This window comes from Procambarus clarkii, chromosome 52 (genome assembly GCF_040958095.1).
Source record: "Procambarus clarkii isolate CNS0578487 chromosome 52, FALCON_Pclarkii_2.0, whole genome shotgun sequence".
Classification (NCBI taxonomy): domain Eukaryota; kingdom Metazoa; phylum Arthropoda; class Malacostraca; order Decapoda; family Cambaridae; genus Procambarus; species Procambarus clarkii.
Genome location: NC_091201.1, coordinates 3,799,886 through 3,868,774, shown reverse-complemented (window position 1 = coordinate 3,868,774; position 68,889 = coordinate 3,799,886). Strand labels below are relative to the sequence as shown.

The 68,889-nt window shown below is 40.7% G+C and overlaps 2 protein-coding genes across 4 annotated transcripts in view; one reads left to right on the top strand and one right to left on the bottom strand.

Moving 5' to 3' along the window:
- Nucleotides 1-10,079: 10,079 nt before the first annotated feature.
- Stt3B (catalytic subunit 3B of the oligosaccharyltransferase complex) lies at nucleotides 10,080-62,595 on the top strand. Of its 2 annotated transcripts, XM_045750986.2 has the most exons (15): nucleotides 10,101-10,500; nucleotides 15,151-15,369; nucleotides 19,305-19,482; nucleotides 31,494-31,758; nucleotides 36,999-37,170; nucleotides 40,685-40,863; nucleotides 41,094-41,221; nucleotides 42,644-42,760; nucleotides 44,124-44,275; nucleotides 45,656-46,001; nucleotides 50,957-51,070; nucleotides 52,162-52,286; nucleotides 53,842-53,929; nucleotides 57,206-57,226; nucleotides 59,803-61,180. In XM_045750986.2, the coding sequence occupies exons 1-15, from the start codon at nucleotides 10,337-10,339 to the stop codon at nucleotides 59,881-59,883; spliced, it is 2,349 nt and encodes a 782-aa protein (XP_045606942.1). In that variant the 5' UTR covers nucleotides 10,101-10,336; the 3' UTR covers nucleotides 59,884-61,180. The 2 variants fall into 2 exon arrangements, with proteins under 2 accessions (XP_045606944.1, XP_045606942.1); XM_045750988.2 differs by lacking the exon at nucleotides 57,206-57,226 and having other exon boundaries at nucleotides 10,080-10,500; nucleotides 59,803-62,595.
- A 4,947-nt stretch (nucleotides 62,596-67,542) lies between these two features.
- Nucleotides 67,543-68,889, bottom strand: part of LOC123763700 (cyclin-F) — a 32,360-nt gene continuing 31,013 nt past the window's right edge. Inside the window, exon 12 of one of the 2 annotated variants that reach the window (XM_045750989.2) lies at nucleotides 67,543-68,889. This exon is cut by the window's right edge and continues 1,092 nt beyond it. The gene's annotated coding sequence lies outside the window, so the exon portion shown is untranslated. The other variant, XM_045750990.2, reaches the window with a different exon arrangement.

Sequence of the window (68,889 nt, the reverse complement as noted above, 5' to 3'; positions counted from 1 at the left end):
AGTTTAACTCTGGGGATATCGAAGAGATATTTATTTCTGGTGTGGTGATAATGGGTCCTATTACATCTGTCCAGGAAGAGTTTCAGACAAGGATTTGCATTTAAGAACAGGGTTTTGTAAATGTAGTTGACACAAGAGAATTTGTGGAGTGAGATTATGTTTAACATGTTTAGGGAGTTAAACAAGGAGGCTGTGTGTTGTTTGAAAGCAGAATTTGATATTATTCTGATAGCAGATTTTTGCTGGGTGATGATGGACTTGAGGTGGTTTGCAGTGGTTGAATCCCATGCACAGATACCATAGTTGAGATAGGGATAGATTAGTGCATAATATAGAGAGATGATAGCAGAGTTAGGAACATAATATCTGATTTTGGAGAGTATACCAACTGTTTTAGAGACTTTCTTAGTTATGTGTTGTATGTGGGTACTGAAGTTGAGTCTCTTGTCTAGGAATATGCCAAGAAACTTTCCATCATTTTTATTGCTAATGTTTACATTGTCAATCTGAAGCTGAATTGCATTTGTAGATTTGCTTCCAAATAGGATGTAGTAGGTCTTTTCTATGTTAAGTGTTAGTTTGTTGGTTGACATCCATAAGTGGACTTTTTTTAGTTCATTATTAACAACATCATTTAGTGTATGTGGGTTGGGGTTGGAGTAAATGAGGGTAGTATCATCAGCAAACAAAATAGGTTTCAGAATGTTAGAGACATTAGGCAGATCATTAATGTATATAAGAAATAGTAGGGGTCCCAAGATGCTGCCCTGAGGCACTCCAACGGTTAATGGTAGAATGGGAGAGATTATATTATTGATGGCTACACATTGGCGTCTATCACTAAGATAGGATTGGATATAGTCCAGTGCATGGCCTCGGATTCCATAATGATGGAGTTTACATAAGAGGTAATCGTGATTAACAGTATCAAAGGCCTTTCTCAGGTCAATGAAGAGTCATATTGGAAACTCATTTTTGTCAAGGGCAGAGTAAATTATATCAAGGAGACTAATAATTGCATCGTTGGTACATACATAAAAGAGATTTTACAGAGAGTGATGGATTTATGGTTAGGGCTAGTACATACAATGCCTAAAGCCACTATTACGCAAAGCGTTTCGGGCATAAAAAACTTAAATGACTAAAGCTTAATACTAATTGAGCATAAAGAGTAAAATGAAAACATGGAATTAAAACATAGCTGAAAAAGCAGCACAAATACAATTCTGTCGACAAACAGCGCTCTTTAAAAAAAACAGACATTGGATGACATTAGAGGGGTAAGGTAGGTTACAGGGAATTTATTAGGTATAGCTTCGTTTTTATCTTAAACTGGTTGAGAGAGGTACAGTCTTTAACATGGTTGGGAAGGTCATTCCACAATCTGGGTCCCTTGATTTGTAGAGCATTTCTAGTTTGATTAGGTCGTACTCTAGGAATATCAAAACTGTATTTGTTTCTGGTGTGGTGCTCATGGGTTCTGTTACAACCTTCTATGAAGCTTTTGAGGTCAGGATTGGCATTACAGTTTAGCGTTTTATATATGTATAATACACATGAGAGAATGTGCAGTGACTTAATATCTAACATATTCAGAGATTTGAGTAGGGGTACCGAGTGATGTCTGGGGCCAGAGTTGGATATTGTCCTAATAGCAGCTTTGTGTTGAGTAATTAGAGGACGTAAGTGATTTTGGGTAGTAGAACCCCAAGCACAAATACCATAGTTGAGATATGGATAGATGAGGGAATAATAGAGTGTCACCAGGGCAGGGCGAGGTACATAATATCTGATCTTAGAAAGAATGCCAACAGTTTTTGAAACTTTTTTTGATATATTTAGAATGTGTCCCTGGAAATTCAGCTTGTGGTCAATGAGAACGCCAAGGAATTTGCAATCTATTTTGTTACAAATTTGGGTATTGTTTATTTTGAGATTTATTTGATTAGAGGATTTATTGCCAAACAGAATATAGAAGGTTTTGTCAATGTTAAGGGTGAGTTTGTTGGCCAAAGATGGACTTTATTTAGCTCAGTATTCACTGTAGCATTTAGAGCAAGGGGGTCAGGACTGGAGTAAATGAAGGTTGTGTCGTCAGCAAAGAGAATTGGTTTGAGGTGTTGAGAGGCATTTGGAAGGTCATTAATGTAGATGAGAAAGAGGAGAGGGCCAAGTATGCTGCCCTGAGGAACACCGATGTTGATGGGTAGGGTGGGAGAAATTGAATTATTCACAGAAACATACTGGAGCTTGTCAGTAAGGTAAGATTTGAGGTATTGCAGGGAGTGTCCTCTGACTCCATAATGATGTAATTTAAGAAGAAGGTTTTGGTGGTTGCCAGTGTCAAAAGCCTTACGCAGGTCCACAAATAACCCAACATGCAGGGAATTCATTTTTATCAAGAGCTGCATGAATCAAGTTAATCATACTAATAAGTGCATCGTTAGTGCTTTTTTTGGGTCTGAAGCCATATTGACATGAGCTAAGTATATTGTGTTTGGCTAGATAAGAGTAAAGCTGCTTGTAGATTAGTATTTCAAATATTTTTGACAAGTTAGGCAGGATTGATATAGGTCTGTAGTTGTTAACATCTGTGAGATCACCACATTTGTGGACAGGGGTTACTCTCGCTTTTTTAGAATATCTGGAAAGGTTTGGAGTTCAAGTGACTTGATGAAGAGCAATGCAATAGCAGGGGCTAAAGATCTGGAGGCTTTTTTGTAAATTAAAGTTGGTATCTCCTCAAGGGCACTAGACTTGGTTTTAAGGGAAAGGATTATTTCATTAACATCAGTGGAATTTGTAGGCTTTAGGTACAGAGACTGTGCATAGTTACCTGTAAGATAGTCCTTAACATCAGTACTGGAAGATGGAATATCATATGCAAGGGATGACCCAATGGAAGAGAAAACCCTATTGAACTCAATAGCAGAATCAGAGGCTGAAAGCTGACCATCGTTATTGGACAGGAGTGTTGGTTTGTTATTTAAAATCTTCTTTGATCCCAATATTTGTGAAATTGTGCTCCAAGTTTTTTTAATGTTGTTCTTTATTTGGGTAAATTTATCTTCGTAGTATTTAGTTTTGGCTCGTCTAATTATTTTAGATAGCAATAACGAGTAATTCTTTGAGAATTCTTTGGAGACGGTTGCTAACCTATACTTCTTCTCAAGGTCATGTTTTTTATTAATGGATTTAAGTATTCCCTTTATAAGCCAAGGATTGTTTAGCCTTTTTGTTGAGACTTGTTTTGTTAGCATAGGACAGTGGGTGTTATAAAGGCTGAGAGTTTTTTGAAGAGAAGACTGCACTGCTAGGTTGATGTCCCCCTATGTTACCTAACTCGGACTTCCAGTTGACATTAGCAGCAGCAGTTATAAAATTGCCTATAGCAGTTTCATTGTGCAGCCTAAAGCTTAACTCCCTTGTCTCTAGAGGTGGTTTGTTAATGTTAGTTAAGAGAAATGTGGGGTAATGGTCTGTAGTGCTATCGGTGATTATACCTGAAGTAAGCGGAGAGGTTATGTTGGTCCAGATGTGATCTAGAGACGTGGCAGTACTATCAGTGATTCTAGTAAGTCTAGTGATTAAGGGTATGAGGAAGCAGGAATTCATACAGTTGAGGAAGCTAACAGCAGTAGGGTGTTCAGGCTCGCAGAGGTCAATATGAAAGTCCCCTGCGATAATTAGATGGTTTTTGTTCAGTCTGTTATCTAGTATTAGATTTATAAGGTTTGAGTAGACTAAAGCTAGACTAATACTAGTTGAGATTAAAGTATAAATTGTCTAGGAAAAGGAGAGAAAAAGGGGGGGGGGGGGGGTTATGGCACAAATCAGCAATTTTACACTTGGTAAACAAACAGCATTGTTTACAATAGCAAGACATGGGTTGACATTTAGGGGGTAAGGTAGGTTACATGGAGTTCATTAGGTAGTACTTAGTTTTCCTCTTAAACTGGTTGAAAGAGGTACAGCCTTTGACATGAATGGGAAGGTCATTCCACATTCTGGGTCCCTTGCTTTGTAGAACATTTCTAGTTTGGTTAAGGCGAACTCTTGAAATATCAAATAGGTATTTGTTTCTGGTGTGATGCACATGAGCTCTATTACAATCTTCTAGGAAGCTTTTAAGGTCAGGATTGACATTACAGTTCAGAGTTTTAAATATATGGAGTACACATGAGAGGATGTGCAGTTACTTAATATCTAACATATTAAAAGATTTAAGTAAGGGTACCTAGTGCTGTCTGGGGCCAGAGTTAGATATTGTTCTAATAGCAGCTTTGTGTTGAATAACTAGAGGACGTAATTGATTTTGTGCAGTAAAACCACAAGCACAAATACCATAATTGAGATAAGGATAGATGAAAGAGTAATAGAGCGTCACCAAGGAAGGGTGAGGTACATGATATCTGATCTTAGAAAGAATGCCAACAGTTTTTGAAACTTGTTTTGATATATCGGTACAGAGAAGCCGGCCCACACCCCCGCGGCGAGGAAGAGAACAAGGGCGGCGTCGACGAGAGGACAGCGACGAAGGGGCGCCAGGACGCAACCGCCCAGGGCAAGGGCGAAACCCGCCCGCTTCGCCTCCCCCTCGACGGAGGCCTCTTCGGGTGGCTCCGATACGGACGGCGACCACATCCCCGACTCACACCCGGCCGGCAAGGCCACGGGGGGCGCGGCTACCCAGCCCCCACAACTTTCGGCTACTGACTGGGCAACGCTGCAGTCGCTCATCACACAGGCTCGGAGCCCCCCCCCCCCCCCCTCCGACTCAAGGCGACAGCACAACACGAACCCCGACGACGCAGCCGACACGGACGCCCTCTCGGACCAGCCTACCCGCCCAGCCTCGGGTAGGCTGGTCGTCTACCCGAGGCTGGTCGCCTACCAGCCTTCCCATCACCCATACTTGGTGAACGTGCTCACCTAGTATGGTGACGGTGGTGCCACGCGACCGCCAGTGCTGTCCCAGACAAGAACTAGCGGAAGGGGGGGATGAGCTCTCTCTGTGGTACTCACCGTAAGAGGACGGGCGTGGGCGGCGCACCGAGGTGGAGGCTGGGCGGTTCCTTGCCGAAACTTGTTTTTGATATATATATATATATATGTTTTGACGTCTCCGTGGTGTAGTGGTAAGACACTCGCCTGGCGTTCCGTGAGCGCTTTGTCATGAGTTCGTATCCTGGCCGGGGTGGATTTACTGGGCGCAAATCCATACAGAGAACACCAGGTACCATACGGGAGACATCTCCCGTCACGTCTGGTGCAGTCGCACCTCCACAGATCTCCAGTATCAGCTCTTGATACTGGTAATGGCTCAAAAGCGCCACCACTTACGGGCTATTCGTGCCCGTGCCTCCTTTTGGGTTGCTTAATCTTCATCAATCATCACACAGCACGGGAGACATCTCCCGTCACGCAGGGTGCAGTCGCACCTCCACAGATCTCCAGTATCATCTATTGATACTGGAAATGGCTCAAAAGGGCCACCACTTACTGGCTATTCATGCCCGTGCCTCCTTTTGGGTGGCTTAATCTTCATCAATCAATCATCACACAGCCCCGCTCCTGCGCCAGGTGTCCACTACGGGCTCACCAGTAGCCCGTGCTACTTGGAACTTGTTCCGAGTAGCTGAATCTATAACAACAACAACAAATCATCAATCATTATCATCATCACAACCTTTCCGGATATTCTAAAAAAAAACAGTCATCATCATCAATACAGACTATTCATGCCCATGCCACCTCTTGGGTTGCTTAATCTTCATCGATCAATCAATCAGTCATCACAACGTGCTACTCATGCCCGTGCCATTTCTTAGGGTTCTTAATCCTCATCAATCAATCATACATCATCAGTTTAAACTGCAAGAGTGGTTTAGTACAGACGCTTGAGAGTTGCCACACATCTTCAACATTCACCAACAACAATATAACATACCACGTGTCCAGTTCCTACCCCCCGCAAGATGCTTCAGCCTCGACACAGAGCAGACATCAGCCGCATCCAGCTTCCACGCTCTTGCCCCGCACTCGAGCTCCTCGACTATGCAGTATGCATGCTCCAGCCTGGAGTCCACACCTAGTCCCAGTTTGCTGCTCCATACTTCGTTAAACACAAGGCAAAGTTAGTGAAGATTCAGAGGTATGCCACCAGACTAGTCTCAGAACTGAGAGGTAGGAACTACGAGGAAAGGATATGGGAGCTAAACCTCACGTCCCTGGAAGACAGAAGAGTAAGGGGAGACATGATCATCATATACAAAATTCTCGGGAGAATTGACAGGGTGGACAAAAACAAACTATTTAACATGGGTGGAACTCGAACAAGGGGACACAGGTGCATGGAAACTGAGTACCCAAATTAGTCACAGAGATATTAGAAAGATTGTTTCAATGTCAGAGTAGTTAACAGATGGAATACATTAGGCAGTGATGTGGCGGAGGCTGACTCTATGCAGTTTCAAATGTAGATTTGATAGGACCCAATAGGCTTCAGAATCTGTACACCAGTTGATTGACAGTTGAAAGGCGGGACCAAAGAGGCAAAGTTCAACTAGGTGAGTACTCCGCCCACATTCAGAGCGCCACGCTCTACAAACAGAATACCACAAGGTTCAGTTCTTGCACCGGTAACGTTCATTGTCTACTTAAACGATCTACCAGATGGAATACAGAATTATATGAACATATTTGCTGATGATGCTAATATAATAGGGAAGATAAGTAACTTAGATGATTGTCATGCCTTTCAAGATGACCTGGACAAAATAAGTATATGGAGCACCACTTGGCAAATGGAATTTAATGTAAATAAATGTCATGTTATGGAATGTGGAATAGGAGAACATAGACCTCACACAACTTATAAATTATGTGAGAAATCTTTAAAGAAGTCTGATAAAGAAAGAGATCTAGGGGTGGTTCTAGATAGAAAACTATCACCTGAGGACCACATAAAGAATATTGTGCGAGGAGCCTATACTACACTTTCTAACTTCAGAATTGCTTTTAAATACATGGATGGCGAAATACTAAAGAAATTGTTCACGACTTTTGTTAGACCAAAGCTGGAATATGCAGTGGTTGTATGGTATCCATATCTAAAGAAACACATCAACAAACTGGAAAAGGTGCAAAGACATGCTACTAAGTGGCTCCCAGAACTGAAGGGCAAGAGCTACGAGGAGAGGTTAGAGGCATTAAATATGGCAAAACTGGAAGACAGACGAAAAAGAGGTGATATGATCACTACGATTTTTTATTATCACATTTTTTAAACAATGCTGTTTATCGACCAAATTGTATTTTTGCTGTTTTTCTGCCATGTTCCCCCTTTTTTATTTTTATATTGTCTCAGCACATTTTATACTTTAATCTCAATTAGTATTAAGTTTTAGTCTTTAGTGTTTTTCCTGCCCGAAACGCTATGCGTGATAGTGGCTTTAGGCATTGTATGTACTAAATAAATAAATAAATAAATAAATAAATGTTTATTTAGGTAAGGTACACACATACAAGAGATTTTACAAAGTTTGTTGGATTAATAGATAGAGCTAGTACATACAATGCCTAAAGCCTCTATTACGCAAAGCGTTTCGGGCAGGAAAAACAATAATGACTAAAGCTTAATACTAATGGGTATAAAGAATGAAATGTGTTAAGAACAAATAAAAATAGAGGTAAAAGAGGGGGGAACATAGCTGAAAAAGCAGCACAAATACAATTACAAATTATTACAGACAATTACATTCAAACAGCGTTGTTTTGAAAAAATAAAAACAGACATGGGTTGACAACAGAGGGGTAAGGTAGGTTACAGGGAATTTATTAGGTAGTGCTTCGTTTTTATCTTAAACTGGTTGAGAGAGGTACAGTCTTTAACATGGTTGGGAAGATCATTCCACATTCTGGGTCCCTTGATTTGTAGAGCATTTCTAGTTTGATTAAGTCGTACTCTAGGAATATCAAAACTGTATTTATTTCTGGTGTGGTGCTCATGGGTTCTGTTACAACCTTCAATGAATCTTTTGAGGTCAGGATTTTTGAGGACTAGCTCTATTTGAATTTGAATACGTACAAAATAGTAACAGGAATTGATAAAATTTATAGGGAAGATTTCCTGAGACCTGGAACTTGAAGAACAAGAGGTCATAGATTTAAACTAACTAAACACAAATGGCGAAGAAATATAAGAAAATTCACTTTCGCAAACAGAGTGGTAGACGGTTGGAACAAGTTAGGTGAGAAGGTGGTGGAGGCCAAAACCGTCAATAGTTTCAAAGCGTTATATGACAAAGAGTGTTGGGAAGACGGGACACCACGAGCGTAGCTCTCATCCTGTAACTACACTTAGGTAATTACTCACCCAGCATCCCAGCTCTCCACCCCCAGCCTTGCTCAGCTCTCTGCTCTGCTCCAGTCTCACCCATACGACACCACTACATTGCCAATAAACCCCACTGTTGTAACTAAGACTATACTAAATAAACATAAAACACACTAAGCCCTTTGTGTCTACCTAATAAACTCCATGTAATCTACCTTACCCCCTAAATGTCAACCCATGTCTCCCTATTTTCAAACAATACTGTTTGTTGACCAAGTTGTATAATTGCTGATTTCTGCCATGTCCTCCCCCCTTTTTTTCCTTTTCCTACACAATTTATACTTTAATCTCGACAAGTATTAAGCTTTAGTCTAAGTGTTTTCCCACACCTTGCCCGAAACGCTGTGCATAGTAGGCATCCTTGTCTCGGACGACTATGGAGTAGCCTGGGTAGGTAGATATGGAGGAGAAGCTGTTACCCATGCAGCAGGTCCCCCCTCTCCACGTTGCTGAAATTATCCAATTTAAAGGCAAATGCCAATGCACATGGTTCCAGCAACGTTGCAGGAGCTGCCAGAACGAGGTCGACGTCAACAACGAACTGCCTTAGGGGCTCCAACTCCGGATTTTTCCTCGAGGTTGACTCCTGAAGCCTTTCCCAAAAAAAGGGGGTATGGCCGCAAGGCAGCGGAGGTTTAAAATCAGGGTTTTCTTTCCCCTAGATGGGCTGCCTTCCCAGGCTATCGAGTCCCATCTACCCGGATGTGCATATTAGTGGCTTTAGGCATTGTATGTACTAACTCTATCTATAAATCCAACATTATGTTTGTAACTCATCTTCTATGTATGTACTTTTATATGAATAAACATTTTGATTTTGATTTTTTAAACCAAATGCAGTATGTACACGTAAACATACGTTACATGAGAGCATACATTAAATTTTGTAACTAGCTCATTAAGATTGTAACTTAGCCTAATGAATTGTGGGGTTCAGTCCCTGAGCCCTATATGTGCCTCTGTAACCCTAAACTAAATAAATGAAATAAATAAATAAAATAAATGAACTAAATGTATTTATTTTTATTAAACTAAACTAACAATCACGTAATAGTTATCACTTAAATTCTATTTCTGTACTTCAGTTCACAAATGTTTGTGATCTAATTTAGTTCTAACTTACCCCCATTGAACTTCTATATTATTGTGTTCATCATTATTTTGCACATGTGGGAATGTTGTGCGTACTACAGCCACTGTACTTGTCTTACCTAGGAGTCCTTCACTATTATTGAGTCTTGTATATATATATATATGTACTTTTGACTACACAAATAATTATTATTATCGTTATTATTATATTATATTTTTTGCCCGAAACGCTATGCGTATTATAGTGGGTTTAGGTATTGTATGTACTAGCTCTATCTGTAATTCCAACTTTATGTTTGTAGCTCATCTTCTATATATGTAATTTTACCTGAATACAGAATTTGAATTTGAATTAGATGTAAGCGAAGCCGATTATAAATTAGAATGTGCTTACCTAAGAGTGTCTACAGGGATAGGGAGGTTTAGCTGTGAGGTATAGCTGAATGAAGGCATTATAATGACCGAGGGGTATCGCGCCTTGACGGTAAACTATGTGTAAACTTTGTAAAGCGAGAATTAGATGGAAAATCGAGGTGTAGAGTATGGTAATGTGGCGGGGAGTAGAGGAGGGTTGCGCGCGGCGGGCGGCAGGTGTCAGCGGGCGACCAATAGCACATTGCCACCGGCAGCAGCAGCCACAGCCGGGGTTTGTTTACATGGTGTGTGACAGGTGGACCCCATGGCGCTCACCATCCCCTCTGCCTCCTGCTGAACTCTGATAACCCCGGGGCTCGAGGAGACGCGAGGCGTGGCCCCCCACACCACACACACACCACCACCTGCGGTAGAGCACGCCGCCCATGACGGCACGTTGAGGCACGGTGGTAGAGACACACACGGACCGGCATGGGGCGCACGCAGCCCAAGACCATGTCCAGCATGTCCAGCCCCCTGGGGGTGAAGAGCCTGCTGGTGTTCACGGTGCTCATGTTAGCCTGGCTCGCCGGCTTCCTCTCCAGGCTCTTCGCCGTCATACGCTTCGAGAGCATCATTCATGAGTTTGATCCCTGGTGAGTCCCTCATGGCTAAGACTCATGTTCCTCTGGGCTGTCGGGAACTTATCCTGTCACGATAAGATTTACATATTTCTCTCCAATATCTGGAGAATTAACAGAATATTGAGCCTAGTTAAACTAAGGTTAGTTGGGTGTTGTCATTTGGGTACCAGCCAGTAAGGGGTTGGGCATGGCATTGTTTGGGTACCTTCCTATGTAGGGTGTGTACCAGCCCTTGGGGCGAAGTGCTACGTTGTTTGGGTAATCTTTCCGTAATGATGGGTACTGTTGGCTGGGTACTCTCTTTTTTTTTTTTTTTTTTTTTTTTTTTTTTTTTTTTTCTTCTCCCCCCCTTTGGTGCAGGCATAACATCAGTTGGGTACCCATTCTTATATGGGTGGACACTGCGTTGGTTGGGTAACCTTTCCTGCAGGGGTGGGCAGCTGCGTTGGGTAACCTTTCCTGCAGGGGTGGGCAGCTGGGTTGGGTACCCTTTCCTGCAGGGGTGGACAGCTGCGTTGGGTACACTTTCCTGCAGGGGTGGACAGCTGGGTTGGGTACCCTTTCCTGCAGGGGTGGACAGCTGCGTTGGGTAACCTTTCCTGCAGGGGTGGACAGCTGGGTTGGGTACCCTCTCCTGCAGGGACATGTGGCTGTGTTAGCTGGGCTGCCATGTTTCCATAAATTTTATGGTACAGTAATTGCATTGGGTTTCCATTATACACCATGGGAAATCTTCAGCAAAGGATCACACTAGCCTTTAACCATGGGCATGGTAAAGTCAATGGGCTTACTTTCTTTACACTAGGTCAAAAGACAGGGTTTAAGGGCTAGTGTGATGCAGTGATGAGGAGGATGATGAAGTCTGTTCAGTCAGGTTTTGGCAGTAGGTACAACAACATCGTACAGCATGCTGGTACTAATATTATGATTTGCAGTAGCAGTAAACTTTGCTCATAGAGTATGGAAAAAAAAAAGATATGAATAGTTTTGCTGTGAATAAATATTAAAGGATTTCCTAAATAGGCACAACCTCAGAAAAATTAGTGTTGGACAACTGTATTTCATGCAGACATTGTGCCTCTAGTGTACATGGTAACGAGGAATAATTTGTGCTTAATATTTTTTTCACTTCCTCAATTTTACCTTCCAGTATACTTCAAATGCTTTATATATATTTTTTCTATAAATGATATGGCCAATGATGTCTTCTACAATTTAGGATAAACTGATAAATAAAAACTGGCATTATCAAAAAGTGGCAAAATAATTATTGGGCCCAAATCCTTGGGTGAAACAAAAGTCTAGTCACATTTAGTCTGCTAGAGCAGGATTATGATGTATAGCCATAGTACATTATCTCAATTTACCTGAGGACTATACTATCATCTCACTAGTGGCCTTGATGAGGACAGGAAACCAGTTCCATGTTAAAGGTCCCCTCATTTGTCCTGATGACTTGAATCGGCTGGATCTTGAAATAACGTTTCGGTATTTATGGCTTCGGCAGGTAGGCAGTTCCACGGATTCATAACCTTTTGGGTGAAAAAGCATCTGCTTTTTGTTCTGCATTGCGGCTTGCTAAGCTTGAAGTTATTGCTCCTTGTATTAGTTACATCTGATCTTTTAAAGAAATAGTCTGGATCAATATCCTCCAAATTGTTCAGCATTTTAAGTTTCAGTGAAATCAGCCCTGTCACATCAGCCCTGTCATGTCTAATTTGCAGTGTTAGCCCTGTAGCCATAAATCATTACAAAAAGGGGGCTTTTCAAACCGACCAACCCAGATTTTTATGAAATTTGATAGGATGGTAAGGACATGAAGTAACTTACATATGCAAAAATGCAAAAAACTGTCTAGTACCAGCTCCAGAAAACTACTGTCTGATCGGCTTGACTCAGAAGCATTGCAAGCTCATGGAGACAATCCTGACGGAGGGAATCATTCACCATTTCTGTGAACAGTCTAGTAAAATCAAAGCCACATGGGTTTGTTAAAATAAGATCCTGCCTTACAAACCTCACATTTCTGGAAACTGTGTACAGGTATTGAAACAATGGACTCCCAGTAGATGTAGTGTATTCATGGACTTTCCTAAAGCTTTGGATAACATACTACATGAAAGATTAGAAAGGAAATGCAGGCACATGGAATAAATGGTAGAATAATAGAAGGGATAAAACAAAGGAAGCAAAGGGTCATTCTAGTCAGAAAAGAATCTGACAAGAAATGTGGTGAATGGGGTACTGCAAGGGTTCATTTTTGGGCCAACCCTTTTTATCAGAGTATACATCAATGACATAGATGAGAATATTACAAACTACATGATATTTGCAGATGACACTTAAGATTTATGATAAAGTATGAGGTAATATTTTATTGAGGCTTTATTGATATTTTATTTATAATTCATAAATATTGAGGCCTTACAAAGAGATCTGCATGAATTCCACAAATGGTCAGAAGAATGGCAAAGGCTTTTTAATACTGTACTGAATAAAAAAATGCAAGACATTGCATGTGGGGCATAACAATCCATATCAACTTCCAAATTAACAATATTACCTTGCAGCATTTTGATAAAGAAAAGGACCTTGGAGTCAGAATCCATCATTCACTGAAAGTTGCACAACAAGTGTGAGCTGCACTTAAAACAAGCTAACCAAACTGTAGGAATAGTCAAGCAGATCTTTGGCTTCAAGGTAAAGATGGGAGATATTCAACTATGTAAGTCTCTAGTGTGCCTTCACTTGGATTATTATATCCAAGCATGAAACCTCATGTTCAGAAAGACATAGCTGCTTTGGAGAAAGTTCCAACACTGGGCAACAAAAATACTTCCAAAACTAAGTAAATTCTCATACTAGGAATGGGTGAGGGCTTCAGGGCTAACACTGCAAATTATAAATGACAAGGCTGATCTCTCCAAAACTCTTATAATACTGTACTGAACAATCTTGATGACACTGATCCAGACAACTTTTTTAAAAGATCAGATACTGTATAACATAAACAAGGAACAATGGTTTCAAATGCAACAAGCCCCAATGCAGGACAGAAAACAGGAGAAGCTTTTTTACCCATAGGATTATAAACCCACGGAACCGTCTACCCGCCAAAGCCATAAATGCCATAACTACTGAATTTCAAAATCCAGCTAGATCAAATCATTTACAAGAGGGAGGACCTTTGATAAGCTACCAGCTTCCTGTGTTTGTCAAGGCCACCAGAGAGAGGCCCTCAGGTAAATTTGGGTAAATATTTATATAGCAGCAGGGTTGCCAATGTGAGTGAAATAAAACAAATTTTACTTAAAAGTTCAACAATAAAAAGTCATAACTTTGCTTCTATTGAAGTAGAACCTTCATATGTTTCAAAGATAAGGAAGCATGGTTTCATTCAAGTTAATTTTACATTAAATATTGAATTTGTTAATTTCAAGATCTCATGACATGACCTTTCTTCTTGAATGTAAATTTTTTTTGGGGGGAAAATGTCAGTTAAAATGCATTCTCTCCATAGTATAAGTTTCACTTTGGGATGGCCTCGGGGACAGGAGTAAAAGATCATGACCGTACAGGTTTTTCGCCTGTACCTGTATGTGTTTGAGTCAGGCCTGGCCTCGAGCCGGGCTTGGGGAGTAGAACTCTCAGAACCCCATCAAGCAGGTAGCATACCTCACAATCCACGAAATGCCATTGCACTTGTTTGTGGAAATTACAGTATTTGAGAATGAAATGTACTGTCATATACAACTTTGAGGAAAACTTATAACAAATCAGTGCCCTCTCTGCAGCATATAAATATCATGCATCATCGAGAACTAAAATTTGGCGTGTACAGTATGTTACTTCATGTACTCTAACATCCTTTCAAATTTTGTGTAAATATGTGGTGGTTTGGTTGGCATCTGTGATGATTTGTCATGGAAAGACCCTGAAGTTATTTTTTTCAGATCAACAGAAGTTGCTTATTTGCAGGTGAATTTATTACATTGAATCAAATGACTTACACAGTATAACTATAGGTGGTACTGTATTTGATGAACCAGTCTTCTTAATAGAATGTCACATTTTGAAGTATACTCTACCCAAGGCCAAAACTTATTCTAGAAATGGTGGTAGCTCGCAAAATTGACATACTGCCCTGTTTTCTGTTTTGGGTCCTCTGGTAGGTTAGAATAAGGGCACTTTAGTACGACAATTTCCTTGACGTTCAGAAACCTTAGGAGGATGTGCTGATTTGACAACTGATTGGATTAGTTTTTTCTGGGAAAGACGAGACATTTGGGCACATTTCCTCACTCTTCATGGCACTGTTCATCTAGCAGTAAATAGTTACTGAGGAATAGGGCAACTGGGTACCTATTCCTGGGTAAGGTTAGTCATCAACAGTTTTGTTCTATGACATGAATGTCTTCCTGTATGTGTTTTTAAAGAGCAAATGCTGATACAGTATTTTTAACATTGCCAAATTCCTTAGAAATGATTTGCTCAATACAAAGATCAACTTTGTTATCATTAAAGATTATCTTACACTCGTGTATGATAATCCTCTTAAATCTAGGCTCTACAGTTTGCATGCAGTTTGTTGTAAAGTGAAACTTTTACAGTGCATATTCCTTTTCTCAAGAGGTAATTTAATTCTTTTTACTATATCCACAGGTTCAACTACAGAGCGACTGCCCATATGGTAACGAATGGGTTTTACAACTTCCTTAACTGGTTTGATGAGAGGGCATGGTACCCTCTTGGGAGGATAGTAGGAGGCACGGTGTACCCAGGGCTCATGGTCACATCGGGCAGTATACACTATGTACTTAATTTACTCAATATCCCAGTACATATAAGAGATATATGTGTCTTCTTGGCACCTATTTTCAGGTGAGACAAGTGATGCATTTATTTTGTTCAAAAACCAAAACCTATGTAGAACGAATGTGGTTTAGTACCAAAACATAATGTTTGCATCAATACAGAGCCATACAACTCCCACCAAAGCACAGCTAACACCATCCACTTGAATTGGTCTGTGTTGACAGCATCTTGCAGAATCGGTGTTTGATCCGCAGTGGTCGAAGTAGTTAGGGACTACTGCTACACTTGAGCACCCTATTTCTGCCCTTAGTCTGTCCCCCTTATGCCTGCCACATACTATAATTATACTGGCTTTGCACTTTCTCCTTAGAATTACCTTGCTTTCCACCTGAGTAACCAGCTGACTAATATAGGTTAAACTTGGCAAGTATGTCATTAACAAAGAATATGCTCAATCCTGAAGATAATGGGTTATAGGTTAAGATTATAGGCAAAAGTCTTCACTGGATTGGTATTTACTCCTTTACAAATTGTCTTTTTAAGGTTTAGTAAATTATATTGACAGTTGACTGTTGACTGGCCATGAATACATTGTGCTGGAAGGACATGGGGCGGCTCATATTCTCCCATTGCTGGTTGTCATCTTGGATACAATTGAGCTACAATTCTGCTTGATGACATGTTCCTTGTCTTAATTTAAACACTTCCCTGGTAATACAACTTTACAATTTTATTTTTTTTCCATGTTTGGCTGTTCCCTTCTATTTTGCAGATGAGGAGTCACAATAATGAGGCTGAGGATATGATGACCAAACCACACACCAGAAGATGAAGAGACGATGACATTTCTGTCCGTCGTGGACTGTAGAGATTTCACAATCGACTTGATAATAGTCCAGGACAAACCAAAACGGTGTCGTCTCTTCATCTTGTGGTGTGGGGTTTGGTCATCATCCCTTCTGCCTGTTTGTATTGCTGGTTATGGGCAAGTCTCACATCTTGGTGCTTCTCAGACATGTTATGTAAACCTTGTTGTGTAAGTCAAGTGCTTCAAATGCTTTGATGATTATGGTATTGAGTAGGAGCTGGGTGTTCCATCTTTGTGATATATTCTGGTCAATTTGAGAACATAATTGAGGAAACTGCAGAAAATGTGTTGGCTTGTGCAAGGCAGCTCTTAATTCTACCATATCAAACTCTTGTACGCATGTCTAACCTATAGTTAAAACAGTCCGATCATCCCATGTCGGTAACTTTACCTGGTAATCTGTAGCATAAATCAACAACCTTGTATCGAAACCAGTGTTTACTCAGATCTTTGTTTCAACTAAACTTACCCAATTTGTATCTAGTAAGAGAGGGAGTCCAATGTGTGTGTACATGGCGAGAGAGAGGAAGTGTGTTTTGAGTGAGAGTAGCACATGCAAAGTAATGGGGAATGGGGCTAATTTTAATCGGCTTTAATGTGAATATTTGTGTGAAAAATGGGAATTTTTTTTCACTATTGTATGAAGTTGTAGAGCTCTGCTGTGAATGGTTTTGTGATATAGATGGTTCAACTATGGACAGAGGTCTTCTTAAGTTCTTTTGTAATGGCCTGATAGGTGGGACAGTAAACACACAATATGATCAATAGTAAATATATTTGCTGTAATGGTTATACATAGTGGTTGATGTATATCAGGTGTTGACATGTTGAGCCATAAGGTGTATCTGTAGACTGTGGGTGGCAGCTGTAGGCCGAGTCTGTCTGGTGAAACATGAACCTTAAAATTAGTTATCATGTACTGTATTAATAGTTTCGTTCAGTGTTGTCAGTCTTCAAGTGATTTAAGTCTTTGTGTTGGTGTTTGAATACCAATGTTGTCCATATGGTTTCAATAGTTCAGTGGTGTCTCATAAGTCATAGGCCACAAAATAATTTAGATGGACTTTAGCTCCTGGTCCCCTGTCAACATATGACAATAACCACAGTTACCTGGCAAACGAAGATCTTCACTGTATACTTATTTTTATATTGTTTTTACTTTGGACAAATTCTTTATTTTTGAATGTACAATATTTCACTTTTTTTTTGTATGGTCCTGGCTCCTATCACCCTAAGGCTGTCAAAGGTCAGAATGTTGACCACTGCCTCAACCAAAATAAGGGTAGATGTATATATTTTGTATATTCCATCCCTTTGAATACAGTTCTACCATTTTGTAAGAAAAACTCATCAAATGAAATGGTTTCCATCCTATCTCCCCTTCCTTCCCCAACATGGCAGTCAAGGGTGACAATTTTGATGCCACCTGCACTTTGAGTTAATTTTACAGTTTCCCGTATAGTTCTAGTTTTTTCTTTTACATTTCAAATAAGAAGTGTCATTTTCATATTTTATTAATCATTATTAAAGTATAAATGGTAATACAATAGTCTTGAACAAAAAATTAACATGCCATAAAGTGATTACCAGTAATGTAAATAAACTAATGTATCTTGTAAATAACATACTACAATGTATGAAAGAATAGCAGAAATTATGTAATTACCTGGTTAAATAAAAATAATTACAAATAGATGAGAAGTTTTGAAGGAGGCATTCTTGCAGATTTTTGGCGCAACTGATTGGGATTGCATTAAGTTTTGTCACGGACAGATAGCTTCAGGCACCCATTTGGAAGGGTGGAGGACCTTGATGAACTTTTTTAGGATTTGGAAAGGTTTTCTAGGCACATGGTATGAAATGATCCATTGTATCATTGGCCTGACTTTCATGGGATGACTGAGAAAGGTTTTCTAGGCACATGGTATGAAATCATCCATTGTATCATTGGCCTGACTTTCATGGGATGACTGAGAAAGGTTTTCTAGGCACATGGTATGAAATCATCCATTGTATCATTGGCCTGACTTTCATGGGATGACTGAGAAAGGTTTTCTAGGCACATGGTATGAAATCATCCATTGTATCATTGGCCTGACTTTCATGGGATGACTGAGAAAGGTTTTCTAGGCACATGGTATGAAATCATCCATTGTATCATTGGCCTGACTTTCATGGGATGACTGAGAAAGGTTTTCTAGGCACATGGTATGAAATCATCCATTGTATCATTGGCCTGACTTTCATGGGATGACTGAGAAAGGTTTTCTAGGCACATGGTATGAAATCATCCATTGTATCATTGGCCTGACTTTCATGGGATGACTGAGAATTCTTGAGTTGTAAAAGTGACTGCTGCAGACCAGCAAGATTTAGTCCGAGAGTGCAAAAACTGACCCTTGTCCAGGTAACATAAAAACCTTTAGAATATTATGTAATATTTAACCAGCTCCTCTGGAAGTTAAAACCGGAGTCTTGAAGCTACTTTAGTAAAGTAATTAAATAATGCAACCAACACAGGTGAAAAGAGTGAGTGTTACTGTAACTTCTGAAGTAGCTGCTACAGGAGAAATGTAACCCAATGCAGGAGGTCAAAAATTGCCTAGAATGCCTCGTTAAAAATTCCACACACCTTATACCTATAATGATTTTTCCTTCTTTGTTGTGTACAAGGCAACACGCTATGCATGTGTTATATACTGTGTGTGCAAAGTTTTTTTGGTGTGTACATATCTTGCTCATTCACCATTGATAGATAATATTATTAAATTTTGATAATTATTCTTGGACACTTATGGCCTGGTATCGAGTTATTTGACCATATTTTATAATATAATCTAGACTAAAAAGATCTACAGTAATCTGAAAATATAAAATTAAGCATTTAAAAATAAAGAGCAGATCTTTTCATGATTTAGAACTGCCATGTAACCTTGGTGGAAGAAATATTTGTTTTTTTGGGATAGGGGATAAAGCAGAATGATGAAAGGATAAAGTTGTTCTGATTTTCTATTCTTGTCTTGAGAAATTTGATTTTTAGCTTTTTGTTCAGTAGTAGTAATCGTGCTTTTTATTTTAATCACGTATGAAAATAGTTTATCTTTTTTCTGATTTAAATGCATATTTCTTCCAGTGGTCTAACAGCAATTGCCACCTATTTATTAACCAAAGAAATTTGGTCAGCTGGAGCTGGCCTGTTTGCTGCCTGCTTTATTGCCGTTGTCCCCGGCTATATCAGTCGGTCGGTGGCAGGGAGCTACGACAATGAGGGGATTGCCATCTTTGCCTTGATGTTTACTTACTTCCTGTGGGTGAGTATAGGATGTCTGTACAGTAGTGGGAAAATTGTATTCTTGTAATATTAGCTTAAATAAGGTTCATATTTTTGGAGTTTTGTAGGACAATGTTGTTGCTTCAGACCTAGTTATTCATAGAGAGCAACACTCGTGCTGGGAAGACAGGCCACCACTGTCATACAATGCTCTGAAACTACCGACAGTTTTGGCCTCCACTACTTTCTCACTTAACTTGTTCCAACCGTTTACCACTGTTTACAAAAGAAAACTTTCTAATATTTTTTTGGCACCTTTGTTTCCTTAATTAATTTGAATCTATGACTTCTCGTTCTTAAAGCTGCTGGTTTCAGGAATTCTTCTTTGCCAATTTGGTCATTACCTGTTTTTTGTAGGTGGTGATCATTTTGCCTCTTCTATCTTCTAGCTTTGGCATATTTAATGCATCAGCCTCTTTTCATAATTCTTGTTTTTCAGTTCTGGAAGACATTTGTAGCATGCCTTTGCACTTTTTCCAGTTTATTGATAATGTTCTTGAGATATGGGCACCATACAACTGCTGCATATTCCACTTTTGGCCTCAAAAGTCATGAGCAGTTATTTGAGCATTTCACCATCCAAGTAATTAAAAGCTATTTTGAAGTTGGAAAGTGCAGCATATGCTCCTCACACAATGTTATTTGTGTTCCTCTGGTGACATTCTATAATTCAGAAACCCCCCTTGATCTTTGTTTTTTTTTTGTTTAAGTTCATTAATTCCTATTCACATAATTTGTAGGATGTGTGGGGTCTATTTTCTCCTATTCCACATTCCATAACATGACATGACATTTATTGACATTGAATTCCATTTGCTGTATGGTGCTCCAAGAACTTGTGTAGGTCATCACACTTTTTTATTTTATGTAGGTCAATTTGAAGGGCATGGCAATCATCTACGTTTCCTATCTTCTTTAGTAACTTAGCATCATCAACCAACATGTTCATATAATTCTGTATCCCCTTCTGGTAGGTCATTTGTGTAGATGATGAACATTGCTAGTACTAGTACTGAACCCTGTGGTACTCTGTAACACCCCACCAGTCAGATATGGTGCCTCTGATTACTATCATCTTTTTGAAGACAAAATCTTTCATCAATGTCGGCAGTCTCCCTGTCACCTGAAAACAGCATGTTCCAGTTTCCTAAACAACCTCTTGTGTGGGATGCTCAAAATCCTTTTCTAGGGTTCCAGATGTATACAGTTTACCCAGCCAGCTCTCCTGCAGAATCTTTATGATTCTGTCGTAAAACTAAGTAGATTTGTTACACAGGATCTTCTTGTTCAAAAAACCATACTGTCTGTTGTCATTACTCTCCAGGTGTTCTACCCATTTGGCTTTAACTATTGTTTTTAGTGTTTTGACTACCACACTTGTTAATGATACAGGTTTATAATTTAGAGGGTCTTCTACCATTTTTGTAGTGTGGACAAACATGGCTGGAATATCTGTTGAAATGGAATGTTGCACATTCGTTCAGCACCCAAGATGAAATTCCATCTGGTCTAACAGTTTTATTTCTTCCACGTCCCTTGAGTAAATTTTTCACGTCATCTTGACACACCTCTATGTACTCTGGGGTTTTCTGTGTATGGCATTGTCTGGTTCTCCTCATTTTGCACCCACATACTTTAGAACTGTTTATTTAGTGTTTCACATATTTTTCATTCTCTGTGAACCTGTTCCCTATTCTCAATCTCTGGATTTTATCATTTACATGCAGCTTGCTTTTAATGAACTTACAGAAAAAAAAAAGGCCTGGCTCTATTTAACATTTGTCTGCTACCTGCTTCTCGGAGTTCTTTTCTGCCTCTCTCCTCATTGCTGTGTATTTGTTTGTTGCTTGTTTGAAGTGCTGGTATGTTTAATTAAGGGTTAGGCCTCATCCTATATTGTATCCATTTTCTTGTCTTTTCCTTTCTGGCCCTCTTGTGATTTTTGTTGGACCAATCCTGTTTCCTAGTTCTACATCTCTGTTTTGGTATAAATTTTATGTTTTTATTATATATTTCACAAAATGTGTTTGGGGGGGAGAAACTAGAAACTTCATAGAGGTACAAGGAGCGTAATTTTCCAAATTTGCCCAAAAATGCAATAAGTGAAAACTCTTTCGATTTCAATCAAACTTTTTTGACAAGTTGTATATGAAAAGGGTTTCATCTGGTCCCAACCCGTCCTCTTAAAAATGTCACTTTTCGCTTGTATGCGCACTATGGCCAAATTTGGACGTAATTTGAAATGAAATCGACTCACAAAAGTGACGTTCTGTTCCGTTTTCTGTTTGAGTCGTCCGGCTTACTCTGCAAGGTTAAAAGAGGCAACTTTCCATTAACGTTTTTCATACCGTTTTGAAACTTTATGAGAATTTCCTGCCCACCTAACCTATCAGAGGACCCTGAACTTACTGTTGTTGAAAAAAAAAAAATCCTAAATTTAATTTCATTTTTTTTTTTTCATTTTCAAATTACGTCCATATTCGGCCATACGGGCAAACGGCCAAAAGCGACGTTGTTTTTAAGAGGACAGGTTGCTGGTCCAAGTCTCAGCATAGTAGCATAAATAGGAAGGGAGAAAAAAAATATTGAATTGTCAAATTTTCTAAAATGGTCAAAAACGATTATCAAACAAAGATGTCAACTGAAATCATGTCTATGATTCTCAGCTATCACAATAGCATATTAAAAACAAATTATAATTAGTTTTATTAAAGAAAAATTTTAGTTAAAAATAGTCAGTTTATTTTTTTTTATTTTATCTCTTGTTTATAGGGCGATTTGTTATACTCAAAATTCTGTCAGTTGAAATGTAACCAATCACAGGCAAGTAGGCCTCTGACGTCATGACAGACAGAGGAGCATCAAGCATGCTCCCAGCAGCCTCAGTTATCCTCACAGACCCAGAGTAGGTGGACCTCGGCTGGCCAGTTATACACCTGTTTGCCTCACTCAATAAATATATACAGAAGCGACTACTGTGTCTACATTCTACCCGAACAAGGCGAACGAATACTGGTAGCAGCAGTGGGATCCAGAAATTTTTTCTGGAAGCAAAAGTTCCAGTACCCAGCATCGCCTCGTGTTCCAGCCAAAACCGCCGCCACCGCCACCGCCATAAGCCGCCATCCTGCCACCCACGCATCAAATATTGTGCCAGACCGGGGTCCTGCCATCAACCACTACTCCAGGCTAACGTTTTAGAAGTAAGGGTCAATATTTTCCTGTGAGAACGCTCACTCATCAGTGAGGAGGAAGGAAGCTTCCCGCGCCAGCCATTTTTGAACCTCGCGCCACCACGTGGGAACCACCTATTACACCCACCACCACCACCACCGCCACCCAAGCTAACAGTATCAAGCTTCGTGAGGGTGCAAGCTACTGCAATCGTCGTCAGCCATCGTCGCAAGTATCAACTGGTTATTCCATCGTCGCAATATTGTCGTCGTCAGAATTTATCTTCGTGCTTCTAGCGTGAACAGTGTGGGGTCCCTGAGTCTCGCGCCACCGCCGCCAGGAGCGCTGCCGTCGCATCCAGTTTGTAAACACGCCTCACATGGGCCTCTTCCGATCTTCACGACGCTTCTCCTACTTTGGCTACTGGTGATCCTCATAAATTACAACCCTGAGATAAGTAATTGCTAGTTGAGAACAACGTGCCAAGTGTTAAAAAGTGACTTATGTAATAATTCCCATAATATCCTGTGAATTAACCATTCAGTGACTTGTTAAATATTGGAGCCGGTTTAGTACTCCAGAGGCCCACAGTTTCTCTGAGACATTTCAATATTCCCTGCATATGATTCCATTATTCATTAATTGTTACTAGTGTCATTACTGAATTCAAAGGTGAGAGAAGTAAGAAATAATTGTTCTAGCAGTTTATTTTTGCATAAAAGAAATTTGTTTTTGAGATTTCCATAGACAATAGAACATAGAAATTTTTTTTTTAATTTCTCCAGACCTAACTTGAAATTTATCCTTTAAGCATTTTATTTTAAACTTTTACCATAGGAGTTATATACATTCCTGTGTCCAGTTTATGTGCTACATCCATATTTCTTGCATTGCCACTTGTTGTGTTGAATCTTTTTAATGAAATTTTGCAATTGCATTTCCCAGTTTTTATTCTAAATTGCTGTGCTTAGTCTGGTTTAATTAATTTACATACATCTAATTCCAGTCATTTTTTAATGAAAGATTGCTAAATTTAGTTTACAATTGCTTGTTCTTGATTATTTTCTTGCCTAGCCCAATTTAATAATTTTATTTCTGCCATTTTTACTTTAGCCAAGTTGATATTTTTTGTGTTTATTTTTGTGTATACTATTTCTGATGCCAGGTGCACTTAATTATAATCTGCGTTCAAATATTACTTCCACGGCTGTGACAATGCCTACCACTGTTGAAACCCCTTCAGAATCAATGGGAACAGTTGCTCGTCCCAATGGCCAGAGATCAGCTCAGGAAATGGCTATTCCTCTTTTTGCTGGGGAATCGCGTTTATTAGAATCATGGTTTAGTAAGGTTGAAGCGAAAACAGTTGCACGTTTTTCTAAGCCTACTGATGCCGAATACTTAGCAATTGCACGGTCAGCCGTGGACACAACCAAAGGTGATGCACGTTTTGTTGTTGATGAGAAAGCCATTGTTAGCCTCCAGTCTTGGCCTGAATTTAAGGATTTCTTTCGCCGTCGCTTTGTTAATAAAGGAGACCTTGACCCATATAGGTTAGTCAAGAAAATTGCCAATGCCACCATGCAGCCTGGTGAATCGTTTAATGCGTTTACTAGCCGTCTCGATCAGTATCTGTATGCCTTAGTTTCTGCTATGAATAATTCAACTTGGTTAGATAAAGACAATAATCTGTCCCCTGAGGCTATGGCCAAAATGATAGCATTTGGTACTTTAATGCATTTTGCCCCCGAGCATACAAAACCAATCGTTGAGCAACAAAATTTTGGTGTTAAACATGAAATTGGTGAAGTATTTGAGGCTATTAACAATGCCGCAGATAAACTAGCTCCCCGAAGTGCTCAACTGTTGCCACCCTCTGATGCTGTAAATGTAGTTACAAGCTCTCAGCACCCTCCCACAAATTCTCAAAACTCTTGGTCGCAGAAGCGTACCCATGCTCGTAGCCCCCAGTCAAATTCGCCGCCTCATAAAATGCCGAAACGCCATAGTCCACAACCATCCACTCCCTCATGTTGGCATTGTGGTAAGAGTAACCACCTTGCAAGGGACTGTTGGTCCGCCCCTAGATCATCACCTCCTAGACAATTCTCTCGGCCCCCTCATCAATCTAATCATTCTAGGCTTCCATATTGCACGTACCATAAACAAGTTGGTCACCACACTGCGGATTGTAGAGCTAGGCAAAGGACATCTCCACCTCGTAACTCCCATGGTCAGTCTTGGCGAGGCTCACAGCGTCCAAGACATTATCAGAACTCTCGTAATTACAACTCCCAGCCCAGCTATAATGCAATTTCAAATTATAATGCTCAGTCACAGAATGCTGGAGCTCAGAATGTTCACTCCATGTCGTCGGGAAACCCCCAAGGCCATCCGCTAACCAATTCAAGCTAGCCAATCCTAGTGTCCTCCCTGTGTATTCAGTAGCTACCCAAAATAGATTTGGACACTTGACAGAGGAGGACACTGACTCTAGACCAGTTGTAGATGTTGACGGATCCACAGTAAATTTGACACAAACAAGACGCAGATATCCCAGACAACATAAGTCAAAAATAGTAACTTGTCCAGTCTCAAGTGATGGTCCCCTTGTATCAGCCATTGTACATGGTAGAGTTTTAAAAGTTTTTCTTGACTCAGGTGCAAAAATTAATATTGTCAAGCCCTCAGCTCTTAGAGACATTGAAAGTAAGCACCCTACTATTTTAAAACAGTCACACATACCTTTTCTAAGTGGTATTTCAGGAAATAAAGTAAAAGTTCAGGGTGAAATTGACCTCCCACTCAAGTTCAATGATGTCACATTGTCTATAACATGTTTAGTTGTTGACATTATTCATTTTCCTGGAGACATTCTCTTAGGTCTGTACACCATGATTGATGAAAATATTGCATTGTTTCCCCATCGTTGGAACATAAGTATCAAAGACCATGTCATACCCTTGTGTAGCATGTATCGACAGGGCCACGAGTTCAACCTTCAATCAGATTATGTTAATTTTGTTGACACCCGCCTTGCTAGCGTAGGTTTGTCAGATCATTGTCGTGGTAGCATACCCGAGAAAACAGGCACTCGATTGAAGCATAGTAGTTGTACAGTTGTTAAGGAGAATGAGTATCGGGACTTTCTGGAAGGGGACGCCCTAACGGATTCTCGTTGTCTCGCTCGCCTGGCAGCTTCCATCTCTGAAGTCAGTGGTTCCACGGCTACTGACACTGTGCTACACCCTCATTCTCTCACCAGAATAAGAGTTAAGGTTCAGGGAGTGCCTGAGTTGTCGGATGTGATTGCGGAAAGTGAAACATGTAAAGTGAATGGTACATTTGTTGAACCCTCCTGGCACACAGTGCAGGATGGTACTGTCTCACTTTTTATCGCGAACACAAGTAATGCCGATATCCATCTCCAGTCTGGTACCCATGTTGTAGATTTTGCCCATTACTCGTTACCGGTGCGAGTTGTGGATGATGTCTCCATGGATCATACTGTTTGTACACTCACACCAGGAGAACAGGGATCTCAGCCAGAGGTGCAAGCGCAACACCTCAGTCCTACTGATTTTCCTGACTCTGTGGCTCAGCTTTTGAAAATTTTGAACAAGAATAGAGCTGTTGTTGCTCTACCAGGAGAAAAATTAGGTCTCACTCCTCTTATTACACATAAAATTCCCCTTGAACAAGGAACTACGCCTATTTATGTACCAGCTTACCGTCTTCCCCATTCTCAGAGAGCAGAAGCAGATAGACTTGTAGAAGAAATGTTACAGAGTGATGTAATTGAATCGAGTAATTCGCCATGGAACGCTCCATTGATTCTTGTACCAAAGCGAGATGGGACTTGGAGACCTGTAATCGATTATCGCAAGCTTAACAGAGTAACAATACCTGATCGTTTCCCACTTCCAGTTCTCAATGATTTGTTGCAAAGTATTGGTCGAAACAAAGTATTCTCAACGTTAGATTTGTTGCAGGGATTCTGGCAAATCCCCCTTGATGAGGAAAGTAAACAATTGACAGCCTTTAGTACTCCCAATGGTCATTTTCATTTCAAAAGAATGCCGTTTGGTTTGCGTAGTAGTCCAATAACCTTTTCACGGCTCATGACAAATCTATTTCGTAGATTGATAGGAAGTACGCTTCTAGTTTACCTTGATGATCTCATAATCATGTCGCAAGATGTTCAGACTCATTTCCAGAACCTTGAAAAAGTACTTGCAAAGCTCGCTGAAGCTAATTTAAAAATAAAGCTTGCAAAATGTTCATTTTTAAAGCAAAAGATTAATTTCCTAGGTCATACAGTTACACCTTCAGGTATTACATTGAATGAATCAAAAATTATTGCTGCCCGTGATTTTCCAACACCTCGTACCGCAGAAGCCGTAAGACAGTTCACAGGTCTTGTAGGATTTTATCGTTCATTTATTGCTGGATTCTCTATTATAGCCGCTCCGCTTTACAAGTTGCAAAGAAAAGATGAACCCTTTGTTTGGGGAGAGGCCCAGGATCAGTCATTCAAAAAACTCAAAGCAGCCTTGATTTCGTCACCTGTCCTTAGGTATCCAGATTTTTCTAAACCTTTTACGTTGGTTACAGATGCTAGTGACATAGGTCTAGGTGCTGCATTACTTCAAACAGAAGGTCACAGAGATCACGCAATAGCTTATGCTAGCCGCACATTATCCAAAGAAGAGAAAAATTATAGTGCAACAGAACGAGAAGCCTTGGCAGTTGTTTGGGCACTTAAACATTTCAAGGATACAATTTATAATTACCCAGTTCATGTTCTTACAGATCACCAACCATTAATTCCCTTGTTCAAAAATAAGAATCCAGTTGGAAAGTTTGCTAGATATTTGCTCACAATTCAAGAATTCAATCCCACATTTGGATATATTCCAGGAAAGCAAAATGTTGTAGCCGATGCGTTTTCTCGACACGTAGCTGCGATTCAGTTAAATTACCCAGCATTAGATGCTACAGTAGTAGAAACGGAACAAAGACAAGACCCCATATGGGCACCCGTCATTAAATTTTTGACTAAGCAAGACACTCGCCCGATTCATAAACCGCCAGTACCATTGAAAGAACTAGTTATGTTGGACAATTTACTGTGTAGAGTAGTAAAGCTAGGGACAGCCTCGAGGAAATGTTGTCAGTTAGTTGTTCCAGCTGTCTTGGTACCAACTGTGTTAAAAATTATCCATGATGCTCCTGCAAGTGCACATCCAGGAAAGGATCGTACACTCCAACAAGGTCGATTGAAATATTTTTGGCCAAAAATGGCTAAGGAGATTGCTCATTATGTTGACAGATGTTTAACTTGTTTACAGCACAAGGGACATGTTTCAGGACCTAATCCAATTCAGGTGTACCCAGCAACTAAAGCTCCTTGGGAACGAATATCGATGGATTTATTGACAAATTTTGCGGAAACAGAGAAAGGGAACAAACATTTGCTTGTAATGGTCGATAATTTTTCACGGTTTTGCGAACTAGTTCCTATCCCGAACAAAACAGCAGAAACCATAGCCAGCGCATTCCATGACCAAATAATTTGTAGATATAGTATGCCTAAAGTAATCCTTTCAGATAATGGTCCGGAATTCAGTAATAGTATTCTAACTAGCTTGTGTGATTTATATAACATCAAAAAATGTAGCATCATGCCTTATCATCCGGCAAGTAATGGACTAGCTGAACGTACTAACAGGAAAGTGTTAGATGCCTTGAGAGTCACGTTGAATTTTGATAACAACAATTGGGATGATTTTATACCCTTAATTCAGTGTGCTATAAATTCTTCAATTAATGTTTCTACTGGTGACACACCTCACGCTATTCTTTATGGTACAGGTAAGATCCTCCCTAATGAATTGATTAACGTACCTCCTACTCCCTTATATAACGTAGATGATTTTGTTCAAGTGAAGCGTAGACAAATGCAATTAGTATTCAAGAAAATACGAGAACAACTGTCCAAAGCAACAGCCGAGTTCACTCTAGCAAGGAATGCACGAGCTAAACCCAATAAAATAACTATTGGATCTGTAGTAATGATACTTAACCAACACAGGTCTGGTCCTATGTACAAGTTAACTAAGAAATTTTTGGGTCCATATAAGGTAATCGAGCTTATTAAAGGTAACAAATACAGACTTAAGAACTTGTTAACAGGAGAGTATATAAATGAGCATTTAGACCACATGAAGTTAGCTAAAATGACTGTTGACGAGACTGATGAGGAAGATGACAATGAACTTACCCAGACAGATACTCCTACTCGGACACCACCTTCTGTGGTTGACAGACCACTTGATGTTCAGCAACCCCATACTAGCAATTATAATCTTAGATCTAGACCTCTCGTTTCAACCGTGCACTCACCACATGTCCATTGGCTAGATGTTAACGAGGATATCTCTCAAGATGATAGTTTGTCACATGAAGTTTCATCTGTTCCGGACCTTCAGTCAGAGCCAGAGTTGTATAGTGCTCTGGATGAGCTAGGTGTAGATATCCGCAGAATTTATAATTGAATGCACTCTGTAGTTATTCTGTTTGTTTTGAAAAAAAAAAAAAAAACTCAATTGCAGTATTTCTACCACATGTGTCTTATTATTACCATTATATATAATGTATAGTTTTTCTCAACTTTATTTTGTTATGAATTAGATGCCATTGTCAAGTCTACTACCATTTGTATTTTTACAGTGCTTGTCATAAGAGTTATTATTGTTCTAGCAACCACATTGTGGCCAGTGAATCCTGACTGCTATCACGCAGATGTTAGTCTTCTTGATCCAGGTCTTGTATATGCTTGTAAATATATTGCACATTATATATATTGTACATTGGTCTTGTAAATATATTGTATATTTCAAAAAAAAAAAAAAAAAAAAAAAAAAGAGAAAAAAAAAAAATTATCTATCTTGAAATTCAATTGTGGTTGTTAGGTCAGAACTTTGTTCTATTAATGTAATAATTGTTTAATTTTGTATGGTTTTCAAGCATATGCCATTGACACATGTTAATAATTTTGTTTAGGCAATACCTTGGGTTGTATTGTTCATATCTGATCAGTAGACATACACATGTTCTTAATACTCTGATTTAATCAAAGCATTGTTACCATGATTTTCACCTATTATGATGAATTTTTTTTTTGGTGCATATATGCCGAGTTGTTTGTATTACGCACACCTGATCTTCTTTCAATGTTTTATTATGCAAATTTCACATGTAAGCCATTATTGTATGCCACCGAGGTCCTTTCAGTATCATTGTAACTATATAGCTAGCCAGAGCTTGTCGACAAGGGACGTCGACTTGGTAGCGTGTCCGAGCGGTGTTATACTCAAAATTCTGTCAGTTGAAATGTAACCAATCACAGGCAAGTAGGCCTCTGACGTCATGACAGACAGAGGAGCATCAAGCATGCTCCCAGCAGCCTCAGTTATCCTCACAGACCCAGAGTAGGTGGACCTCGGCTGGCCAGTTATACACCTGTTTGCCTCACTCAATAAATATATACAGAAGCGACTACTGTGTCTACATTCTACCCGAACAAGGCGAACGAATAGATTTGCATGAAACTTATACACCTGACTGCATGTATGCCTATCTGTAAGGGTGCCAATTTTGGAGGAAATTGGTTGATGTCAACCTCAGCCACAGATGGCAACTCCTTAGACTTTATTTTTTTACTTACGTGAACATTTATGTTACTTGAAAGTGCATATCTTTCATTTTTTATTTAATTTACATGAAACTTACACCTTATATGTAAAGTTTTGTCTCTAAAATCATAAGGAAGCGTTTTATCCCGAGTTCATTTATTGATTTTATAATAGCAATAAACATGATATATTTGCATAATTTTGGGGGGGAACTTAGACTATTTGTATTAGGAAAACTAAAGACGTTTTGGAAAATCCCCTCCTATTGATCCTTTATTATATGCTAATGTGTCAGAAAAGTGTCATAGAATGATTATATCTGAAAGGTGTGTTTGTTCATTTACACTTGAAAATGTGTAAAATTCGTTGAAAAAAACAAAAAATCTCCCTTACTATTTAGGCTACAGTACTGAAACTTAGAACAATTGCAGCCCTTTTCATATACAACTAGTCAAAAAATAATGGTTGACATTGAACAACAACTTTAGTTTTCCTAGTACGCCCCCTTCATACAGGTACTAGGAGAATACTTTTATAAAACATAACGCATGTAAAAAGGAAGATACAGTTGCCTCATTCAGTTGATGCCACTTCAGAACTTTCTTAATTTACAAACAGTACACGTTTTATGCGTTGCTGCACACACACAACTCTTCTCCCACCACAGCACTGCTAGGACTTGCACACAGTGCTGTTCTAAGAGATTTTAAACATCAGAATAGTTAAATTAAATACAACAGGAGCAACAAGGCTGGTAGATGGAGTATAAACAGCTAGAGCTCACTTCCCTGAAGACACTGATGGGTATGCACCACTGTTAACAACTTATCCATATTTTATCTATAAAATAGATATTTAAGCAGGATTCATTGGAAGTGTATTTTGTGTACGGGAGTTAATTTTGCAAAACACTGAGGGGGGGGGGGAGATTTAGTACTCTATTGTTGTCCATTAGCATACTAAACTAACCTGATAAATATGAGTTAACTTTTAAATTGTGACATACGATGGTTTTGAATGGCTGTGAACTATATTATGTAAAGAATAATGGCTGTAGTTTTGGTATAGTATTGTAATAATCTAGGGTTTCAGTTAATAATAACATTTTTTGTTTCAACAGGTCAAGTCTGTGAAGACGGGTAGTTTGTTTTGGTCTTCAATGGCATCACTTTCATATTTCTACATGGTGAGCGCGTGGGGTGGTTACGTCTACATAATCAACCTCATTCCCCTGCACGTGTTTGCCCTCTTACTGATGGGGCGGTTCTCTCACCGCCTCTACACTGCATACACAACTTTCTATATCCTGGGGTTAATTTGCTCCATGCAAATACCATTTGTTGGTTTCCAGCCAATAAGGACCTCAGAACATATGGCAGCAGCTGGTGAGGATTTTATGATTTTACTGATGTTGTTAGAATTTAGTAGTTAGCTTCATCTTCTGATGGTTTTGTATGTCTGAGGCAATGTCTCCCACCCTGGAGACCAGGAGGCCTGGTTGACGACCGGGCTGCGGGGACGCTAAGCCCCGGAAACACTTCATGGTAAAGTAACCCCATTAATTCACGAACTGTACAGCTATTTAAACGTACTACATTAAGACGAGTCTGACTGGAAATAGTTAACAAATAAAATGGTGGGGAAAATTTCCATATGGTGATTGGAGCATTGTAAAGGGTTAGTGAGAAATGGGAGTAATGATTGTGAGCATTTATGTAGCAATACAACTTTCTCTCAAATGTGTTTGTTGGACTTGATTCCTGTGTATGGAAAAGTCTACAATTTCTGTTGTCTAGGTCTGGATTATAGTGTAAATGCAATGTAGTTAACTACTATACTTCTTTGTCTTGTAATTCAACTTGTGTTGAACTTAATGGTATTAAAAAAAGACAAATTAGTACAGGAGCAGCTAATTTGAATCTAATTAGCAGAGTTAGAGCTATCCCTACCCATAACTCTTCTAAGACTTGCACTACTGTTTTTTATTTTTCCCTGGAACATGACTGCAACCAGGTCATCAATTACCACTAGGTGAACATGGATGAATAGTTGATGATCAGTGTCCAGTTGATCCTCCTTTTCCAAGGCACGAACCCGGTCAAAATCGCTCACGAGGCCTAGTGTGAGTGCATTACCATTGCACCACAGTCTCTTGTGTTGATTTATTCTCCCCAAAACTGAAGTTTTTTGTTGTTGTTGTTGTTATGATCATTCTCATCAGGTTGCTTCAGTCTTCTATGTTATAGTCATGTCAGGCTCACTTCTGCATCCATCCTCTGGACTTGATCAATTTTCTTAACATACTTGATAAAGGTGCACGTTCTATGCTGATGCACAAGCTAGCATTAGGCTCTCACTGATGCAGTATAATGTCCTTAAGGATTCGTGTTTATATGCTTGAAGGTGATTCTCGTATAGTCAGCATTTCTCTGCTAATGAAGTTACAATATTTATATGCACTTAAGTGTAAGTGCCCACTCCTAGGTCCTTTAATTTTGTCTAGCTGCTGCCTCCTCCTTCAGGCTGTAGTGGATGTCTTGAATCTCTACATTCTCATCGCTACAAATTAGATTTAAATTTGAATAGCCATGTATTGGACAAAGCATTATTTGGTCAGTCTTTATTTGCCTTCAATTGCAACATAAATTAGGAACATACATAGCCCTCATACTTCATCCTTACTGAACAAAGTTTTTCTCTTTTCAAACTTCCTTACTGATACTGTGAGGTACTTGAACTGAAGGGGATTGTAGTGTGCCGATATGGCTCTACGGACCACCCGCTTTCCACTTCCGAGTCTCCTGTGGATAAAATTTCTAACTAAAAAAAAAAATATTAAAGTTGAAGTATCTTTACATCAGGAAATTGGTATATGTCCAACACACACAATCAAGTAATTAATGAGGCTAGTTAGGAAAGGCTTTCTCTTCTTTGTGGGGTATTGCTCTGCTCTATAACTGCCCATTTCTTGAAACCAAATATCCGCTGCTGGCCAACTGCAAGACATCTAGTAAGTTGTATGATTTTTGCTTAGCACAGATACTGTCCTTTATTTTGACCATTGTGCATTTGAATTAATTAATTTCATTATTTAAGTTGTATACAATTTTTTAGTAAATTATGAGTATTGGTTACAGATTCAACTGTGCTTAAGTGTTACCTCATGATTCAACTTTTTGTGGGAATAGCCTACAGGTTCTTAATTTGTTTTTTCACAGACTTAATTCTTTACCTAGGTTACCTCAGTCTGTTTTTTAAGTTTATAAATTAGTGCTTTTTAGGGGAGTGTTAAAGGCTTGATTGCAGTCTAGGAACATGGCTCCTCACATCCTCCTTTTTCCTCACTAATCCTTCTCGTCCTATGAAGAGTAAGCAACAGTGATCACACATAACCAACGATTTTTAAGAATAATGTGGGACTTAAATGGAGCGAAGACATGAAGCCAGCGACTTCAAACTTTTCATAGCACTTATTGCATCCAGGACCATTAGAACATGAAAATAAATGGAAGAATAGATGAAGATCTACAGTAACCTTATTGGTCAATATGAGTCGACTCCTGTTTATTATAATCCATTCACATTTACATGTGGCCTACACTTAAAACAATCCAGCGACTCGGTTATTTTATGTCTCGGCTACCTGTTCCACAAATCTACAACCAAATTTCCAAACCAATATCTACCCAGTTCCTTAACCCCACCACTATGCACCATAATTTCCATTGTAAAATTCATTTTTTTTTATTTGTTGAACTACTTTACCTGATCATGGGGAAAAATAAAAATTTATATATATTACTATGGGTGTGGTAGAGGGAAGTTGTCTCAGTGATGTCACCAATTCATGCTCGCTCCTGCAGTGAACGTCCCCTAGAGTTAACTCCCATCAGTCGATGGAGTTGCCATGAATATATTTTCCACTTCAGTATTCAACCCTTAGACAGCGGGTTACCATCATAAATAAAAATGATTCACAAGGGTAGTGCAGTTATCGTCATACGATGATTTACACAATTATTATCTGGGTTTTACATGTGTGATGCCACTAAGGATATAATGGCTCTGTGGATGTAATAAAGTATACTTTGACCCATGAAAAGTATCCTGCTGTTATTTCACGGCTACTTTACTATGTGAATGTTATGAAAAGGGAATATGGTCGATGTCATTGTATAAACTGACATCATAATTACATATACAGTAACAATGATGTTATTTGGGTTTAAAAATGCTTATGGTTGGAATGAGGTATACCAGGTAAACCAATGATCACTTGAACCATTCTCGTGTTACATGTATTTAGGAGCCTATCGTCATCTGTGGTGGCACATTGGTTGCTTGCGTTTTTCTTTCAATCTCCCGTCACCCATATAGTGCCAATTAGGCCATATATGGCCCATAGCCCAACACCATTGTATATTATGTTCATATCCAGTTGCTGTTTTAAATTCAGCTACTGTACTTAGAGCAAAAGTTCCAAGTAGCACGGGCTAAGGTGAGCCCATTGTGGACTTACCTGGCTCAGGAGTGGCGCTGATCCTTTTCACTGCTCTATATTGTTGTAATGGAGTATACCAGGTAAACCAATCATCACTTTAAACATTATAATGTTATGTGAATTGTGATTTATTGTTATTCAACACGCATACTCTTGTAAATATAGAGAAACAAGTGCTAAAGAAATGGATTTTAACAACCACAGTCGACTTGATAATGGTTCAGGACAGACCGAAACGTCATCCCTTCACTTTCTAGTGTAGTGTTTGGTCAACTCCCTTATCCAATGGAGTACCTGCCCTTTCACTCCTACCTGCATCTCCAGCTTGTGCACTAGTCTCTGGTGTGGTAGTGTCGAAGGCTTTCTGGCAATCTTAAAATACGCAGTCTGCCCACCCCTCTCTTGCCTGATTTTTGTTGCCTGGTCGTAGAATTCATTTAATCCTGTGAGGCAGGACTTGCCATCCCTGAACCCATGCTGATGTTATTACAAAAGTTTTTTTTGCTCCAGATGTTTCATTAGCTTTTTTTACACAATCTTCTTCAACTTGCATGGTGTGCAAGTTAGGAACACTGGCCTGTAGTTCAGTGCCACCTGTCCATCCCCATTCTTGTACATCGGGATTACATTAGCAGTCTTCCAAATTTTTGGCAGTTCACCTGTTACCAGTGATTTGTTATACACTATGAAGAGTGGCAGGCACAGCTCCTGCTTCTGCTCCTTCCTTTAGTATCCATAGTGAGATTCCATCTGGGCCTATAGCCTTTGTCACTTCCAACTCTAGCAGAAGCTTTCTTACCGCCCCATGGATAATCTCGAACTCTTCTAGCGGTGCCTGGTTATGTTCCCTCTCTTATCTCTGGAACTTGCTCAAATGTGAAGACCTACTGGAATTTCTTAGTTCCTTGCACACTTGTCTTTTGTAGTGAATCTGTCTGCTCCCATCCCCTGTTTCATTACCTGTTCCTTCTGTTGTTTTTCTCCTGATGTGACTGTGCAGCAATTTAGGTTGAGTCTTTGCCTTGCTTGCCATGTCATTTTCATATTGTCTTTCTGCCTCTCTTCTCACCGTGACGTATTCATTCCTGGCACTCTGGTATCTTTCTCTGCTCTCGAGTGTCCTGTCATTTGTATAGTTTCTCCGCGCCCTTGTACTTTGTTGCTTTGCTAGCTTACATCTCTGATTAAAACCATGGGTTTCTTGTCTGCATTTCCTTTTTTTCCTTTTGGACTGGGACAAACTTTGCTGCCTCCTTACACTTCTGTGTGCTGTAGTCCATCATATCTTGGGCTGTATTTCCTCTGAGCTCTGTTTCCTAAGTTATATCTGTTAGGAATTTTCTTATCTCCTCAGTTTCCCTTTCAGAATGCCAGTTTTTTGTTTTCAGGTCCCTTCCTTGAGTATATTAACCCTTCTTGGACCAAATATTCAAATGTCAGTACACTACGATCACTCATTCATACTGGATCTTTGTTACCAATTTCCCTTATGTTGAAGTCGCTCAGAATGAAGACTAGGTTGAGTCTTGCTGGTTCATTGTTGCCTCTCATGCTTGTGGGTCCCCTGACATGCTGGCTTAGAAAGTTTTTTGTTTCTTAGAAAGGTTACGTACTCTGCGGCAACCATCATATCACACGAATTAATCAAACACATGTTTTAATTACCGTATATAAGTTTCTAAATATATTCCAAAGACTTGCATTTAGCTAATCTGATTGTTTCATGATTTCATGGCAAGAAAGAAAACATACTAGTTGGCAACTCACCAGTATTGCAATATTTTTCTTGACTAAAAATAAAAAAAATGCTTAGCTGACCCATATCTTTCCAATAAAGTTCCAAATGTCATTAAAATCTAGGTTTCAAAATTTCAGAATACAGTAGTATACTGTTGTTGTATATTTATTAAAAAAAAAAAGACTGACTCGTGCCTCTTAAACTCTGCATTTGCCCGCCTAAATGGGTAGCTTGGAGTTAGTGCTGTGGGCTGCATCTTTGGGAATGTTGGTCGTTTGCCAAGGGGGAGCTTGATAAGCTTAACAGACTTCTGTCCAAGAACTGTGCAACCATAACATTTGGCAAAATTCTAAATTTTTACTGATGCATGGATGTTCTTTTTGTAGGGGTTTTTGCGCTTCTGAATGCCGTAGCAGTGCTGAAGTATCTGCAGAGCGTCATGACCCGAGCAGAATTCCGACACTTCTTCCTTGTGGCTGCAGGAACTGCTGCTGGAGCCGTTTTCCTGGCTGTGGTGGGGCTCACCTGGATGGGCATTGTGGCTCCCTGGAGTGGCAGGTATGCACACTGTAGTAGAATTGCATATTACAAGGCAATACGAAGTAATTTGATAATTTTAAATTGGTCATGTAATTTACATAGAGTATTCAGTACTGTAATTAGGTTTCAACATTACAGACTGGGATTCCTTTTATACTGCCTTATCTCCTTGTTAAAATTTTTAACAAAAATCGAGAGATTTGAAAAATCCTGTCATATATTTTTAGTTTAGGAAATATTGCTTATTGAATTTGTGGTCTGTTGCTTTGGTACGTCCTGATCACTTTTTTAACCACTGTACTGCACAACCCGTGATACGGGGAGACGGGGGTAGCCGCCCTTCATATCATGTTTATTAGTACCTGTGTATCATAAAATTCTAAACTGCGGGTGCACAGGGCTCACATCCAGTGTCTCAGGACTTCAATAAACAGATGCCATCTTGGAAAAAAAAATTGTCTATCCCTCCTGGCAGTGAGAGCCTCAGTACCTCAGTCCGTAGTTGCCAGAGCAACCAAAGGCTAGTGCATGCAGCTGCAGCTCACAGCACAGCTGCACATGTCGGGGCCACAACACCACTTAAATCTTTGCCTGGGCTAGGTAGGCCGGACGGTGGTGATGTGCCCCTGAGCGCACCACCACACCAATGTTTAAACTCATTCCAGTTTTCTCACCTCAATTTTGTTCATTTTTGTATCAAATTGGCGCAAGACATTGGGGTACTTTTTAAAACACGTTGCATAATAATTGAAAAATAGATGGAATTTTGGGGCATCAAGGACACAATTTGCGTCCTCCCCTGAACTACGTGTATTGACTTTTGGACACAAATGGTGTTATCCCCCACAGTGAAAGTGTCTTAGTAATGACATAAAATGACTGACTACAATTATTTTGCATTGATAGTGTCATAGACAATCCTGATTGCGCTAAAAATTATGTACTGTACAAGATTCAGATATCGGTGAACACAGTGGTATTTATGATATTCACAGCAAGAGGCAGACATTCACAGCACACAGCCGAGATTTGTGAATCTATGCATCGTGCAAAATGACTTCATGTTTCTTTAGAAAATTATTTATATTAATGATTAACAGAAATCTGATAATACTGGGGTCTGATCTTCCCCACACTATTGTAGGTCAAAATTGCTTGGATCTGGGAGCCACACCTGCCCATGCCAAAGAAAGGCAGATGTGTGTGGATTGCAAGAAATAACTTTTAGAGTAGAAATTGAAAGTGGAAAAATGTTTTAAGGAGGAATGTTAGATGTTCTGTTCGTCAGATGAAGGTAATGAAGGAAAGGATAATGAATTGTTAAATGGAGTGTTATAAGAATGAGTGGAAGATTATTGGGGACAGTAAGGAAGGATAAGATTGTTACTGAATGAGAAGTGGTACAAGGGCATGTTCTTGGCGTTTGTGTGTGAAATTAAAGTTTGAAATGGTAATGGTGGGAACTGTTGTTGGTTCTGCACAGTGTGATGACACAAACGGGGAATGAAATATATTTTTGTAGTACTGTAGCTTAGAGAAAGACAGAAATAATGTATGAAGATAATGCAGAGAATGTCACAACACTGTGGCTGGCACGAATATCCTAACCCACATCTTAAATGGTGTCACCTTTAACCCTTTAACTGGGCAACGCGCCTGCAGGCCCAGGCTTCAGGTGCACAATGCGCCTCCGGGTGTTTTTATTTTTCACGTTCCATTCAAAACTCCCACGGCTACATGGGGTTCACATCAGCTTCCTCAGGGCTCTTGTAAACAGACGCCATCATTAAAAAAAATCATGGTCCACATTGCCGGGTGCCAGAGCCTCAGTAGTGAGTGAGCAACTAAGGCTGGCGCTCGCAGCATGAGCGCACAGCACTACTGTTCAGCGTGTGACCACAGCATCGCCTAATATTGTCAAAATATATATATAATCTGTTTTATTTAGCCATGATAGTATTATAGAAGAGCCCGAGTGTGATAATGACTGGGTACAATATTCAAATATCAGTGATTCAATGCTGTTCACGATGTTCACAGCGCTAGCCACAGCACCACAGAATTATTTCGTCCATGTAGGAACCTTCAAACGACTTTTTAGGTTCCTTTTCAAAATAAACTTGTGGTCAATTATTCATTTACAGGTACAGTATTAGTGACCAGGATTGTGGCTATAATTAGCGTTGTGCGTAGGAAGGAGGAATTTTGGTGAGGAAGGGAGAGAATTGAGGTAGCCTCACTGTGTGGCAGTAACTCTTGTTTTGCTCACCATACTAGCTTCGTGGTTCGCTATGGGGAACACACATGTACATGGGTATATATAGTGTGTGTGGAATAGTGTAATAACAGCACCAGGAGTATGTTGTGAGGAGCTATTTTGGTGAGGGAGGTGACGTCGTAATCGTGGCGTCGTCTGCTGTGTGATTTGTCATGCAGTGTATGGTGGCCACTGTACTGTTTGGATACAATACCGGCTTACTTGCATAGTTCTGGTAAATAAAACATGTAGATAGGTATATATAACATGTGTAAATTTTGTAATAAATACAATAACAGTATGGTGGGAGGAGCAATGTTGGCGAGTAAGATGTTGGAGTGAGGGAAGGCTGGCTGGGTGTGGCTGCTCACACTCGCGGTGTTCTGAATGTGTTGATGGTGAATGTATATAGTGTGTGACAGTGTAGAGTGTGTACATATGTTGTAAATATACATAAATGAACTTGAAACATTCGTGTGAATACAGGTAACTGTATGATTTAGAGGAGTAATGTTGATGAATGCAATGTTGGAGGAGTGAAGGAGGGCTGGCTGGGTGTGGCTGCTCACACTCGCGGTGTTCTGAATGTGTTGATGGTGAATGTATATAGTATGTGACTGTATAGTCTGTAAATAGATTGTATATATTCATAAATTAGCATGATACATGGTAAATATGTGCAACATGTGTACACAAGTGTCATGCACGTAACAGTGTCTTCGGACAGTACGGATGTTTTACTGCTATAATATAGTGTACGTGTTCATTATACATAGGATTAGCATGTAAAAACAAATAAAATGTATTTGGAACTGTGCCCAAAAAATGTGCAAAAATATATTCACGGCAACTCGCACGCCCAGCCCTGGGCGCTCCACCGGCCTCGGGAGCATACTGCTCTGGCACACGGGGAATTATGACGTCACGGGCCACCTTTCGGACCCCATAGCAGCCAAAGTAAGTACAATTTCGAACTTGCGTTGCTATACCCATATACAGGGAGGGGTTTTTGACACTTTCCGAGGAAAAAATAATTTTTTCCCAAGGTTTCATTTCCTGCGCACTGGGGGGATGTCATATTTATAGGCCGCACAGTTAAAGGGTTTAGAAAAACAAAGAAATAACATTAATGTGATTGTTTTGTGCACTGTCGTCATTATTATTTTATTTCAAAGAGTTGATTGGGGTATATGAAGGCAATACTATAATGTGCATGAGGTTAATTCACTGTTTTGTTGGTAAGTGAATACTAACCCAGTTATTTTGTCTTAACAGATTCTACTCTTTGTGGGACACTGGATATGCCAAGATACATATTCCCATTATTGCATCTGTATCAGAGCATCAACCCACAACATGGTTCAGCTTCTTTTTTGACCTGCACATTCTTGTGGCTACCTTCCCTGTCGGGATATGGTACTGTATAAAAAATATCAATGATGAGCGAGTCTTCAGTGAGTATAACTGTTCGTATGGTATTTGTTTACTCTTAAGATACAGCAAGTTTATGATTACAGAATGACTTTGAAGGTGTTGAAATATGTTTATTAGAGTAGATTTTGGTAGACGTAAATCTTTTATTCTTTAATAGCATGTTTTCAGCTGATAATTTTTGCAAAGTTTAATGATGACAATGGTTCATTCCCTGTTTAGAGGTTTTCTAATGGTAATCTGTATTTTGCAGTTGTATTGTTTGCTGTCAGCGCAGTTTATTTTGCTGGCGTTATGGTGCGTTTGATGTTGACGCTGACGCCGGTCGTTTGCGTACTGGGGGGAATTGCCTTCTCGCGTCTCTTTGAAGTCTATTTGAAGGTATGTACTTGGAGGGAATTTTATAAATTAGAAGAGTAATGTGAGGGACTTGGTAGTGAAAATGTTAGAAGGAAAAGTTGACTGGTCTTGCCATTCAAACAAAATTTAAGGATGTCACCACTTACTGAATGAAAATATAGCTTATCCTAGTGAAAATTATGGAACGGTAAAGAGAATTTGTGCAAAATTATAGTTTATAATAACAGGGTGGAAAAGGTTACCTTGAGAAACGCAATTTTTTTTATATATAGTAGTCTGTTAAATTTTTTTTCTTTTGTCCATGCACTTAAACTGGTTGGTACAGCGACGGCCTCGCTTTTTGCAGGGTCGGCGTTCGATGCCCAGTGTTCCAAGTGTTTGGACATCGTTCCTTCACTCCATCCTCATATCGTAGCTCTTATTCAATCCTCGTACCCCTTTCAAGTTTCATGTAGTCTTACTCAATGCTTTCCCAATTATTACCTTAAATTTCTTGGTTTAATGGGCTAATGTTTTCTCCATCTTTTTCATCCACATATAACCCCCCCCTGCATGAAAATTTAGAATGGTAGTAATCATGGTAAGAAATAATAATACTAGTGTCTTCATTTTTTTAACTAAATGATGTATTCACTGCAGTGGCTAGACTGAACCTACGTAGGGAAATACTGTCTACGCTCAGTAATCTGCATCATGTGGGGCTCATCCCCATTTGAGTTAGCTGAACATTAAACGTAGCCAGACATTCGACTTGGCAGAATTTCTTACCAGGAATGTCCAAAAATGAACGAATTTGCAACTTTTGTGTCAGTCACCTAGCAACACCTGCTCTTTCCCGGCTATACTGTATTCGTCACTCGCCCCAAAAGATGCATGCGTCCTTTTAAGCTGAATTCAGATTCGGGTAAAAAAGTCAAGAACTGAAATGCGAATTCAGTGAAGTTGCCTGAATTCATATTACCAGGCTATTGCAGTACAGTGCAGCTCAATTCACCAAACTATATTGGACCAATCCAGATTCGTTGGAGTGAAAGGATTCTTTGCAACTGAAGATGCCTTCAGAAGGCATTTGCGAGATGAATTTATTTTTTGACTAGAAAAATACATACAAAAAATAATTTAAAATATGATTGGAGCTATATTATTAGTTACCATTTGTGCCTTCATATTTCCCATGCTCTATGGGCTAATTTCTGGATGATCTGATACGATCTAATTTCATATCAGATCATCAGACCTCCATTGTGTTGAGACATGTACTGTATAGGGGCACTGTATTTATTTCAGTAGTTTCAAAATGTGTATAGGTGGATATTCTCGTGTGCAATATGTTTGGGATATTTATGAAGCTTGTTTGATACAATGTATAATGGATGTGGATGAAAACTGTCAACTTTTGAGGAGGTTAACATGTTGTAATGGAGTTTTCTCTTATCTGACCAGGAGGAGGAGCAGTCGCGTCCACAGAGCGGAGACTCCAGTGATGACGATGAAGATGGAGAGAAGAATAATAAATACGATAAGGCTGGTAAACTACGTAAAATGAAGCACGAGCAACAGGTATTTACTAGTGTTGCCGGTCTTTACGTTTTCCTGTAGCAAGCCTTATCCATACAGGGGTGGTCATAATTTATATCCCCTTAACTATCTCACCTGTGATGATTAGCTTGATCTTAAATCATAGGTCGGTTTCTATATTTAATTTAAGATCTAAATCATAGATCTTAAATCAATGAGGAGCCGGTCGGCCGAGCGGACAGCACACTGGACTTGTGGTCCTGTGGTCCCGGGTTCGATCCCGAGCGCTGGCAAGAAACAATGGGCAGAGTTTCTTTCACCCTATGCCCCTGTTACCTAGCAGTAAAATAGGTACCTGGGTGTTAGCTGTCACAGGCTGCTTCCTGGGGGTGGAGGCCTGGACGAGGACCGGGCCGCGGGGACACTAAAGCCCCGAAATCATCTCAAGATAACCTCAAGATAGGTAACCACTTGATGCTTCATGCTCACCAGGATGAAGTATTTTTCATAGCTGCCTTTAAGGGCCCATGACACATTATTGGCGAGCCTTAGCTTTAAAACTTAAGGAAATTCAAAATATCTGGCAAATGTTGGGTGTTTGGCTGTACCCTACAGACTAAGGTGTTGCCAGAAGGAACAGGTCTCTCTCACGGATGGGGAGTATCCAAAAGGGAGGGGGGATGGAGGATGGATGTGTGCTTTATACTTTTAGCAAAAATACTAAGCTATCTACCTATCTTGTGGCTACCTTGTGTAGCTTCCGAGGATCAACGGCCCCGCAGCCCGGTCTCTGCCTAGGCCTCCTGGTCAACCAGGCTATTGGATGCAGCTGTTTGCAGTCTGACGTGTGATTCACAGCTTGGTTGATCCGGGCTGTGGTGGGTACGTGGCCTTGCGGGCCGCTCCAAGCAACAGCCTGGTGGACCAGACACTCACAAGTCGAGCCTGGCCTCGGGCCAGGCTTGGGGAGTAGAAGAACTCCCAGAACCCCATCAACCAGGTATCAACCAGGTATCAGGTGACTCAGCCTAGTTGATTTGCCTGATCAATCATAGTTGATTGAGCTGTGGTGAAACCATGGTAGATATTACAAATCTTGTGCAGCTGATGCTGTCTAGTTTACTGATGCATGAGTGGTTAAACTAGTGATGGATTTTTGTGTTAAGAGTCTTGGAGAACAAGTTGCAACCTCAGCGAATAATACAACCTCAATTGCATTGTTATGTTTGTAAGAATCCAGTTAGACTAATGCCAATTTGAGTAGATGAGAATAATTCTTGGGTTCCAGAAAGTGTTATTAAGCAGGGATGACATGATTTATATATATACAACTGCTGAGATTAATGTTGAATGTATGGCATAACAAGAGAAATTATAATTTTGGGTCTTGGTTTTCTCTGATCAGTCGAGCAATGATGGGCTTGGCGTCAACATCCGTAGCATGGTGATTGTGGCAGTATTGATGATCCTCATGATGTTCTCCGTCCACTGCACATGGGTTACCTCCAATGCTTATTCTTCGCCTTCAATAGTCCTAGCATCATACAGCCAAGATGGGTAAGTATTTTGTTCATTTCCCATATTCTACTTGGTTCATAAAAATATCTGCAATATTGTGTGCCTAATTTGTCTTTGGTCACTAACTGTATGGGAACAGGATTTCATGAATAGTTTCCATTCTCTGGCTTGAAGGATGCACAGTTCTTTCTCAATGACAATCTGTTAGGGAGGCATAGCAGTTGTATTTGTTATTGATTTTGAAGGCATATCCTCATTATACACAATATATTTTAGCTTGTAGTTCTTACTCATAAACACAGGTATAGTTTTCTGGAGGGGAGCCCACCTTCATGGCTGTCTGTAGCTACCTTGCTGAGATTGCTCTGTAGTATGTCCATCAATTGTGGGAGTTCTATTAGGGCCACCAGGAACCAGAGCCCCCCCCCCTCACAGGCAGAGAGAGAGCAGATGCCATTTTTGCCATTTCACCAGGAAAGCATCTAGAAGGCCAGTGAAGCCTTGCAGACAACTGCTGGGTTCACACGACTCAAAGCCTTGAAACTGCCAAGCAACTGCCCAAACGATTCTTCAACCAATGCCAAATAATTCACTCGGAGCTAGTTCAAAGCCATTAGTACTGATCACCACCATCACACACCCTGGAGCTTGGTTTTCCACCCCATCTGTCCTCTTACAAAGAATGTCGCATTTGATCGTATTCATTACATAAGGCCAAAAATCACTGTACTGTACTAGAAAATGGAAATGGCTCGCAAAAACGACGTACTGTCCTGTTTTTTGTCTTGGGTCCTCTGGTATGTCCCTCAGTTTTTTCTGATTGCTTAGCTACTGTCACTAAGGGTCTTATCCAGAAACCCGGCTTAGATCGTAATGAAATGCCTCTTTTTGGGTAGAGCCCCAGTGACTGTCTCCCATCCCTCCTCCCAGTTTCATTGGTTTGTTGAAGTAATCTTTCTTTACCTGCACCAAAATAGTGGGAGGGAGCTGGCAGAGCGCCAAGCTCTCATCCAACCACTTGGACTGGACGGTCCAAATGGTTGGACCGTCCAGTCTGATGGCAGCAATCAGTACTTAGGAGTTTAAACTAGTTTTGAGTGAACTGTTTGGTTTATCAAATATAGTTTTATAATAATTTTATAGAATAGTTTTATAAAATGGAATATTTGGTTTTGGTTGAATTGTTTGGGAAGTTGTTTGGCAGTTTGAAGGCTTTGATTCTTGTGACTGCAGCAGTTGTGTGTAAGGCTTCTCTGACTTCTAGGTGCTATCCCAGTGAAATGAGTCAATTTGCTCTCTGCACCTCTATAAGGGAGCCAGGTTCTGACTGGTTTCCATTATTTCTGTAGTTATTTACAAATTTATAATGTTATTTAAAAAAAATATAATGTCTTAACAAAGGTTCTATTTCATTTGCAGGAGCAGACAGATTTTAGACGATTTTCGTGAGGCATACTACTGGTTAGCGCAAAACACCGACACTGATGCTAGAGTAATGTCCTGGTGGGATTATGGCTACCAGATAGCTGGAATGGCAAATAGAACTACTCTAGTTGACAACAACACCTGGAATAATTCTCACATAGCCCTAGTAGGAAAGGCCATGTCCTCCAATGAAACTGCCGCCTACGACATAATGACCGCACTTGACGTGGACTATGTGCTTGTGATATTTGGTGGTGTCATTGGGTACTCCGGTGATGATATAAACAAGTTCCTGTGGATGGTGAGGATTGCAGAGGGCGAACATCCAAAAGACATAAAAGTAAGGAAAAAAATGAGTTTAATTGTGATGGTTTATCTTGATGAATTTATTGCACTTGAGAGACGTTAGTCGAGTTCTGTGAGCCGACTGTGTTATAGCCAGCCTCAATGACCTCTTGAACCAAAGCTCACTTTTTGAAAGTTAGATGCTGTCTAAGCTCGTTGCAACCCGTTCTCGCACTTGCTTATAGTCAATATCTTGCTTATGAATAAATGCATATATGACATACTAATTTATTGTGAATATTTGAGTTTACCTTGAAAAGCTGAATAGAAAACCACCACTTAACCTAACCTTCTTAGTATGTTAAGATATTACAATTAGTACTGAACCTATACCTATATTGATATTACAGTTTTATAAAAATAAAACAAAAATAAAATATTTAAAATTGTATAGTAACTCGGGATATTGTCAAATTTTGCCTTGAAAAAAAAATATGGCTTAGAGAATGTCACACATGTACTTATTTATAAGTGAAATAGTTACTATAAGCAGTAAGTTGTATATGTGCTGTCTTGGGCAAGAGCGGGTTGCTCACTTATCCGGACTATATGAGAAGGACCCCTCACCAATTAAGTCAGATATCCGGATAAGCAGAATTCTTACCGAGAAAGTCCAAAAATTACCGTACAGTATTTGCAATATTTTGTACCACAAACATAATTCAAATTTCCACCCACACTATAAATCAAAAATATAATTTAAAACAGAAGCTTCAACTTACCTTGTAGTTCCTCATTTTGTTTGATACTGTAGATCTTGATGTGTAGTTCTTGAAAATTTATGTAATGTAATTTCTGGTTATCCGGTTTTCTGTGCTGATATAGCAAAGTTTTACCAGAAAGTTATCTGCATGAAGTTTTGGCCAGATGGCCCAATTATTTGCTTCGGCAGGCTGCGGATAACTGAGCTCACCCATTTGTTAAAACAAATGTTTACCCAATGGATTTGCAAACACACTATGTACCACTATAGAGGCATGTGTTTTCAATTAATCTTGATTATTCTTATTACCTATGAAAATGTTTCCCCTATAGTGCAGTCAGCTTGCAGATTGGAACAGAGTTCAATTTTCATGCAGAGCAAAATGTTGGGATACATTTCCATACACTGGATGCCTCTGTTCATCTAGCAGTTGGGGAACCATTGTTGGTTGCATCCTGAGGTGGTCAATCATTGGCCAGGGGGAACCTCTTTAAGCCTAACGATCTTTATCTCCTGAAAGTGGAAGACCCTAATTGCTTAAGCTTAACAATATCAAAATTTGGTGTTAGCACTGAAAAGGTATAAAAAAAAAAGGGGGAGGGGGGAGCAAATTACACAATAGATTGTAAGATAACCCCCTTTTTTAATTGTTGTAGTAAATATTATTTCTGTAAGTGAATAAATGTATGTAGATGGTAAAGTGACTAGTGGTTACCGGGATTGACATCTTTAAACAAATTGAAAACTTAGTGCAAGAAGTTGCTAGGACCAGACAATGTAGGTATCAGGGTGCTTAAAAAAGGCTGCAGTATAGCAGAGCTTAGCAAGCCTTTGTCTTGCGTATTTAATAAGTCACTTGTCAAACAGTGGCTGTTTGACAAGTGACTTAGAGTTGTGAATGTTGTGCCAATTTTTATGAGATTGATCAGTTGCATCAAACTATCAGCCTATTAACTTAGTGTCCATTGTTGGAAAGTTGGAAATGTTCTTGCAACTATCAATGCAAAAGGCATTTGTTTACATGTGTAAAAACAGATTAATAAAGGGTTCACAACTTGGTTATACTAATGGCTGATAGTTTACAAAAATTTACTCTTCCTGTATATTTTAAGCAGTTGAAATGGGATGGGATTGACATTTTATATCCAGTGCTTAGCAAAGCCTTTGATACTGTGCCTCTTTAAAGATTCATTATAAAAATAGAGGCATATGGTATAATAGGGGTTGTCCTAACTTGGAATAGGGCATCGTTAGTTCAAAGCAAATAGAATTATCATAAATAGATTAGTTTGAATGGGAACTTTGTTATATAACTCCACTTTCTGTTATAAGTGGAGTACTGTAGGACATGTACTGTTTACCATGCATCATATACGAAAAAGATTTAGACACTGCAACGGTTGTAGATTTGCAGCTACAAACATAGGGCTCAAATTAAATCACAAGATTATAAATAGCTATGAAACAATACAGGTAATAACAATGGTTTACAGTACCAGATGTCAGCTGGACAATGTTAAAATGAAATAACAATCTGAATGCGTGTTAGGATCTGGGAATCGTGATTATTAAGGATTTTAAGCCCAAAAAAAAGATAATTAAAAAATGTATGGCATAAGGCCAATAGGATACTAGAACTTGTGGATGTGCTAGCAAGAAGACGTCATATTATTTTTCAGCTTTATCTGGCTCTGGTTAGGACCTATTTAAATGATGCAGTCCAGTGTTGGACGCCATACTACTGAATGGGCACAGAGAAGGATGACATTTAATCCTAAAATCTTCTATATGAATAGATTAAGAAAGCTTAATTTACATTCACTAGAAAGGTAAAGAGTAAGGAGTGATATGATTTGAATTACAGTACAGTATACAAATGGATGAATTGTTATAATAATGTGTTAAATATATTTACACAAAATTGAACAATAAACATTGGATTCAGATTAGATAAATTTAGATTTAGAAAAGATTAGTTTAGTAAGTGTTTGTTGATTTATAAAACAGATTAGTAGGTAACATAATATCTGGGATTGCTTGATTGTTTAAAGCAAAGTTAGACATAAATATGAATGAATTTAGTTGAGTAAATAGGCTGCCTCACATGGACCAATATGCCTTCAGTAGTTTAATTTTTTTCTATGACAGGTTTTGTTGCACATTGTACTGTCAAGTTATACACATTGAAAACAAAAATGAATGGTAAACTATTAAATGCCCAGTGGTAATGAAGGTGAATGGAGAGAGAGAGGTCTTATAGCGAGTGACGGGATTAATGTTAAACAGTGTTGCGAGACAAAAAAATAAATTTGCAGAAGTTGTTAAAATATTGGGCTTTACTGAGAGGGTAGTTTTGATCAGTCATGAACATTTCAGTTCATTAGTGCATTTTTTCTACAATATGGTTTTCCATCATCATGGCATGAAGCATATTAGGCTTATTGAGGCCCCTTTAGGCCAGTGAGCTCACTCTGGATGCAATCCACAACAGTTGCTTAACTACCAGGTTCTTACTGCTAGGTGAACAGAGCCATCAGGTGTACGGAAATGTGGCAAAATGTTTGTCCTTATTGATTGGATATTGAAACTGGAACCTTGTTTGAGAGTCACCTTGAGGTTATCTTGAGGTTATCTTGAGATGATTTCGGGGCTTTAGTGTCCCCGCGGCCCGGTCCTCGACCAGGCCTCCACCCCCAGGAAGCAGCCCGTGACAGCTGACTAACACCCAGGTACCTATTTTACTGCTAGGTAACAGGGGCATAGGGTGAAAGAAACTCTGCCCATTGTTTCTCGCCGGCGCCCGGGATCGAACCCGGGACCACAGGATCACAAGTCCAACGTGCTGTCCGCTCGGCCGACTGGCTCCCCGAGCCGTACGTACCCCGCTCCCCGTACCTGTGCCGAGCACTTTACCATGGGGCTTGGTAGTACAGTTGGGTTCATTCTTGATTCATAAACAGTCTCCGTGGTGTAGTGGTAAGACACTCGCCTGGCGTTCCACGAGCGCTATGTCATGGGTTCGTATCCTGGCCGGGGAGGATTTACTGGGCGCAATTCCTTAACTGTAGCCTCTGTTTAACGCAACAGTAAAATGTGTACTTGGATGAAAAAACGATTATTCGCGGCAGGGGATCGTATTCCAGGGACCATAGGATTAAGGACTTGCCCGAAACGCTACGCGTACTAGTGGCTGTACAAGAATGTAACAACTCTTGTATATATCTCAAAAAAAAAAAAAAAAAAAAAAAAAAAAAAAAAAACGGGAATCCCGGGTGGGACAGAAGTGATTGGGTATGTTTCCTTTTATCTAATGCTTCTGTTCACCTAGCAGTAAGTAGGTACTCGAAAGTTAATCGACTGTTATAGAATTGCATGCTGAGGAAGGTCAGTAGTTCAACCTTGGGGGGGGTGGGGGGAACCTCAGTATCACACAGTGTATACACACACTGTGGGACACAGGTGGAAACCGAGTACCCAAATAAGCCACATAGACAGTGAAAAGAATTTTGTCAGTGTTAGAGTAGTTAACAAATGGAACACATTAGCAGATATGATAAAGCTCAATAGGCTCAGGAACCTGTACACCAACCACTTGGACTGGATGGTAGAGTGACGTCTCGTTTCATGTGGGTCGGCGTTCAATCCCTGAACGTCCACAAGTGGTTTGGCCACCATTTTTGTTCTGAGACCCGGAACTTCAAGAACAAGAGGTCATACATTTAAACGAACTAAACAAAGATGCCAAAGAAATATAAGAAAATTAGCTCACAAAACCACTCCTAGTTATAACCACCCAAACTCACTTATATACGTGGCTAACCTATGCTTTAAACAGTCTAGTCTTCCCAGGGCTATTGTACCTGGTAATAGGTTCCAGAATTCAACTACCGTTTGCAAACCAGTGTTTTCTTTCATGGATCAAAACTAATCCAATTTATGTACATTGTTTTGTGTTCAATTTTGTGTTGATATATTTAATACCTTGTATTTCCTTTATTTTATAATTTTATCCATATATATACTCTACTGTACTGTACAAATCATTCCACCCTTTGCTTTCCATAATTTTTTTAAGTTACAAATTTGTTGCTGTTTAAATTTAATTGTAGTGTATTGACTAATTGATACTTAAGTATATATTTTTTTTAATAATTATTTTAATTTCATTTAAAGGCAAAGCTAGTACAGTATTTAGAATATAGAAAATATTTGAATTGGAGAGTAATAGCAAACTTGTCATCTTTCAGGAAAGTGATTATTTCACTGATCGTGGAGAGTTCAGAGTGGATTCCCAGGGATCAGCAACTCTCTTGAATTGCCTTATGTACAAGTTATCTTACTATAGATTTGGAGAATTGAAGGTGAGTTGTTAAGGTTTTATTTTATTGAAGGTTAAGTTAAGAGAACAAAGACGAATGTTGTCATTGGTCTTTTGACAGATCTCGCATGAAGTGAGATGCTCTAAAAGTCTGTTGTCTTGGCAACAACATGGACTGTCTCCTCTGAGAACATGCTTTTGAATTACTGGATCTTACTGAATTCAAATAATGTTAGGAACCTGATGCCTTTCAAAATTAAGCAGTTTCTGACAAGTTAAAATATAACAATGGCGGAGACAGGACTATATACAGTGTCGGTCACAAAGAGAAGGAACTGTAAGACTGTATATTGTGACGGTAAAGCGTTGGTGTTCGGCTGTTTCAAAAGCTAGGGGCAGGGCCTCGTCACATGACAAAAAAAAAAAAGAGAAAAGTTGGTCCTTTCGTCTGTGGTAAGGTAATGGGAAGACACACAAAACACAAGTATATAAACAATGAAATTTTAATTACTCTAGAAAACAAGACATGAATAAAGGCAATCTCATAAAAATATGCAGGACAAGTCAACAAACAAAATAACATTATAATCACTGGCAAATGAAAAGTTACGCTAAGACAAGTAAGTTACAGTGATAGCAAAATAAAATATGAGTGCTGGAATACTGGCTTCGAGCTGCCACCTCCCTTAGTACACGAAAGCCAAGGCTTAGTCTACCAGCGAGAGATGTCAACTGCATGGAGCACTGAGATATTCTGACGAGACTGGCGCACTGCAGCCCAGACGTCGACTTGTGGTGGTGGCGGAGAGCAGGTGCGACGAGACACCAGCCAATCAGCAACAGGCAGGCAGAGGATGAGCAGTTAGCTGGTTACGGCGGTGGCCAGGTGTTGGGGTACGATTTGCTCTCTGGGCAAAACGTTTGGCGATACTTGGTGAACGTATCTTGTATATAGTATCTTGTATTTTGACGTATTTATGTAGGGAAGAGCAGGCTCAATCTCTCTTGAAAGAGATTATCGTCACAATATCTTGCCTGGGTTGCTGACTTACGATGTGAATTTGGGTGAATATGATATATTGTTTTCAGTTATCTTATAATTTTTTTTTACTGATATGTTTAATTTGCTTGCAGTTGGACTTCAGAACTCCTCCTGGCTTTGACCGCACTCGTAACACTGTCATTGGCAATAAAGACTTTAAGTTGACATATTTGGAGGAGGCTTACACTACGGAGCACTGGTTGGTGCGAATCTACAGGTAATCATTTTTATCTTGATTATATTTTGTTAAAAGTATTGTAGACCCCCAAATCTGTACATGTCTATTCCCATACACCCCACACAGGCTTGTTCTGGGAAGGTTTCCTTAAGTATCTCATTGAGGACCAAATTGGATGCTTTCATGGATGGTGAATGCTATTAAGGTACCGTATTAGGCATGTTTTTAAACTAAGCAAAATTTAATGTTAAATTTTAGGGTTTATTAACATTAATACTCCTTCACCTCGGTGAATACCCATGCATAAACATTCACTCGAAGCCCAGTTTAGACGCTTGAAATGTTATTTTTTTTTGTTTTCCAAGTTGTTTTCTTGGTTATAACTATATTTGGTGTCAGATTGCTTGCTAATGAACATTGTAGAGTATTCATGCAACATAAAGGTGTATTAATAATAGAGTACACATTGCAGCACAGAATATACAAATGTTTGTGAACATTTCAACATTTTCATTTATTTTTCAATGTTAAAAGACTGAAATTTGCACACACACACACTAAAGAAGAAAAACATTCATATTTTTCACCAAGGTAATTTGCAAGCAAAGGTAAAATGCTGAGAAGCAGAGCCATTATAACCTTCATGTGATTGGTTGGATGGTCGATGTGGTCTCTGCTTGGTCCCCTGGTGCTGTGGTTCATGCCATAACCATCGTCCAAAAAAAGTGATTGTAGCAAATTTTATCCTTTGGCTTAGAATTGTTAGCTTGAGTTCGGTATCCTGTCCTCCTAGCTTAGAATATTTGCTTGGGCACTTACTTGCCTTGTTGCAAATCTCTGTACTTTGAGTATTTCTTGTGCATGTGTGTGAAGGCAGGTGTGTCTGTGTGAGGAGGCTGCACTGCTCGTAAAGAACTTGAGTGATGTGACCCCTGATCCAGGTGTGGTAATGAGGTGACGCAGCTGCTAAAGACCACGTGTATGGTCCACATGAGAGAGAGATAATGAGTCCCTGTTGTTGGACTTCTATTGCACATTAAAGCAATATGTGATACTAATGTGTGGAAAATGACAGTTAATGCTGATGATTCATATCAGCACCCAAATCTGTATAGATTCAAAGTTTGGAAGAGTAAATTATTTGAATTTTCATTATCATTATCTCATTACATTATCTCAATTTTTCCCATTTAGATTTAGACTACAGATTATAGCTGCTCAAGATTTAGGCATTGATTGTACAATGTTAAATTATTTGGCATTCTCATTTATATATATCCTATCTTGACACCCACTCCCCATCCAACCCCATCCTCTCCACAGCTTGGTTTATTCTTCATTACATTTTGGTTGAGGATGGTGGGAAAGGTCATCACGACATTTCCAGATGTGTGGGTTGGTTGCACAAAGCTGTAGACATACTCAAGTTACATAGGTTCCAATCCTCGTCCTGACCCCTGTGGATTTTCTCACACTCAAGTTGTCTAATTTCTATTTAAAAAAAAATTCACGGAGCAATTTTATAAATGGCTTTGGATTTGAACTAATCTTGTATTATTGACCATTAATTTGTATTACTATTTTGTTGACTCAGAGTTAAAAAGCCTGATGAGTTCAACCGACCACGCATCCCAGTGTCACAGCGGAAGGTTAAGCGGAGGAATGTCTATCTCACTAAAAAGGTATTGCTGAAAGTTAGTTATATTTTTGAATCAGACAAGGAAGATGTATTGAAGATAGAACATTTTTGTAAAACAGAGAGAGAGAGTGGGAGAGAGAGAGAGAGTGGGAGAGGGAGAGAGAGAGAGAGAGAGAGAGAGAGAGAGAGAGAGAGAGAGAGAGAGAGAGAGAGAGAGAGAGAGAGAGAGAGAGAGAGAGAGAGAGGGAGAGAGAGTGGGAGAGGGAGGGAGAGAGAGTGGGAGAGGGAGGGAGAGAGAGTGGGAGAGGGAGGGAGAGAGTGTGGGAGAGGGAGGGAGAGAGAGTGGGAGAGGGAGGGAGAGAGAGTGGGAGAGGGAGGGAGAGAGAGTGGGAGAGGGAGGGAGAGAGAGTGGGAGAGAGAGAGAGAGTGGGAGAGGGAGGGAGAGAGAGTGGGAGAGGGAGGGAGAGAGAGTGGGAGGGAGAGAGAGAGAGTGGGAGAGGGAGGGAGAGAGAGTGGGAGAGGGAGGGAGAGAGAGTGGGAGAGGGAGGGAGAGAGAGAGAGTGGGAGAGGGAGGGAGGGAGAGGGAGGGAGAGAGAGAGAGTGGGAGAAGGAGGGAGGGAGAGAGAGAGAGTGGGAGAGGGAGGGAGAGAGAGAGAGTGGGAGAGGGAGGGAGGGAGAGAGAGAGAGTGGGAGAGGGAGGGAGAGAGTGGGAGAGGGAGGGAGAGAGAGAGAGTGGGAGAGGGAGGGAGAGAGAGAGAGTGGGAGAGGGAGGGAGGGAGAGAGTGAGAGAGAGAGAGAGAGAGAGAGTGGGAGAGGGAGGGAGAGAGAGAGAGTGGGAGAGGGAGGGAGAGAGAGAGGGAGAGGGAGGGAGAGAGTGGGAGAGGGAGGGAGAGAGAGAGAGTGGAGAGGGAGGGAGAGAGTGGGAGAGGGAGGGAGAGAGAGAGAGTGGGAGAGGGAGGGAGAGAGAGAGAGTGGGAGAGGGAGGGAGAGAGAGAGAGAGAGTGGGAGAGGGAGGGAGAGAGAGAGAGTGGGAGAGGGAGGGAGAGAGAGGGAGGGAGAGAGAGGGAGGGAGAGAGAGAGAGTGGGAGAGGGAGGGAGAGAGAGAGAGTGGGAGAGGGAGGGAGAGAGAGAGAGTGGGAGAGGGAGGGAGAGAGAGAGAGTGGGAGAGGGAGGGAGAGAGAGAGAGTGGGAGAGGGAGGGAGAGAGAGAGAGTGGGAGAGAGTGGGAGAGGGAGGGAGAGAGAGAGAGAGTGGGAGAGGGAGGGAGAGAGAGAGAGTGGGAGAGGGAGGGAGGGAGAGAGTGAGAGAGAGAGAGAGAGAGAGAGTGGGAGAGGGAGGGAGAGAGAGAGAGTGGGAGAGGGAGGGAGAGAGAGAGGGAGAGGGAGGGAGAGAGTGGGAGAGGGAGGGAGAGAGAGAGAGTGGGAGAGGGAGGGAGAGAGTGGGAGAGGGAGGGAGAGAGAGAGAGTGGGAGAGGGAGGGAGAGAGAGAGAGTGGGAGAGGGAGGGAGAGAGAGAGAGAGAGTGGGAGAGGGAGGGAGAGGGAGGGAGAGAGAGGGAGGGAGAGAGAGGGAGGGAGAGAGAGGGAGGGAGAGAGAGAGAGTGGGAGAGGGAGGGAGAGAGAGAGAGTGGGAGAGGGAGGGAGAGAGAGAGAGTGGGAGAGGGAGGGAGAGAGAGAGAGTGGGAGAGGGAGGGAGAGAGAGAGAGTGGGAGAGGGAGGGAGAGAGAGAGAGTGGGAGAGGGAGGGAGAGAGAGAGAGTGGGAGAGGGAGGGAGAGAGAGAGAGTGGGAGAGGGAGGGAGAGAGAGAGAGTGGGAGAGGGAGGGAGAGAGAGAGAGTGGGAGAGGGAGGGAGAGAGAGAGAGTGGGAGAGGGAGGGAGAGAGAGAGAGTGGGAGAGGGAGGGAGAGAGAGAGAGAGTGGGAGAGGGAGGGAGAGGGAGGGAGAGAGAGAGAGTGGGAGAGGGAGGGAGAGAGAGAGAGTGGGAGAGGGGAGAGAGAGAGAGAGAGTGGGAGAGGGAGGGAGAGAGAGAGAGTGGGAGAGGGAGGGAGAGAGAGAGAGTGGGAGAGGGAGGGAGAGAGAGAGAGTGGGAGAGGGAGGGAGAGAGAGAGAGTGGGAGAGGGAGGGAGAGAGAGAGAGTGGGAGAGGGAGGGAGAGAGAGAGAGTGGGAGAGGGAGGGAGAGAGAGAGAGTGGGAGAGGGAGGGAGAGAGAGAGAGTGGGAGAGGGAGGGAGAGAGAGAGAGTGGGAGAGGGAGGGAGAGAGAGAGAGTGGGAGAGGGAGGGAGGGAGGGAGAGTGGGAGAGGGAGGGAGAGAGAGAGAGTGGGAGAGGGAGGGAGAGAGAGAGAGAGAGTGGGAGAGGGAGGGAGAGAGAGAGAGTGGGAGAGGGAGGGAGGGAGGGAGAGAGAGTGGGAGAGGGAGGGAGGGAGGGAGAGAGAGATGAGAGTGGGAGAGGGAGGGAGAGAGAGAGAGAGTGGGAGAGGGAGGGAGGGAGAGAGAGAGAGAGAGTGGGAGAGGGAGGGAGGGAGAGAGAGAGAGAGAGAGAGAGAGTGGGAGAGGAGGGAGGGAGAGAGAGAGAGAGAGAGAGAGAGAGTGGGAGAGGGAGGGAGGGAGAGTGGGAGAGAGAGAGAGAGAGTGGGAGAGGGAGAGAGAGAGTGGGAGAGGGAGGGAGGGAGAGTGGGAGAGAGAGTGGGAGAGGGAGGGAGAGTGGGAGAGAGAGTGGGAGAGGGAGGGAGAGTGAGTGCAAGAGGGAGTGTGTGAGAGATAATGAGAGAGCGAGTGAGCGAGCGAGCACATGCAAGAGAAAATTGTTGTATTCTTGCCAAATACTTATGCTAATCTCTTGGTATCTACTGACAATAGTTGAGAATTCTGTTATGCTGTTATATGTAGTCTTTTTGTGATCCTCCATCTTCAGGTGGAAAGTAATAATTATTATGACTGTGTTGGACAATACAAGCAGTAAAGACTATACAGTAATGGACTAAATTGTAGTGTTGTTGTTAGACAAGGGGTAGTTGTAGTGGTCTTGGTGTGGTGGTTGCTCGCTGTGTTGGTTTAGCCTTTAGCACTGAATAGCTTTACGTGCCTTTGTCCCATGAAATTTGTTTTGGTTGGTTACGTATCCTTGTGATTACAGCAGTTAAGAATTTTTGCCTTGATGAAATTGAAAATGCTATAATTACCTTAGCCTTTTGTTTAGTTGAGTTTACAGTGTAATAAAGGGGTTAAATTAAAGCCTAGTTCACATATAATAATTATCAGTTCCCTGTATTAGTCTTTATTTAATTTGCCCTAATGGATAATTTTCTCATTTCCACATTGACCAGGAGCTGTATAGTGATCACGACGTAAGTAAAGGTTACGTTTGACTGATGATGATCCTTGTGTTGAAAGATGCATAGTGACCAGGTCCTTTCTCTTAACATTCTCTCTACTCTTATTGTGAGAAAATATCTGCTGTGATTTATCATTTCTCTGAGTTTACATTTAATTTGTGTTATATATGATTAAGGACACTAATGCTACAGCTGTTAGATTATTTTTTGCTAATAAAATATAGTTTGGTCAATAGGTAAAGTCAGCAGATGTATCCTCTCTGGCCTGGTCCTCCTCCTCCTCCTCTCTGGCCTGGTCCTCCTCCTCTCTGGCCTGGTCCTCCTCCTCCTCCTCTCTGGCCTGGTCCTCCTCCTCCTCCTCTCTGGCCTGGTCCTCCTCATCCTCCTCTCTGGCCTGGTCCTCCTCATCCTCCTCTCTGGCCTGGTCCTCCTCCTCCTCTGGCCTGGTCCTCCTCCTCCTCCTCTGGCCTGGTCCTCCTCCTCCTCCTCTGGCCTGGTCCTCCTCCTCCTCCTCCTCTCTGGCCTGGTCCTCCTCCTCCTCCTCCTCCTCTCTGGCCTGGTCCTCCTCCTCCTCCTCCTCCTCTCTGGCCTGGTCCTCCTCCTCCTCCTCTCTGGCCTGGTCCTCCTCCTCCTCCTCTCTGGCCTGGTCCTCCTCCTCCTCCTCTCTGGCCTGGTCCTCCTCCTCCTCCTCTCTGGCCTGGTCCTCCTCCTCCTCCTCTCTGGCCTGGTCCTCCTCCTCCTCCTCTCTGGCCTGGTCCTCCTCCTCCTCCTCTCTGGCCTGGTCCTCCTCCTCCTCCTCTCTGGCCTGGTCCTCCTCCTCCTCCTCTCTGGCCTGGTCCTCCTCCTCCTCCTCTCTGGCCTGGTCCTCGTCCTCCTCCTCCTCTCTGGCCTGGTCCTCCTCCTCCTCCTCCTCTCTGGCCTGGTCCTCGTCCTCCTCCTCCTCTCTGGCCTGGTCCTCGTCCTCCTCCTCCTCTCTGGCCTGGTCCTCGTCCTCCTCCTCCTCTCTGGCCTGGTCCTCGTCCTCCTCCTCCTCTCTGGCCTGGTCCTCGTCCTCCTCCTCCTCTCTGGCCTGGTCCTCGTCCTCCTCCTCCTCTCTGGCCTGGTCCTCGTCGTCCTCCTCCTCTCTGGCCTGGTCCTCGTCCTCCTCCTCTCTGGCCTGGTCCTCCTCCTCCTCCTCCTCTCTGGCCTGGTCCTTGTCCTCCTCCTCCTCTCTGGCCTGGTCCTCCTCCTCCTCCTCCTCCTCCTCCTTTCTGGCCTGGTCCTCGTCCTCCTCCTCCTCTCTGGCCTGGTCCTCGTCCTCCTCCTCCTCTCTGGCCTGGTCCTCGTCGTCCTCCTCCTCTCTGGCCTGGTCCTCGTCCTCCTCCTCTCTGGCCTGGTCCTCGTCCTCCTCCTCTCTGGCCTGGTCCTCGTCCTCCTCCTCCTCTCTGGCCTGGTCCTCGTCCTCCTCCTCCTCTCTGGCCTGGTCCTCCTCCTCCTCCTCCTCCTCCTCCTTTCTGGCCTGGTCCTCGTCCTCCTCCTCCTCTCTGGCCTGGTCCTCGTCCTCCTCCTCCTCTCTGGCCTGGTCCTCCTCCTCCTCCTCCTCTCTGGCCTGGTCCTCGTCCTCCTCCTCCTCTGGCCTGGTCCTCGTCCTCCTCCTCCTCTCTGGCCTGGTCCTCATCCTCCTCCTTCTCCTCCTCTCTGGCCTGGTCCTCGTCCTCCTCCTCCTCCTCTCTGGCTTGGTCCTCCTCCTCCCTGGCCTGGTCCTCCTCCTCCTCCTCCTCCTCTCTGGCCTGGTCCTCCTCCTCCTCCTCTCTGGCCTGGTCCTCCTCCTCCTCCTCCTCCTCTCTGGCCTGGTCCTCGTCCTCCTCCTCCTGTCTGGCCTGGTCCTCGTCCTCCTCCTCCTGTCTGGCCTGGTCCTCCTCCTCCTCCTCCTGTCTGGCCTGGTCCTCCTCCTCCTCCTCCTCCTGTCTGGCCTGGTCCTCCTCCTCCTGTCTGGCCTGGTCCTCCTCCTCCTGTCTGGCCTGGTCCTCCTCCTCCTGTCTGGCCTGGTCCTCCTCCTCCTGTCTGGCCTGGTCCTCCTCCTCCTCCTCCTGTCTGGCCTGGTCCTCGTCCTCCTCCTCCTCCTCTCTGGCCTGGTCCTCCTCCTCCTCTGCTGTGGCCACATCCTCCTCCTCCTCTTCCTCCTTTGTGGCCTGGTCGTCGTCCTGTGGCCTGGTCCTCCTCCTCCTCCGTGGCTACCACCTCTTGCTAATTTGCTGTTCCAGTAGCTTTAGGCATGTAGTTTCTACTTGTTGCTGTTACCTCCTTGGTGATGAATTGACACAGGGGTAGTAAAGCTTCTCAACAAGACCTAACACACTGTTGGGGAATGCTGAACAAAATTATAGTACTGTACTTAGTCAAGGCTTAATTTTCAAATTATTTACCTAAATTACTTTATATATATATATAAGTTAATTGGTTGGTGCACCCATTACATTTTGATGACAGTATTGTATGTTACTTGACCAGTGTGGTAAAACTCACTCTCACCTGTGCAAGTTGGTGAAAATGATGATAGTTTGAATTACATGGTAATATTTGTTAATAAGTCTCTGTGTCTCTGACAGACAAGCAAGAAACGCCGAGGCACCATCAAGAACAGACCGGTGGTCGTGAAGGGTCACCGACCAAAGACTAAGGTTACATAAGGTTTACAGAAGGTTTAGAGTGTAGTTGACTGATAAAATCATCCTCTTCCCCACTTTTTACTTTGTTACTAGTTCCTCTATTGTCCATTTCACTTTTCACCTTTTGTGTGTGTGCTAGGATGTGACTTTTGATGTGTGAAAGAATATGATGTACTGTACTTCCATGATAATTTGAAGGATAGCATTTGCAAAAAAAAATAAATAAAAAAAAAAAAATAAGAAAAAAAGGGGAAGTGGAAAGAAAATGTGTAAAGTAGCATTGGGAAGATTACAATAGGTAATAAACCAAAAAAGGTTCATGTGGTATTTATGATAAAATATCTTAAATCTTCTTCAAGCAACTATGCTTCCAGATATTCATACCTTGATGCCAGTTGGAGAAGAATGATGTGAAGCCAGCCCATGCCTTAGCTTTGCTGTGAAATATATCATGCTGAAGCATTTGAATAATTTAACACGTTTTTGTATCATAATGCCTAATTTTGGCGTAATGGTTTGAAAATTAAGCGGTACCTATATTATCTTGCCCTGTTAGCAGAATGTTTTTTTTCTTTTGTTTTTATCACACATTTGTCATGGATAATAAATCTTCCTGTTAAGTGGGTTGTAGATTATGTAGGTATTGTTATGAATGAATGAATTGGAAGTGAAGCTACAACCATTGGGGTCGATCATATTAGTTCTCTTCGATGTAATTTCTGAATACCTGTCAGTGTCCAGTTGTCAAGGCAGTCATTATGGTTATTCTCATGTAAAGCTACATGGCTACAATGTGTGTTGCAGGGAATATATATTTTTTAATTAAAATTTTGTTGGGTAAGCTTAACTCAATGGTGGGTGGGGAGCAAAATTGGGATAAATGAGGGTTTTGTTATAAATAGAGTTTAAGGTATGAACTGTAATATACACTTGGCTGGTTGTAAATGACAGTACAGGTTCCATATTATGTTACAGTAAAAAAAGGATTCCTCTTATACCAGTTACAACCAAGGATACACTATTATCTTTATTAATGAATACCACAGTAAGCTTTGTTGGAGCTTTATCTGTTGAAAACTCTTAAATTTCCATATAATAAGTGCAAAGATATTTTTTAAGGCCTTGTGGATACGTTTAATTTGTTGTCATTGAATTTAAATAATTTTTGCATTAAGGTTAAATTATTTGTATATTGCTGTATTGATTGATGCAATCTGTGGGCATAATATTGTAACTTGTACTTGGCCGAGGCTAGGAAGATTAAGGCGTGAACTGTATGGCACTTATATTTTTGTCCAAATAAAATTTCAAAATAAAATTTAGATGTCCTCATTTGGGGAATGTATACCTTTGTAATAATTACAGGGGTAATTCAAGTAGTTTAAGAAATCATTCCTATCATATGTAGTGTATAATTAAAAGTACTGTAGAGTATCAGATGGAAAAAAGTTGAATATATATATATATATATATATGGATATGGATTAGCCCACAATGCCTAGAACACGTTTTATAGGAGTGGATCTTGAGAAGTGACAACACCTCTGTAGAATATACCGGTAATTCTTAGTATATTATTAAATGACGGGAAAGCAGATACGGTGTGTAACATTAGTGTCCGGTCTAAACCTTGTGTAACAATGCCTGTATATAGTATCCACCATTGTAAGACATCAAAATTAATTATCATAAGAAAATAAATGTCCAGTGTTTATTTTGGTACTTTCATCATAACTACCTAAGAAAGACAATAAATAATAGTTTGACATTGTGTGTGGCAAATCTTGATATGTTTTTGGCTGCATGGTGTTGGTGACTTAATGACTGCAAACAGGAGTTGATAATTGGCAAGACTCCAAACTGAACATGCAAACGGCCACATTATAGTAAATTTGCAAGACTAACAAGAAAACAACATGAACACTTCTATTATTCAACATTCTAGTCTTATGTGAAATCTTATGTGTTTTTGATAAGTTTGCTAATTGGGGATGTTTGCAGCAACAAGTGCCCAGTAGCCGAGTGTAAATAATGAGCGATATTGTGAGGGTGATGAGTCTAGGTGTAGTGTAGCACAGGAGATGTACACTACAGCATCCCTTTCACAAATGGGATCTCATATTTGTTTGAAAATGATGGGTTACCTTGTGGGTGAATACAGGATTGATTTATTAAGGCAAAGTGCATTGCTTGCATAACAATTGTTTTTGAAGCAAAGTGTGATTACTTTTTTACACCACACAAACTTGATGGCTGTAATTGCAAATCTGGAAGTGATATGTGAGTATTGTGGAATGTTCAGATGATTTTTATATGATGTTGAACATTTATGAGAGTATATAAATTATAGCTTTTATTTATTTTATTATGAAACTTTAATTCTGTTCCAAAAGTTTTAGTTAGAGGAGTTATAATTCATAAATGTTGGAGTGGCAATATCCACTTGCCTAACCACGAAGTATTTTGTTTAAAAGGGGGAAACTGGGTTGTTGTTGAATAATTGAAAGCAGTCATATTTTTCTTTGTATTGGTGACAGGGTTTGTACTATTGATTTATACAAATTAGTATTCAATATACTTATTGATATTTTAATCTTTGCACAGCACAATTTTTTGTGCCATTGATTTTATTTTCTCTTTATTTCTGGTGCCTCAAGTTAAGCACGTTCCATTAGAGTGAACAGTGTTGTTATCACGACGTTACTGTGTTTATATAAATGCATAAGGATCCAACTTTAGTGTTATTTTGATCCTATAATAACCTGATCCTCTAAACTGTTACGCATTAATTTTGGTTATATCTAAACTTCAACAATGTTTTTCATTTTCCCTGTTGTTCAAATCTTGTAAACTACTATAGCCTTTGCTTCTAAGGATTAAAATACACATTCATAGCAAGTGCCGAATGACTACCTTTTTAGCGTTGAACTCTACCTGAATCCTACCATAATTAATTAGCATAATGTAGTCATGACTCCTCAAACTCCTTTGAGGCGAGACAAATTTTTTCTAAATTTGTTATATCTGTGTACTGTACTGTAGTCTCTTTTTAAGTATCCTTGAAACATTTTGACAGTAGAAGTACTATCAGAAATACTTTTGTAGATCCTACATGCATCCAGAAAATGTCAAAAGTCTTAATGAATATAATGAACAAGGAGCCCGAACTCGTGAGATAGTATACGCAGGTCACCATTGAGGAACTGGATGGCACTAGGGACCAATAGTTGTGCCAACTCCTCAATTCCTACTTTACCCTTGTCTGGGTCAACATGCTAGATAATTGGTTCAGCCAGATAGCACTAATTTGTCTATTTTACGTGTCCCTCACCCTGGAAGCATGTCGCCTCTTAGCCATTAAAATGCAGTAGTCGTGTATTGTCTAGTGAAATGGGGGTTATGTGATTGTTTTGTCATTGTTTGAATACTAGTCGCTTACATGTGGTTGCAATTGGTCTCCCAGATGGTAGGCCATAAAATAATTTGGAGTTTGACTCTTATCCAAATTATATGGCGAGAGATTCCCCCCTGCCCCCCCACCATCTGATTAGCCAGATATTTAGGTAAGCAGAATTCTTTCGGGAAAGTCTAAAAATGACTACATTCACACATTTTTGGACCACAGCTGCCATAATTCTTATTTCCATATGCCCTTTAAATAAAAAAATATAAAGAAAAACTTCAGCTTACCTTGCTATAGTTTGTATTCTTGTGTGATGTAGTAATCTTGAAATGTGTAGTTCTAGAAAATTTGTGTAACCTAATCTTTGGTTATCCGAATTTCTATTCGGATATGGTGAAGTTTTGCCAGAAAATTATCCAAATTTGAATTATTCTATGCCGGTCGGTCTTTGTTTAACCAGTCAAATCTCCATTTATCCAAATTTGTTCAGATACGGCAAAGTTTGGCAGAAAATTATCAGAACTGAAAATTCCCCGGATAACCCAAATATTTGTTTCAGCAGGCTTAGGATAACTGAGCTCATTCAGTGTATGATTTTGGAATTCTTTTGTACTTTTAATAGATACCTTACTTTAGATGTGAAAAATGTGTTTTCACTTATTAGGCAGTCAGTCATTCTGAGTGAACATACTGCCATAGTAACGTGTACAGCATCAGCAATAGCAAGAAAACTTGCTGGGTTCATTGTCACTTGCACCCAGGCACAAATGGAATTTATTTAACTGGCTAAAGGGAACAGACTGTCGAACAAGAGATAACATTCTGCAACCCTCTAGTTTATCTTGCAGGGGAACCTTCAAGTACAGTATTTCATTATACTACACAAATTTTTAATGTTTCTTAGAGGAGTGCAATGTTTCAGCTAGTAGTCCAGATGTCCCTTTGTTCATGCTGCAGCTTTGGGGATGGAAACAGCTGATTATCAATCTCCATTATACTTATATTCAAGACAAATTCTTGCAATTACGGATTCCTCCTTTTTGTCCATGATGAATGAATGAGGTTGTTGGCTGCATTGTACAGGTTCACCAACTTGCTCTTCTGTTCTCTTTTCCATGGCTACCTTGGCATGATGTTTAATGTTGCCCTTTGTTCCCTTTACAATCTAACATCCATTCCACTATTGTTCATAGTAGTAAATAAGTGGCACTGTATATAGTCTGTTCTCTATACTGCCTTCCACATCTTGCTTCTCCATCTGTCTGCAGAAGTGCTTTTTGGTGGATATGGGACTATTCACGAAATATGCCAGGAGTGTGAAACCTGGTAAAGGCTACACACTCAAACGGTGCCATTATCATTACTGGTGGTGGCTCTAAATAAGCTCAATTCATACTTTCAGCCGTTACGTTAATTTCTCATTTAACTCGAGACTTTCATGCTGAATTTCACCCTTTGGACTTTCATAGCCCTACTAGTCTTCCCAGTTTGGTGCCTTCTTTTGATACTTACTTTCATAGCCCTACAATGATTGCTTCATTCTTTCTGAATGCCATTTTTTAATAATTACTTTTTAAATTCCAAGTGGCTGTGTCCCTTTGCAAATCCACAGAAAAATGCTTTGTCATCTTCTGTGCACCTTAGAATGTGCTGTGATTATATTACTATATTTATTGCCACACATTGTCAGAGTAAAGAAAGTTATCACAAGGCACCGAGCTGGGAAGGAGAGGTGGTGGGAACGCAGTTTAGAGCAATTATAAAAAAAAAGTACTGTGGTGCTTAAAACACTGCCTAAGAGGGTATTCTCATTGGTGACAAGATGCAGAGAAAACAATCCTAAGGTGGACTTTCTCCCTTAAACAGGTTAACCAGCTGTAAATGCTTTGCGATTGTCTCCTATGCTTAGTTTCCCATATGAGTGATCCTCATGGATTATGAATAATTTCAGCGGGAAAGGAAGCTTGAAAGAAGTGCCAAATTGCCTTGGAGGCCTGAAGAATGCTATTGGGCCAATATATCTACATTCGTTTATATTGATAATGGTACATGTTGATATTCAGACATAACAGCCCATTATCAATTAGTATGTATTTACTATTTGTCTGCAGACTCAAGCTATTTAGCTCTTGGACCCTGCCTTTCTAGCCAATCCATTTTTCCTCTTATTATGTCTACTCAACACACACACATTCCCAGGCAGCAGCCCATAGCAGCTGTCTGAATCCCAGGTACCTATTAGTTTCACATTCTAAATAAGAAAAGAACAGCTACAACTGTTGCCCTCAGAAAAAGTAAGTAATTATCAAAAGGCACCAAACCGGAAAGGCTATGTAGCACCATCAAATGTGCAGAATAATCAGGGGGCGTTAAATATCGCCAAGAATGCCAATACGAGAACAAACGCATAAGGCGAACGATATCAAAAGCATCCAATTCATCAAGAATTCTATCGAGGGACAAGTGACCACGAGAGACGGTTGGAAAACAAGACACACACTCGTCCTGTAAGTCAGGACATTCAACAAGGATATGTACGATTAAGAGGGACAATGCAATTTGAATAATAAGGAGTACGGCGGCGCTCCATTAAGTGACCGTGAGTTAAGCGTGTATGGACAATACACAACCCTGCTAGAGCAGTTTCCCACTGCCGGTTACAGTGGTAGGAGGAAGGCCACGGGGGGACACTACGCTGAAGAGTACGCAGTTTGTTACCAACAACCCTGCCAATGGGCAAGGATGGAGGAATGAATAACCAGGGAAGTCGGAATAAGGAATACCTTTACGGGAGATGGGACGAGCGGAAAGCTTCCCTAGCGGCAGCATCCGCACACTCATTTAAAGAAACACCAATATGGCTGGGAACCCAGCAAAACTCTACAGATTTTAATTTACAATACTGGATAAGAAATGGCCAATGTTGAATCGCGATGATCACCGGATGGACTGGATTAAAGGACCCTAGATCCATGAGGGCACTACGAAAGTCAACTACAACCACAAAAAGAGGATTGATAACAAAAGAGCACGAGATGAAGAGCATAGAGATTACCATACAGTTCTGCTGTGAAGATACTAGTCTCCGGAGGTAGGTGACACATATAAGCGAGGTCAGGAAAAAACAACAGAATAACCTACACCGTTCGCAGACTTAGACCCATCGGTGAAGATGGGAAGGCAAAGAAATGCCCCAATGAACTCAGAATACAGTACTGTATAGCCAAGAAAACAATGTCTCTCTCTCTCTAGGTGTTTAACAATGCATGAACAGGGCTCCATCCAGGAACATATAATCCCCTCACACGAGACGATCACCAGGGATATTTTGACGAGCAACACCGAAATAATTGATACAATTACAATAGAAGATTAGACATCAGTGAAGCACTGCATATCAAGAAATCTAGACCAGCAATCAATAACCAGCAGTTAATAATAGTAATAATAATATCAATAACACAGTTACACTACCTACTTCAAGACCCTGGGCCAATGCAGAAGCTGGACTGAATGACCATGCAACAGGAAAGAAAGCAACCAGAACATAAACTGCCAACATGTCACACTCAATTTACCACCCTATTAATACCCCCATGTGACATTCATCCATGTCACCTTCCACCTCACTATTAGAGGATATAATCAGGTGCTAACACATTAGAAATTGTCTTTGGGAATGCGAGGCGAGACCTTACGAAACGCATCACTAGGCATCAGATCCAAATAATAAGTAAAAATGAACTTGAGAGTTAATTTTTAATCTTCTTGCTTCAGTGAAGAAAAACATGAATATCAATAAGATTCGTGCCAGAATCATAAATCTAAAACTTTCTGTTGTTGTCAATGAAATATGTTTAAAAGAAAGACTGCTACCAAACTAGCACGATGGACACAAAATCCTGTGGTCCGGGGTTCAATTCCCGGCGCCGGCGAGAAACAATGGGCAGAGTTTCTTTCACCCTGATGCTCCTGTTACCTAGCAGTAAATAGGTACCTGGAGGTTAGGAAACTGTTACGGGCTGCTTCCTGGGGGGGGGGGGGTTAATTAGCAGTTAGTAACAGTCGATTGATTGACAGTCGAGAGGCAGGCCGAAAGAGCAGAGCTCAACCCCCACAAGCACAACTAGATGAATACACACACACACACAGTATATAAAATAACCATCCTACAAATATATAGGATTGTATCAGATTGTCAATCAATAACTAAATATCAGAGTACAATAAGCAAAATTTCCTTTCCTTCAAATACACTTGTGATAAATTACTTGAGAACAGTTTCTCATCGTTTATTTTTCTCTGTGCCAAGTTAATACAGGATCAAGTGCTCTGCTGGGACACCATTGTTTTACTACCATGCCAAGTTGGGCTGCAAGTTTGCTTGAACAACATCTCACGTTACATTACATTTTCCTCGAGATCAGAATATTTTGTCCTTAACTTACACGTACTGGTTGTAAGCTCATCCCTCACTTGTATGGTTTTCACCTCATCAAAATAAAATTCTTTTCCAATGTTACTAAATCATTTTAAAATCAATTTTGCCAGTAAAATTTATATTGTTGAAACTTGCATAAAATTTATGATAGTATCCCCCCTATTATCTATATACACAATACAGTATTACACTTTTAAGATAATTTCCACTTGTCAATTATGCTGTTCTAGAATTGCATTGCATATGCAATTGTGTGACACATACATTGAATGTGCCTTAAAGATAGACAAGACAAGGAAAGGAAGGAAATTATGACGAGAAAGCACCAAGCCAGTATGTGTATACAGCATATGGAAGGGATACGAGGAGAGCTGGGATGAGGAGGGAGGGGAGGAATGAAGCCCAACCCCTTGGACCACTGGGAATCAAATATCGCGCCTCCAAGAAACAAGGCCGTCTCTACTGCTCAGTCCAACCTAAATACCAGTTCACTGCACAATATGGGGAGTGATTTACTGAGGTGCCCAGAAATTAACAAGTGCTAACAAACAATTGCCAGAATTATTTTGAGCTATCTAGAAAATTAAAAAATTTTGAATAAATTGGAGAAAAGAATACCAATAGCAGTCATTTATTACATTGTTGATATCAGTAATTTTTTCATGTGCAACAAGAGGTTGAATGAATACAAGACAACTTCACCGAGCAATCTTAACATTGAGTGAGAGCATCTTGCCATCATATAACAGGGTTTCCATCTCCAGGGAGAGGAAGCTGCTAGGCATATCAAAGCCGCCCCCTACTCCATTGACTGATTTTTCCCAAGATGCAACCCTCAACAGCTGCCGAACTCCTGGGATCCTATTTACTGGGTGAACAGAGGCATCAAGAATAAGAAAATGTGCCTTAACATCTAGCCCTACCTGCCATTCAAACATTGGAACAATCGGTTACAATTTTTTTCACCCTCGTTTTGAAGCTTGTGTGCCTGTTCAACATAAATACAGGAATTCACTAAGCCTCTAAACTGATAGAACTTCATACATTATCGCCTAATAACTCAATATAACAAAATATTCTAAAACATACTTCGTGCCCTTGTAAGAAAAATATTGAATAAATAATAATTTATGTTTACCCTGTAACATAACCACTGTGTATTTTTGTACAAATAAATATTATT

What these genes read in the sequence shown, in the direction of transcription:
- Stt3B (XM_045750986.2), top strand. Translation starts at nt 10,337, where the DNA reads ATGGGGCGCACGCAGCCCAAGACCATGTCCAGCATGTCCAGCCCCCTG. An exon ending in AGAACATATGGCAGCAGCTG is followed by an intron (nt 31,759 to 36,998) that starts GTGAGGATTTTA and finishes TTCTTTTTGTAG; the next exon opens with GGGTTTTTGCGCTTCTGAAT. An exon ending in GCATCATACAGCCAAGATGG is followed by an intron (nt 44,276 to 45,655) that starts GTAAGTATTTTG and finishes TTTCATTTGCAG; the next exon opens with GAGCAGACAGATTTTAGACG.